At 38.0% G+C, this 72,089-nt stretch overlaps 3 protein-coding genes and 2 long non-coding RNA genes across 5 annotated transcripts; 1 reads left to right on the forward strand and 4 right to left on the reverse strand.

Annotated features, from left to right (window-relative positions):
* Positions 1 to 18,460: 18,460 nt before the first annotated feature.
* Positions 18,461 to 19,498, reverse strand: LOC133805803 (uncharacterized). Its single transcript, XM_062243980.1, has 2 exons — positions 18,907 to 19,498; positions 18,461 to 18,822 (listed from the first exon to the last, which is right to left on the reverse strand). The coding sequence occupies exons 1-2, from the start codon at positions 19,496 to 19,498 to the stop codon at positions 18,461 to 18,463; spliced, it is 954 nt and encodes a 317-aa protein (XP_062099964.1).
* Positions 19,499 to 22,988: 3,490 nt separating this feature from the next.
* On the reverse strand, positions 22,989 to 26,417 carry LOC133790223 (uncharacterized). The gene is made up of 8 exons (XM_062227766.1): positions 26,097 to 26,417; positions 25,937 to 26,004; positions 25,429 to 25,495; positions 25,166 to 25,320; positions 24,977 to 25,047; positions 24,283 to 24,351; positions 23,721 to 23,821; positions 22,989 to 23,458 (listed from the first exon to the last, which is right to left on the reverse strand). The coding sequence occupies exons 1-8, from the start codon at positions 26,355 to 26,357 to the stop codon at positions 23,159 to 23,161; spliced, it is 1,092 nt and encodes a 363-aa protein (XP_062083750.1). The 5' UTR covers positions 26,358 to 26,417; the 3' UTR covers positions 22,989 to 23,158.
* Positions 26,418 to 27,092: 675 nt separating this feature from the next.
* On the forward strand, positions 27,093 to 35,300 carry LOC133805873 (AT-hook motif nuclear-localized protein 23-like). Its single transcript, XM_062244042.1, has 5 exons — positions 27,093 to 27,105; positions 27,190 to 27,257; positions 27,437 to 28,027; positions 31,006 to 31,013; positions 34,893 to 35,300. Exons 1-5 carry the CDS (start codon positions 27,093 to 27,095, stop codon positions 34,960 to 34,962), a joined length of 750 nt encoding a protein of 249 aa, XP_062100026.1. The 3' UTR covers positions 34,963 to 35,300.
* Positions 32,261 to 34,027, reverse strand: LOC133790230 (uncharacterized). The gene is made up of 2 exons (XR_009873961.1): positions 33,576 to 34,027; positions 32,261 to 32,415 (listed from the first exon to the last, which is right to left on the reverse strand). It is a non-coding gene; the product is annotated as an uncharacterized LOC133790230 (long non-coding RNA).
* A 2,626-nt stretch (positions 35,301 to 37,926) lies between the features above and the next one.
* Positions 37,927 to 40,669, reverse strand: LOC133790233 (uncharacterized). The gene is made up of 3 exons (XR_009873962.1): positions 40,138 to 40,669; positions 39,242 to 39,305; positions 37,927 to 38,081 (listed from the first exon to the last, which is right to left on the reverse strand). It is a non-coding gene; the product is annotated as an uncharacterized LOC133790233 (long non-coding RNA).
* Between the last annotated feature and the right edge of the window lie 31,420 nt (positions 40,670 to 72,089).

Raw genomic sequence — 72,089 nt, forward strand, 5'->3', positions numbered from 1 at the left:
AATATGATAATTGCAATAATTGTGTTATACTTGTGATATATCTGTGTTGCACGATCTGAGACAGTCCTAGGGAGCGCTTAGCTAGAAAGTCACAACGGGGTCGAAAATTTGACTCGGGGAGAGTTAAGGGGTAATTTGGGTATTAGACATTTTTGTGGGGTTATCGGGTTATGAAAAAAATATTTGGAGATATATTTGAGGATAAGATGTCTAGGAGGGAACAGTGGGGAAATTTTATTATTTTGCCTTGGGGACTTAACAGGATTTGGGAAATGACCAAATTGCCCTTGGGGTTACTTGAGAGTTAATGATAGGATTAAGGGCAAAAAGGGAAATTAGCTTAAATGATAAGTTAGAATTGGCAGGGGAAAAGAGCTTCACGTTTCTTCACTTTGGTATATGCTGGAATAGACTTTGGAGCTCTAGAGGAAAGTTAGAGCTAAGAGAGGAAGAGGAGAAAGAAAGCTGATATTCTTGGAAGCAACTCAAGCTGGGATTTAGAGGGCTAATTCAGGGATTTAATCAAGCTCAAAGGGTTCCAGCGAGGCTCGGACTAGGGGACTGTGCTTGGGACATCGATGCTTGGAAAGCTCGGGACACAAGTAAGAAAACTACTATTCCTGAAGAGCTTGAGTTGCAGAGCACGCCCTATATGACTGTGTTGCAGGCCGTGGCCCTTTGATTGATTTTATATGTGTTTAGGTATCTGTTTAGTTATATTATGTGTACATATAAATGAATGAACAGCAAGGGCTGGGAACGATAAGGGCCGGGAACGGAGAAGGCCGAGAACGGCAAGGGGCAGGGAGCAGCGTTTAGCACGCGGAGTGCGAGTTGCCAGGGCGAGACCCTAAAGGATACCTGGGATATCCTTACGGTATAGATCGCGAACCCAGGGCCTGGTAAAGCGCTTGGGACGGTATGGCCTTATGTTTATAGCCTGATGATGGCTTGTTTATATGTTAAGTGTTTGATATGCATATATTATCTGCTTGTGAGGGTTTTCTTGCTGGGCTTCGGCTCACGGGTGCTCTATGGTGCAGGTAAAGGCAAGGGGAAAGTCGACCAACCTTGAGTATGGTGAGCGTGATGAGCGGCGCGTACATGTCTGGTCTGCCTGGCTGCCACGGCCAGGGATATTTTTTGGGAGATGCTTTGTACCAAATTCTATTTTGTCGTTTAGCCGACTCTGATTATACTTTTGAGTTGTAAATATTTCTAAACAGAATTTCGGGATCCCAAGTGTTAAACGCTTTATGATTTTCAGTAAAAGGTTTATTTTCAAAGTTTATGACTCTGATTATAGTTTAATTACACATTTTTCTTAAAACCTCGATTAGCGAGTTAATTGCACGATTTAAACTCACTTAGTAATGGCTCTAAGGTAGTAGGGCGTTACACTGGCCCTCTAATCAAGGCCCTAAGCCTTATTAGGAAATTTGGGATGTCACAGTCGAAATTCTCAAAATTTCCTCATGATCTCACTAATTCCCAATATATAAACAAATAATCATTCCCATTACCCAATAACCCAGTAATGTGCTAAATACCCAAAATACCCCTTGACTCACCCCGAGTCAAGTATTGGTCCCGTTGTGACTTTCTCGATAACTTGCTCCCTAGGATCGCCTTGCGCCGAATAACCCAAATATATCCACATAATAATGTAGTCCCACACATATGTCAAATATATATCATATATACCCATAACAGGCCAAATTAAAAAAAAATGCCCTTCTAATAAAAAATAGGCCCACATGCTTAATTAATACACATAAACATGTATATCAAGTCATATTATAATATAACTCACATAATCACATAATTACACGCATATATAACACATAAACATGTAATTTCCATAATTTTCCATCCTGGCCCCCTAATCAAGGCCCTAGGCCTTATTATGTAATTTGGGACGTTACAGTATGGCAAGGGGAAATAATAATTTTGTATTTTTTTTCTATTTCCCCTGCTATATTTTATTGATTGCATCTTGTATTTACAACAGACCGAAACAAATTACAGCATATAGACATATTATAGAATATATATATGTGATAACATGCTATTTAAATATTACCCAAAAACTCATAGAAGGTGTGCATATGTTGTGTATATATGTTGCAAATTAGTAGTTATTAACTTATAAACTAAGTTAACTGAAAGTCTAAGTATAATAATCATGTTGGCATATACTTAGTGAAGTAGTCTACCCATTCCTCACACACAGTGTTGATCTCATCTGTTGTATACATTAGTAGTTTCTTGATAATTGCAAATATAAAGATTTGCTAAGTACTTACTGTTGGGAATATATGGCTTTACTTTTTGCAAATCAACAATGAATAATGATAATAATGCAATATTCCAAACCCTAGATGTTGATCAAGATTCAAATTCAAACTATGAATGCAATTCTTAATAATCAAAGAAACATGTTCATGATATGAATGTTAATCTTGAATATAAAGAACTAAATTATTAAATGATGATTAGATGAATTTAGATACATTTAATCATCAATACTAACAATGAAAAACATAAGAGAATTATAAAATACAAGATTAGGGTTAGAGAGATACAACCTTTGTATTGAGCAACTTGAATCTTCAACTTGGGGAACTTCTAAGGCTTATACACAATAATAATATTGTTGTCCGAAATCTCTATTCTAAGCCTTCCCAATTGCTTGAAGCTTCAACTAAGTAGAATGAAATTTTGGATTGAACAAGCCTTAAAACTCATGCAAGTCAAGTAAATCTTGATGAGCTTCTTGGAGAAAACTTTGGTCTTAGAAAGCTAGAGAGAGAATGAGGTTAGAGAGAGAGTTGGAAAAAGTGATCAAGACTTTTCAACTCTAATAACCCATATATATAGTGTAGGTATCATCATTAGTCTAACCAATAGGATTAGAGCATTTAAAACACATCATTTGGAGCATTTACCTAAATTGTATGACCCTAAAAGATTTTTCAGGCGATGTATCGCCTACATGCAGGCGATACGTCGTCTATAAGCAGGTGATACATTGCCTGCTAGGGTTTTTGAAGCCCTTCGCATTTTGGCGATGCTACGCCACTTAGGAGGAGACGCATCACCATTGTAATGCCCCAAATCCTCCGATGTGGTTTAATGGCAGGATTAGTAGGCCGGGAGGGCCATAACTGTTTAATTATGCCATTAAATGATGATATGCATGTTTATATGAATTATATTATAATATGATGTTATATGCATGCATTGGGTCCACATTTGAGTATTATGATATTTTGATAATTTGGCCCGTTAAGGGTATATTTGTATATTTGGGTGCATATTGTGATTTGTGAATGAGAATCCATTATTATGGAGATATATTCGAGCTATTCGGCATGAGACGGTCCTATATAATGGAGTAGCAGTTTTTTCATAACGGGGTCAATTATTGGGTAATAAGAATGGTTATTTGCTGATAAATTGGGAGTATTTGAGATCAAGATGAAATTCTGGAAGTTTTGACTATAATGTCCCTGGGGGTGTTTTTGGGACCCCAATCACTAGGTTTTATTTGAGGTTACTTAAGCTTGAAGTAGTTTGTCAGATAGAACGTACGTTAGAAAACCTCTCGTTCTCTTCCCGTAGTTCATGTTTACCATTCGAAGCCTTTTCGAAGATATCTCGAGTTCTAGGAGTCAGAATCAAGTGAGGATCGAGGCATAGCAATCCTAGGAAAGATTAGAAGCTTCTTGACCAAAGGATTTGATGAGAAACAACCCAATCGAAGGTAATCTAAGTTTAAAGTTTTGAGTTTCTAGAGTTTCTAAGCTTTGAATTGGACTTTGTGAATTGTTGAGTTTTTGGTTTGTTTGAACCTTGGGTTTTGATGGTTTTGGACCATTGGGAAGCTTGGGAACTTTGATTTGATGATTTGGTAATATTTAGGCATGTTTTTGGAGGCCTTGGGATGTTGGAGAACGAGTTTGGGCATGTTCTGGGTTGGGCGTCGCGGCCCTGTTCTTGGAGAGCCGCGACCCTAGCTCGAAGAAGCAGGTGGGGGAAATTGCCCTTGCTGGACACCGCGGCCCTTGTTGTAGGGCGCCGCAGCCCTTGTATTAGAGGTGGCTGGTGGCTGGGGGCTGCGGCCCAAGGTGCCAGGGCCACAGCCCTTGAGCAAGGTTGAGCCCGTTTGTGCGTTTTGACCCCGGGAACATAGTTTTAGGCCTCAGGATTGTTCCTACTACTTGGATTAGTTTGGATTGATGTCCCGGAGGCTAGATTTTGGTTTGGGAACCTATGTTGATCATGTTTATTGATGATGTCCCGTATTTGGTTATGACTAGGTGACCGCTAAAGGACTAAAAGTTGATCGTTCTCTGAGGTCGTTCTTTTATTCATTCTAGCTCGAATCTAAGGTAAGAAAACTACACCCTGTGTATATATGACATGCATATTTGTTATTGAGGCATGTTGATTGATAAATGTGGACATGGATTGCATATTAAATTCTAGTGAATGGTGTTTACTTGTATATGGCACTGACTAGTTAGGGACACTGACCTAAGAGTTAGAAACGGCATAAGCGTCCTGAACGCAGGGCCGAATGAAGATTAGATCTAATCGATATCAGCATTGAATGGCTCTAAGGCATTAATTTTGGACCAACCCTAAGGTCGATGAACTTATAAGCGCTTGGCTAGTCTAAGACTAGTTACTCAGAGCCAAGGCCTAAGGCCCAGGTGACCGCTTGTCACATGGCTAGGGAACGATGTTCCAAGGTTATGACTCTATGGTCATGAGGAAGGTTATGTTGGTGACCAGTCACCATGCACCTATCCTGGTTAAGTTAATGAAAGGTTCACTTACCTGTTAAGCCCTGTGACCCTATCGTCACAAGGTTGAAGGGAGATATTCCCAATTTAGTGACTTTTGCGACTGTCACCTATCTGTTTTGGACTAATAGTCCTGAATGATTATTATGATCATTAATGATATTATAACAGGCTATATTGTGTTTTCTTGCTGGGCCTCGGCTCATGGGTGCTATGTGGTGCAGGTAAAGGGAAAGAAAAGCTCACCCAACCTTGAGTGGAGAGCTTAGGTGGTGATGTGTACATATGCGGCCGCTTGGCCACCACGACCAAGAAGTTCTCAGAGGAACTAGGGGGTTTACCCTATTTTGCCGCTTAGGTAGGCGGGTTTGTAAATTTGGAAACAGTAGTGACCTTTTTGAGTTGTAAATAACTTATAAACGTTTTGATAAGCTCATGAGCAGTTATATACTTAATAAAATATACCCTTTCCTTTTTATTGGTTTTCCACCTTAACCTGTTAATAACACTTAGAGTACGTTTTTAACCAAAGGACTCGGGTAGCGGGTCAAATTTCCGGTTCACCGTAACTGTTCTGGGGTAACCAGGGCGTTATAGCCACCATCTCTGACTTTGGACCCCTCCAATGGTCCTAAAATTGCTCCAAATGCTACCGAACTTTTTGGGAATGTTTGGATACCATATTGTATCACTTTAGACCCACAAAAGTCACTTTTAGATGTCTTCTACACAATCTCATGTTTTCACTTCTCTTTAAGTGAAAATCGTTAAGTGTTTTGCACCTCAACATGTAAACATCTTAACCATTATATTTAACCATTCTCAACACTTACATGCTTTGAAAGATATTCTTTTGGGTCTTTCTCCAAAGTTAAATCTCTCATTAGCTGCATGACGTAAAAATCGCACATAGTATTATTAGGTTGTCGAGGACCCTACATATACAAAATAATCAAATGAAACAAGTTTCACGTTCAGATTAAAGCATCATACTTGAACTGGAAACCAAGTGATGCCCTCGACCTTCCTTCTTAGATTATTTAAAGCATTGTGGAATCCAAATGCACTAAAAAAATAAATGAATTTTCAATTAGATAATGCACTTAAAAATCCAAATGCATTGTGTTACAAAGTTGAAATAAAACTAACATTTTGACTACATTCACAACATCTTCTCTTGGATCGCTACTAGCTGGATCAAAAAAATATACATTCTGGTTGTATGCATAAATTGCTAGCGACATCCAGTGGCATCTATAAAAACAATGTCAGTCATTATTTATTAATATTTGAAAATATGAAATTATAACTAAAAGTAAGACATCATTTCATACCTAGAGTTATTAACTACCAAAAACATCATTCATTTTTCTGCTAATGCTAAGCGATTGCTAAGTACTATTGCTTAGTCTTCATTATTTGACTTTGTATTAATACATGAAAATAGATAAGGCTCCATGAACAAAGTCAAATGAGCAATTCTCAACGTCAAAATTTTCTCATATAAGCCTCTACAAACAAAAATACAATGACAAATACTTGTTAATAATAATTATTTTAACATATGAACAAAGTAAATTATAAGGATATAACTTTACCTCATATACAGTGTGATGACAGATGTATTGATTTCTTCAAGATGTATGAATTATGTAGCAACACTCCTATCAATGTATATGTTATGATCCAATATTCCAAAGATATGATAAGGAACTAGAATTGTGTACGCCATAGAACCTTTATGCTTTAGAGATGTTCTCACAAAGTGCATCAAAAATTTTGGAATGTGGCTCGGAATTAGGTTTCCTTCGTTTCCAAACTCGATGTTTTGACACTAGATGATGATGATGGAAGTATCTCTTTCTGTTGCGATTGGGTTACAAGTTTTGGAGGTGGACTTAATGTCTTCTTTCTCATAATTTTCAACTTTTTTACTCTTCGTGGAGGGACCTATACAAATAAGGAAAATTGCATTATAACAATAACTTCAGTTATGTGAACTCGAAGATTATTCCTAGATTCATTGCAATGAATCATTAAAGACTCGGTATGGATTATATAACCTTTTGCAATTAATTTAAATGATGGCTCCACAAATAATGTGCACGGTTCACCCTGTAAGATTGAAGTAAGTGTTAGTTTATATTAATGTCAAGTAAAAATAAGTAGAAAATATGCGAACAAGGATAATTTAATAAAATGAAGAAATAACCTTTGAATCTAGAGTATGAATCTCATGCGCATGCTCAGATTGAGACTCAAATACATTCTCTGGTTGAGGCTCAACTACATTCCCGGTGCTTAAGTGTCAAAATAATCGATTCCTTCCTTTTGTTTAAACCCTTTAGCTACTAATTTAGCCTTGAATGTTTGTAATGTGTCATTGGTGTGATATTTACTCCGAAATACCCACTTGCACCCAATTGGTTTTGCACCTAGTGGAAGGTCTACCAATTCCCATGTGTGGTTTGACATAATTGAATCCATCTCATCATTTATTGCCTCCTTCCAAAAAATGAAGTCTTTCGAAGACATAACTTCTTGGAATTTTTTGGGATCATCCTCAACTTGAAGAATCATAGGGAATTTCCATGTGACATCTTCAAGGTTACCCTCTACTAGGTAGATTATTTCTACTTGTGAACATTTCTCAATCAATCTCAATTCTTTAAGCATTTGGCTTCTCCGAGGCAATATTGGTTGCTCATCACCCTTGGATCTTTCTTGTAACATCCCAAATTTCCTAATGTGGCTTAGTGCCTGGATTAGGGGGCCGGGAGGCATTAACTGTGTTATTATGTGAATTATATTATAATATAATTATGTTTGCATGTTAGAAATATTAAATATGTGTGTGTGGCCAGTTTCTTATAAGAAGGGTATTGTAATGCCCCAAATTTCCTAATAAAGTTTATGACCTTGATTAGGAGGCCGGGAGGGCCATAATTGCTTTATTTTATTATTTAATGATAATATGCATGTTTAGGTGTATTAAATATGCATGTGAACCCATTTGTGATGAATTGGGTGATTTTCATATTTTGGCCATTTCGGGCATTTTTGGCATATATGTGAAATGGGCGTGGTGCTTTGTTATTATTTGATTATGCCAGGGTTACCCAACACAAGACGATCCTAGGAGGTAAGCTAGTGGGAAAGTCACAACGGGATTTAAGCTGGACTTGGAGTAAGTCAAGGGGTATTTAGAGCATTACCGGGTTATTGGGTAATGGGAATTAATATTTGGTGATAAATTGGGAGTTAGTAAGATCAGGGGGAAATTCTGGAGGTTTTGACTATTTTGTCCCCGGGGGTGTTTTCGGGACCCCGAGCATTAGGATAAGGGTTGAGGCTACTTAAGCTTGAAGTAACCTTTTAAAAGAATAAAAAGAACGTTCTGTACGTTCTCTCTCCCTCTAAGTTCCACTTTCGTCTCTCGATCGCATTTTCGAAGGAAACTTGAGTTCTAGGACTCGGATTCAAGCGAGGATCTAGGCATAGCGATCCTAGGAAAGATTAGAAGCTTATTAGCCGGAGGATTTAGTTGGAAACAACTCAATTGGAGGTAATTCAAGTTTTAAGTTCTAAGTTTTTAAAGTTTTTAAGCTTGAATTGGATTTTGTGTTTTGATGTGTTTTTGGGTGATTTGAGACTTGGGTTTTATGGGTTTTGGATCATGGGGGTGTTTGGGAACTTTGATTTTTGAGTTTGGAGATGTTTGGATATGTTTATGAAAGGATTTTAGATGAAGAAATGGAGGATTTTTGGGCTGGGTTCGAGGTTGAGCCGCGGCTCTGTTCTTGGGCGCTGCGGCTCAAGCTTGAAGAAGTTGCTGATTTGGTGCTGATGGGCTATTTGAGCTGCGGCTCTATGGGGTAGCGCTGAGGCTCTAATTGATGTCAGAGAGGATTTTTGGGCCTGACTTGAGTGGGGCTGCGGCTCTAAGGGTTGGGGCCGCGGCTCAAAAGAGGAAAAGTGACCAAAATGGGTTTTTAGTCATGGGAACTCAAACCTTAGGCCTCGGGATCATTCCTACTACCCGGATTGGTGGCGTTTGATGTCTCGGAGGCTAGGTCTTGGTTCCGGGATTGGTTTTAGAACTTGAACTCATTGGATCACCATTTGTGGTTGTGACTAGGTTATCACTAGAGGCTTGGAATCAGGATCGTGCTTGTTGCTCGTTTGTTGGTAACCCGTGCTTGGACCAAAGGTAAGAAAACTGCACCCTGTGTATATGTATGACATGCATGGCTATTCTTGATGCATGTTGGTTAATTATTAAGTGTGACATGCATGGCTATTCTTGATGCATGTTGGTTAGTTGTTAAGTATGACATGCATGGCTATTCTTGATGCATGTTGGTTGATTATTAAACGTGACATGCATGGCTATTATTGGTGCATGTTGGATTGTTGATTATTATGCATATGATGCATGAGAAACATGTGATTAGGACATGCTTTGTATACTGAGTATGTTTTCGTTCAGAGCTTGAGCCTCTGTGTTGTGCATGGTCCTAATTGTACTAGTACCTGTTAAGTAAGCATGCTGAATGCCTTGTTTATGGATATTGTACATGTGATATATGTTTGGTGGCATGGCTTACCTGTGTATGGCGCTGACTTATTAGTTAGAATCGACAATGGTGTCAGATTCGTCTGTGAAGCTGTGACTTATTAGTTAAGTTCACCACGGGTTGAGCACTGGTCGTGTTTTACTGACCCAAGGGTCAGAGGTGGCAGTGCGTTGTGAACGCCGGGCCAAATAAAGATTAGATCTAATCGAGGTCGGCATTGAATGACTCATATGGGGTATTAATGCTGGACCAACCGGAAGGTCAATGAGAACTATAAGCGCTTGCCTGGTCTATGACCAGATGTTTATGGCCAAGGTACATGACCCCGGTGATTGTTTGTCACATGGCCAGGGGACGCTGTCCATTGCACGACTCTAGGGTCGGGAGGAAGGTTATGTTGGTGACCATTCACCATGCACCTGTCCTAATCAAACATATAAAAGGATCACTTGTCAGTTAAGCCCTGGTGACCCTATCGTCACATGGCTAGAAGGAGCGATGCTCATTATTGTGACTTTTGGCTATTGTCACCTATTCGCTTGGACTGATAGTCCTGAATGGTTATTATTATCGTTGTTGAGACTATGTCACACTTTATTGGTTTTCTTGCTGGGCTTTGGCTCACGGGTGCTACGTGGTGCAGGTAAAGGCAAGAGGAAGCTGGATCATCCTTGAGTTGGAGAGCTTAGGTGATGATGTGTACATATGCAGCTGCTCGTCCGCCACGGCCGAGGTTTAAAGTGGAACTAGGGTTGAACCCTGTTTTGCCGCTTAGAACGGCTTGTTGTAAATATTTTCTGTAATAAACTCTGAAACTTTATTTTCAGGATCCCAGTGTATATATTAAACGTTCTAGTGAAACGTTACATCTTAACCAAAATGTTTAAACCCTAAACCGCTAATCATACTTAGTTACACATTTTGGCCAAATGACTCGATTAGCGAGTTTAGCACTGTTTACAAGGCACACCGTAACGGTCCCTGGAGTTTGGGGCGTTATAGGTATTTTAGTAATTTGACCCGTTCAGGGTATAAATGTGAATATGTGTTTGTGTGATCGAGACCACATTATTATGTGGATATATTTAGGTTACTCGACATGAGGCGATCCTGATGAGCAAGTTAGCGGAAAAGTCACAACGGGGTTTTAAACTCGGCTCGGGGTGAGCTTGGGGGTATTTTAGTAATTTAGTACATTACCGGGAATTAGTGGGTAATGGGAAATTATTTGGTAATCGTGTGAGAATATTGGAAGTAACAGGAATTATAGGACGTAAACTGTGAATAGCGGGGTATGAGTCAAAGGAAAAAATTGCCCTTAAGAGCACATGAAGAATAGGCTAAGGGCAAGGGGCAATCTAGTCATTTCTGCCCAAGGTTCGGATTTGGTTTATTGGGAACATTTCAGATGATTCAGGAACAAAAGAAAAGAGGATTCTCAGTAGTTCACTTCTCTCTTTTACATTTTATACTTTATCTCTTGGAGCTTTGGGTGGCTTGAGTCAATTTGAAAGAAATTGGCTTGGAAGGGAGGCTTGAAACCAGGGAATTGTTGGGAGAAGATTGAAGCTTGGGTCACATAGTTGAGGTAAGAGTTTTAATTTGAATTCCTCATGTTAGTTCAGTTGAATTATTGAGAGCTATGGTGTTTTGCATGTGTGTGAGTTGGGAGAGTGAATTTAGGATGTGTTGATGAGTTTTGAGTTGTTAATTAGTTAGGTTTGGTTGCGGGAAGGAAGTATATTGATTATGGGGATTTAATTGGAAGATTGGGATATAATTTGGTGGTTTCTTGTTGGGTTCGTCTAAGGAAAAAACCCAGAAATTCTGGGTTCGAAGGGCTGGGCTGCAGCTCTGTTCTTGGTGTGTCGCGGCCCTATGGAGCAAGAAGGAGCCAGGTGGGCTCGGAGGCAGAGGTGGGCCGCGGCGCCTTAGGGGAGCGCCGTGGCGCGTGTTTTGTTTTCCAAGGAGGCCGAGCCTCTGATTTAGAGGTGGGCCGCGACATGGATCCTTGGGGTCGCGACCCTTAAGGGGAATTTTGGCCCTAATGAGGTTTTTAGGTCGAGAACTTAACCTTTTGGGCTCGGGGTCGATTCTACTTCCTTGTTGAGTGGAATTCGACGTGTCGGAGGCTAGGATTTGGTCTAGAAACTTTTATTCTCCCATTGTTGATGGAGTTCCTTATTATTGTTGTGACTAGGTCTACGCTAAGGGATCGAATCAGGGATCGTACTCAAAGGGCATCGCTAGTAACTTGCATTCGGATCAAAGGTAAGAAAACTACACCCAGTATGTGATTGTGTGATTAAGGCATAGCCCAATGATTAAAAATAGACATGAATAAGGCTTTGGCCCTGTTAATGAGCATGACTATAATTGTGTTGGTGAATGTCTGGTTAAGTACACTAAAATGCACATGATTATGATTATGCCTATGTATGTTGTTGAGTGTATTATAATACATTGTATTTGTATCTATGTATGATAAATGAAATAGGTGATTGTCCGTTGTGATTAGAGAGCTCGATTTATAAACCAGGGGATTATTAGGATGTTAGTTGGGATTGACTTATTAGTCGAGGTTACGTTGGATTTTGAGAGACTTGACTTATGAGTCGAGGGTCCTAAAGCTTGGACTTATAAGTCGGAGGCTTGAAAGGCTCGACTTATGAGTCGAGGATCAGTAGGACTCGGCTTGTGAGCTAAGATTTGCATTATGCATGTGGAGTGTGGGCCACCATGGCTGGGCCACCCTAGGAGTGCGACATGCACTTGACTGGCTCGGATGCCAAACAAATGGAAAGGGAGTGCAACATGCACTTGATTGGCTCAGATTCCAAACAAAAGGAAAGGAACTGCAACATGCACTTGACTGGCTCGGATGCCAAACAAATGGAAAGGGAGAGCGACATGCACTTGACTGGCTCGGATGCCATACAAATAAAAAGGAGTGTGATACGCACTTGTGTAACCTTGTGGTTGTTAATATGTATATCTGATTGGGAAAGTTCAACTTATAAGCTGAAGATTTATCTGTGTTATCTGATAAAAGTCCTGGCTTAGTAGTCAAGGTTATAACATGCTCTACAGACTCGACTTATTAGTTGAAGGTTAAAGGATTTGACTTATCAGTCGAAGATTGAAAGACTTGACTTATCAGTCAAAGGATAAAAGGATTCGACTTATCAGTCGAAGGTTAAAGGACTTGACTTATCAGTCAAAGATTACAGATCCGACTCATCAGTCGAAGGTTATAAATGAGACTTACCAGTCGAAAATCAAAGATTTGACTTATTAGTCAAAGGTAAAGCACTCGACTTATTAGTTGAAAGTTAAGGGACTCAGCTTACCAGTTGAACTCTAAAGGAATTGACTTACTAGTCAAAGGTTGATGCACTCAGCTTATTAGGCGAGAGTTTAAAGGCTCGACCCAGGAGTTGAGGGCAATAGTAACGTGCCAAACGTTGACTGATAGGGTTAAGCCAATCTGGAAGCGAGATTTACGTTTGAATGCTTCTAAGGTTGCCGGAAATGTTAGCATCACACCCTCTTGGCTAGCTTTAGGGCCGATTGTATGAAAGACGGAGATGGGCTCTAGTGTGGCTCTGTAGCTACTCAGCTAAGTTAATTGCATGCATTAGTCGGATTACTATTACTAGGCATGCTAGTTGTAAATCTATGATATGGCAATGTACTGCTTATAAGTATGATTATGTTTTCTTGTTGAGCCTCGGCCCACGGGTGCTAGTTGGTGCAGGTAAAGAAAAGGAAAGGTTGGATCAGCCATGAGTTGGAGAGCTTCAGGGGTGGAGTGTACATATGCACCCTGCTCGTCCGCCACGGCCGAGGTTGTCAGTTGGAACTAGGATTGAACCTTGATTTTGCCGCTTAGGTCGTGTTTACCGAGTTTTTCGGAAACGAATAACTAACAGAATAATAAAAAGATAAGAACTATAGAAATACTGAAATGTAACTAAACAAACAGTGTTTTTACGTGGTTCAGGCGTTAACAAGCCCTAGTCCACGAGTCGATGTTATTATACTTGGAAAAGATTACAGTAAGATGGCTGGTGCATAAGAACTTCACACACTCACAATGTTTCTCTCGGGTTCTCTTGAAGAAGATGAAGCTAGAGAGATTTTGGTAGAGTTTTTTGCTATCTGATCTCTCCCTCCCCCTTCTTGTAAAAAGAAGGAGTCTTTATAGCTAGGGTTTCGGATTAGGGTTTTTCTCTACGTACATGAGTCTTAATTACACCAGCCATAAATAGGGGATACAATTACTGTAGTAGTATGGCTACCAGACTCTATGTGGGTATATTTACGTGAAAGTATGGGGAACACACAAAGTCAGCCGTCTTTTCCAAGTTGTCAGCGGAACAGTAGGCGAAAAGGTACCCTTAGGCGTGCTGGGATGTGTGCGGCTTTGACCTGACGGGCGTGTCAGGCGGGATCCTGTGTCAGACGGATATCATTCCAAATATGCCTTCTCCCGGACTCGACCGTTCGGTTTTGTTCTGTGCGGGGCATGGAACTGTTTCCGCGGAGACCACTCGAAGAGCCTCTCCTGGAAGGGGCCTCCCCGAGGGGTATCCTTCGGGAGTCCGGGAGAGTTGACGAGTTTCCGTGTTGTGCTTGTTTGGAAGAGTAATCCGGATACTAGACAGGAGAGGCGAAGCCTTTCTGTCCATCCGCGAGCTCTGGTCACCCTCCGTGAAAGACATCGATAATTCTGCTTCCCCGAGGTCATCAATCTAAACGCTATCCGGAAATCTGGATAACAGGTCGGCTATTGTATTCGTTTTTGAGTTTGTAACCATTTTTAATTACAATGGAATTCCATGCATGGAAGTTAAACATTTTTAATAAATTTTTTTACTTTGATCGAATTTTTAGTACCTAAACCTGTGGTTAATTTAATTACACAGTGTAAACTCAAATGATTTGTTTAGCAAGTCCAACACTGGTTTTAAACACACTTGGTGACGGACCCTAATTAGCAGGGCATTACATTTCTCTTCACGAGATTCTCCAACACTTGTGGGTTCTTGAGAGTTGCTACCACAATATAATATGTTCTAAAAAAACTTCATTTCTCTTGATTCAATTATCACATTAGACTTTAAGTCTAATAGCCTATAGACCTTGCTATTTGAGGCATAGCCAACAAATGCACACTTTACGGTCCTTGGACCCAACTTGGTCCTTTTAGGCTCCGTGCTCTTGCAATAAGCAAGGCACCCCCACACTTTAAGATAGCCTAGGTTATGATTATTTTCTCTCCATAACTCATATGGAGACACGTTGTTCTTTTTCATAGGAATTCGATTCAATATATGACACGCAACAAGCAAAGCTTCACCCCACAAATTATAACACAATTTAGCATGTAAAAGCATAGAGTTAATCATCTCAAGATAGGTCATATTCTTTCTTTTAGCTATCCCATTTTTTTGTGGAGTGTATGGTGCAGTGCATTCATGTATAATGCCATGTTGTTCACAAAACATATTAAAATCATTTGAAAAGTATTCACCACCTCTATTACTTCTAAGAGTCTTTATATTCCTTTCCAATTGATTTTCTACTTCAACTTTATAGATTTTAAATGCATTAAATGCCTCATCCTTCTTCTTAAGTAAATACACATAAGTATACCTAGAGCAATCATCTATAACAGTTACGAAGTATCTATTTCATCCTCTAGTCAACATGCCATCCAATTTACATAAATCACTTGTATTAAATCTAGCAGGTTTGAACATCTATCAACACTTGGAAAATATTTCTTTACCATTTTAGATTTAACAAAGAATTCAAATTTATCATGCACATTGTAACGTCTCAAATTTCCTAATAAGACTTAGGACCTTGATTAGAGGGTGAGGATGACAATATATGGAAATTATAAGTGTATATAATATATATGCATGTAAGTATGTGATATATATGAGTTATATGATAATATGACTAGATATGCATATTTATGTGTATTAAATATGCATGTGGGTATGTTTCTTATTAGAAGGGAAATTTTCGTAATTTGGCCTGTTATGGGTATATTAGGAATATATGTGCATACATGTATATGTATGAGACCACATTAATATGTGGATATATTTGGGTTACTCGGCACGAGATGATCCTAGGGAGCAAGTTAGCAGGAAAGTCACAGTGGGACCTAATACCTGACTTGGGGTGAGTCAAAGGGTATTTTGGGTATCTAGTATATTACTGGGTTATCGGGTAACGATAATGAATATTCGATGATATATTCTGTATTAGTGAGATTAGGAGGGAATTTCGGAAGTTTTGACCATTTTGCTCTCGGGAATGTTTTTGGTACCCCGACCCTCTGGAGTTGCTTTAAGGTTACTTAGCGCCCAAGTAAACCTCACAAACACTCAAACAGAAGAAGAAGAAAAACGCGTTCTCCTTCTCTTTCTCTCGCTCTCTCTCTCTCTCTCTCTCTCTCTCGTCTTCTCTCTCTCTCTCTCTCTCTCTCTCTCTCTCTCTCTCTCTCTCCCTCAAATTCCTTGGGAATTCTTGCAGTTTAAGGAGAATCGAGACTAGCTTAGGCTCGGGATTGCTAGAGGAAAAGCTTAGCATAATTTTGGGCAGCAGAGGTAACGATTTCTAGCCTTAACTCCCTATATTTTCGCTGGTTTTAGTTAAGTTGCATAGTTTTGAAAACTCAATTCTGAGTTGGAGATTTGGTGAGGTTTTAGCCAAGTTTTGGCTTGGGTTTTGTGGGTATTGATGTGCTGAGTTGTTTGGGAACTTTATTTTTTGGATTTAGCTATGTTGGGTAGGTTTTTGGTGAGTTTTATCTTGAAGAAACGAAGGGGAAAACTGTGTCTTCATGGCGAGCTGCGGCCATGTTCTTGGGGCGCCGCGACTCTCATGGGCGTTGGGAGAAGCAGGTGCTGAAATCCCATTTGAGTCGCGACACTTGTAGGGGCGCGCCGCGGTGCGTGTGGTTCAGAGGAGAGCCCTTGGGCTCTTTAACTTGAGGCGGGTCGCGGATCTTTTACCTTGGGTTGCGGCGCTTGAAGGGCTTTTGAGCCCCAGGAAGGGTTTTAAGTGTGAGAACTCAAACCTAAGGGCTCGGGATCGATTATACTATCCGATTTAGTAGAATTCGACGTCTCGGAGGCTAGGACTCGGTCCTGAAGCCTTTATTCGCTCATTTTTAACGAGATTCTCTATTATGGTTGTGTCTAGGTTATCGCTAGGGGCTTAGAACTGGGATCGGGCTCGAGGGTCGTTCTTAATATACATTGCACTCAGACCTAAGGTAAGAAAATTACACCCAGTACGTGTTAGATGTGATTATCTGCATGGTTAGGGGTCGGCCCCGTTAAGGAACATGGTCATTACTGTGTTTGTATCTAATTGGCTGAGATGTATGATTAATATGCATGCATACTTGTATTATCTGAAGTATGTTTATTAATAACTGGTTATCTATTTATCTGATTGTTTAATGTGATTATGAATAGGGCTTGGACCCCTGAGAATGAACATGACTATGATTATGTCTATGATTAATTGATTAAGCATGTGTGAATGCTCTGTTTTGGAATAATTGTCAAAAGATGTAGGCTTGTTTGCATTATCTGATTGAAAAGTCTTGGCTCATAAGTCAAGGGCAGCAATAGTGCGCTGAGCGCTGGTTGATATTGTTAGGCCTAATCAGGAGCACATTATACACTTGTCTGGCCCAGTGGTCGAAGAAAATTAAAGCGCCAGGTACGTTGGGCCAGCTCTAAGGCTGATTATACAGAGGATAGGGCACGGGTCCTCGGGGTGACTCATTAGTCCAATATCCTGAGGCGCTGGGCCCCAATATGACTTATTAATCATTTATTTAGAACAACGGGCCCCGTTATGGCATGGTAGTCATTTATTTGTAATTGTATGCATGCATGAGTAGATTATTACTGCTGGGCATGCTAGATATATATATAGAATCTATATTTACTATTCATGCATATTGTTAAGTTTTCTTGTTGAGCATCAGCTCACGGGTGCTATGTGGTGCAAGTAAAGGGAAAATGAAGCTGGACCAACCATAAGTTGAAGAGCTTCAGTGGCAACGTGTACCAAGTTGGCATGTTTTCAAATATTATAAAAATGACACTAATATATACAAAAATTACTTTTTGTAATCATTCATGATTTGGAATGAAAACTAGGAATCAATTATTGGAATATATATTAATTTTATAAAAAAAATCACTATCTATACAACAAGTCACCAACAAGTTGCCCATCTATTTGGAAACTCTCTAACCAACTCTTTTTTGCACTATCCTCCTAATTCAATAACATGTGTATTTCTTTCAAACAATTTCTATTTTTAAAAAAATAAACAATTATGATTTTAATTTTTATGACAATTATGACACTATGGTCACACTATTTATTTCACTCTTTAATTTATTTGAGAAAATGAAGATTTAAAGTTATTTTTTTTCTGATATATTCTTTTGTCTTTCTCGGTTTATAGAATAATATAACATTCATATTGAGTATGTTTTTTATGTCATCAAAATTAAACTTTTAGACATATAAATTAAATCTTTTTTTTTTTGTTAAATTAGTAAAGGAGTTAATTCAAATATTGTTAGTTTCAGTGAATTTAATTTTGATTATAATAATAATAAGATTCTATTATATAAAAAAACAAATTATATGGGATCTTAATTTTAAATGATTTATCATTGAAAAACGTGTATATTTAAAAGAAAAGAAAAATGATGCAACTTAACACTATTTTGCCTACTTATTAATGGCGTAGATATGACATAGAAAAAGAATAAAGAAAAAAAACTCAAGAAAAGAGAAAGGGTTGAATCTTCTTACGAGTGCAATGTCATATATTATATAATCATATATGTTTATTTCGAAACAAACATTTTTTTTATATAAATATCAAAAATTGATTAAATTGTTTGATACATGCTATTAAATTTAATGAATTGCTTGATGTAGTTATTAAAATTAAAACACAGTTAATCGTACTTCTTAGTTTTTTTTTTTTTTTTTGCCAAGAAATATGAAATTGTATTAAACTAGCAAATCGTTCAACAATACACAATTCATATCAGGAGGGATAGCACTCCCAAAAACAATACGATCAGAAATAGCTACAGCATTTGCAGATCGTTTTACAAATTTGATGGATACTTCATGACAGATGAGATCAAGCAACAACTGTCTGCATTCCTGAACAATTTTGCCGAAATAGGAAAGGAATACAGTGGAGCTTCGAATAGCTTGTATTGACACCAAGGAGTCTGATTCCACTTCCACATTGTGCCAATCTTTGGTTTTTATCCAGCTAAGGGCTTCTCTTATCCCTAATGCTTCGGAAAAAACAGGTTCAACTAAACCCCCAACACAGCTTGCTTTGGCTTCCAAAAGACTCCCTTCATGGTTACGAGCAACAACCGCAAAAGAGAATCAGTCTGGACCAACAAATAGAGCCGCATCTGTATTTATTTTAATCTTACCTGGGCTAGGAGGCTGCCAATTTGCTGCACCGTCTGAAATTTGAGCAAATCCAAGCGAAAGATCAAAAGAGCGATCTTGGGCGTTCTTCCATTGCTCCAAGGTAATACGGGCAAGAGTCACGATTTCAGAAGCCTCGGCTCCTTTTTGATTCCAGATGAGCTCATTTCGTGATTTCCATAACGCCCAACAAAGCATGGGTATGTGCAATAGATTATCGGCATGGATAGAATCTAGGAGCTTAGCAAATCGGTCGGCGAACACACCTAGGTCATCGGGGTCAATTTGGACTCCAAGAAGATTCCAGCAAACTTGAGAGAATGAGCAAGAGAATAGGACATGGGAGGTCGACTCACGGCATGAATTACAGAAGGGGCAAAGATCATTCACTGAGATACCTTTTAATTGAAGATTACATTTAGTGGGGAGGCAATTAGTGGAGGCCTGCCATAAAAAGGATTTGACTTTAGGAGGGATACTCAACTTCCACAATCTCTTCCAGTAAACCGAAACTTCCTCTGCCACCTCTGTTATCTCCCTCTTTTGAATCAATGAATGAGCACTTTTCACTGTATAATGCCCAAGCCTATCCATTTTCTAGTACCATGTATCAATTTCATCAGCCTGTATTGGGATATTCCTGATTATACTAACATCTCTATCAATAAATAGATCTTGGAGTAAGTCTTCATCCCATTCATGTTGGTCAACCGTCATTAACTGGGCAACTTTTTTGTTGACTAACACACTAGAGTTAGTATGGACATAGGGGTCCGGACTAGGGAGCCAACCGCAAACGTTTACTGATTTTCCATCGTACTTCTTAGTTTAGTTTTAATAACATGCCCAAAAAATTACTTATATTAAATATTATGTTATTACTTAGATTAAAACAAAAATATATATTTTTAAAAAATGCACCTTAAACTTTATTTCTCCATAAATTAAAAAAAATGAAATGAGTAGTTTGATGATAATGGCATAGTTGTAATAATGATAAAAATTATAAATAATTATTTTGTAAAAATAGACATTGTTTAGAAGAATACACATGTCATTCAATTAGAAGAGAGAGTGCAAAAGATCCTCTTATTTAAAAAGTAAATTAATAATTATATTAATTTCTTTTGTTCAAATACATAAGGGTCATAAACAAATCACTACTATAGAATGAAGGCATATTTATGGTGAAAATACTTAAGTTTTACAAATTATGACACTTAAATATCTAATTTTTTTTTGTGGCTAAAATATCTCCCGTCATACTTTCTTGGCACCCGTAGGTACCTAGCCGTTAAGTGCCCGGTATGCGCCTACGTGGCAGCTTCTCACGTAGAAATGGATTAGTAGAAAAATTAACACAAAAAATTAGTACAAAGTAGTGGAAATGGATTTGTGATTTTTTGGTTTTTTTTAGAACTTAATAGTAGAATAAATCAAGTAAATATAAGATGCAATCAAATGGTGAGAGTAGTAGAAGGGTATCAAGAGTCACCTATATGCATTGTTCATTCATTTGGCATTTTTAATTCACAAAATTTACTCAAATAAGCAGATGAGAACTTAACATCTTATTTGGAGAAATTACCAATAGAGCACATATATATTTCTTTTTAAAATATTATTTGAGTAATAAAATTTCTTACCTTTGAAGCACAATATCAATGTTATGTAAGCCTAAAAATGACCCAATACATATAGGCAATACTGCAATATAGTTATCAATATTATTTTTACTAATTAAAAATATATAAAGAGAGCTTGACTAATTCCATATATATATATACAAATTTAGTAAAATTAGATAGAGATAGTGATATGGGAAGATGAAGAAAATACCATATATTACTCAAATATTCAAACATTTAAACCATGGTGAATCAAAAGCTACAAATAAATTCACAATGCATATAAGATCATCTCTAACCCTCCAAGGAAAGTTAGTCTATTATGCTCATCATTCTCACAATAATCTAAAGAGAAAATATGAGAAGAAAATGTGATACAAAATTTACTATAGTTTTTGCTCAATCAAAAACATTACTTCCAAATAGTTAAAATGAACTCCTATTTATAGTCTCAAAAGAGGTTAATATACAATTTAAATTAAATTTGGGTTTACAAAAGAAAACTTAAATATTAGTAATAAAATCTTATTTAGAAATCAAAATTATTATTATTAATATAAGTTTTAGTGTTATCATTACTATTACTTGTAGACTCATGCATGCAGGTGGTGTGGGAGGCTTGGAGCTGCAAATAGATTGCACACAAAAGTAGCTGCAGCAGCAGGCGCGTTATGTTGACAGGCAGGCAGCCAATCATGGAGCGCCATTTGGCTCGAGTGGCAGACAGTCTAGAGCTAGGTCAGGCGCGGGTTGGGCGGGCGAGTCGGCTGAGCTCCAGGGAGGCAGACGCATGGCAAAGGGAGACATCGCCAAGTGGTGCGCTGGGATATTGTGGGCCGCAGGAGAGAGAGAGAAAGCCCAGGCGGGCCTAGGGTCCTTTGGGTCGGTTCATCATGGGCCTTAGACCTAAAAAATACCACTTTTTCATTCTTTTCTTCAATTTTAATTCTTTTTTTTTGTGCCCAAATGTATTTTAATACCTAAAAATTAAACACGAATTAAATAAAAATTAATATTTTTAATTATAAAATATATTATAATAAATCCATGAAAATATTAATGAAAACTTAATTTATTTTAAACTTTAAAACTAATAAAATGACAATTTTGAGAACTAATCAAGAAGAAGAAGAAGAAGAAGAAGAAAAACCAAAGAGGTGGAGGTGCCTCTACGATGGGGGCGAGGGCGGGGGCGGGGGCGGGGTGGCAACTAGGGCTGTGCAGAAATTTTTACAACCCGAATAATCCGCCCAAACCAACCCGAAAAAACCGCCAAAAAACGCAACCCGAATAAACCGACCAAAATTTAAACCGCCCAATTGTTACATTGGGCGGGTTGAAAATAATTATCAACCCACCCAATTAAGAATTTATTATTTTTAATATATTCAAATAAATATATAAATTAATTAAGTTTTATTTTAATTTTTTTTACTATAAATTTAAAATATTGTTTTAAGCTTAAAAAGATAAACTTCACATTATTAGTACTAGTATTTAAAAGAAAAAAAATTACAAAAATGTAAAAAAAAAAATACCACTTTTGTTTGGGCGGGTTGACCCGACCAACTCGCCAAAAAAAAAAAATACAATTTCAGTTTGGGCGGGTTAACCCGACCAACCCGCCTAAATTATTGGACGGGTTAAAAAAAAAAATTCTTAATTGAACAAGTTACGGGTCACTTTTGTTAACCCGATTATGACATTGGACAGGTAAAAATGCCTTGTAACCCGACCAACCCGCCCAATGCTCAGCCCTAGTGGCAACACCGACGGAGGGAACCAAATAGGAGATGAGAGATGAGAGATGAGAAAAGGGGGAGAGATATCAGGAGGGCAAGAGGAGAGAGTAAGAGACAATTTTATGTAATTATATTTATGGTAATCTATTTTTTATATTTTATAAAATCATCATATTTTAAACTTTTTTTTCAAAACTTATCATATTTTGTATAATTACTTTTTTTATTTCATAAATATAGAAACTATATTTATTTTTTCCCTATAACTTCTCATTGTAAAATAAAAATGAAGTTTCGCTAAGTGTTTAAATGATACTTTTATTTTTAAACCTTTGATTGAATTTTCCTAGGGGCAATTTTAAACAAAATTTGCTCTCTTACGAGAATCGAAAAACTATAACACTCGGTGTTTGATATGAGGATTTGGTTTGGTAAGAATATCAAATCTCACCCATATTTGATAAATTTATTTTTGATGGCTTGGGATTTATATTTCTAAGTAGGTCTTGATTTTTAGGTTGATTTGAGAGTAATCTTAACACATCTCCTTAATCTAAACCCCCTTTAACTCTACTTCCACAAACCCAAATGTCACACCAAACACCTCTAATATTCAACCACAAACCAAAACCTCACACCAAACACCTCTAATATTCAAACCACATGCCTTGACAATTTAAAATATCACTCACTCGTATGCAAGACCATACATCGTGACCAAAACGAAACTATCACATCTTCCTACTATTGGGTTATTATTATGAATAAAAAATGAGAATTCTGATTTTAAAAATAGGGACAAACTAGGAGCATTTCGTGTAATATTACCCAATACAATGCCAATGAATAGTACAAAACCTAAAACACCATCCCATAGTGCTGTCCTAAATGTTTTCCATTTGAGTCTCCATTGGTGTGAAGGGAATTCTTCTGGGTCTGACAATCACCCAGTATCCCACAAAAACAGATCCACATAAAGAGAATACTGATAACAAAAGAGCAAAAACACCAGAACCAGAGCTACTTGTTCCGGTTGTTACCACAGACCTTCCTGGAGTGACATCTAAGGATATCCAATCACAGTTAATAGAAAAGTGTCCAGAACCATGCCATGCTAACCCCTCAGGGGGATACCAAAATGCAACTGACATCTTGCTCGTTTCGCCGATTGTGAACTGAGCATCCTGTGTAATGAACCGGGTAAAACTGTATCAGTTCTGACTCTAGCTGCCAAGTTTAAGTAGGCTTTTTTCTGGTTTTTCACTGAAGCCATTCTCAGCAGATATGTCCATGGAAATTATTGCACATTATTGTCAAATCAAATTAAGAATAACATTTAGTGAACATCATAAAATGCAAATGTTATATATAGACACACATATATCTGGAAAGAAAACAGAATAGAAAATTATCCAAGTTGCTAATATTTTAGATATGAAGATAAACCTGTTGTAGCCGATCCAGGGTTCTTAAAGGCCTCGAGAATTCATAGAAGTAAGTGCCTTTTTTACCATCTTTGGCATATGGACTGTCTTCCTCCACAAAACCTGTGATATGCCAAGTGATATTAGTGTCAACGAAATAAAATGGTGTTATAATACAGGAGTATGAATAAATGTGGCGCTTACATCCAGCACATTAAAATATAAACTAAAACATATAAAGTACAGAAGACATATATATGATATGGTGTCAAAGCAAAGTTTTCATAGACTGGAAAAGCAAGCTTTTGCGTAAGCCTTTTCTTATCTTTAATTAGACCAATAAACTACTGACTGTTGATGAAGGTCCATAAATAAAAAACATTGTACAGATAACACATCAAGAATACTAAAAGGACAAATATTGCAGGTTAACATTCCTTTCTTTGATTTTCAACCATATCCCATATTTTTTCAAGACTCGGACAAAACCATGCACCTGCTCAGCCTAAATTAAGCAATGTTTAGATATTGAGGAATAGTTAGAGCTTAACAATTAAACATATTAGGAAATTTATTGACTTTACCTGAGTGGACGGTGAAACTACTGTGCCACCATGCACCTTTCCAATCATTCTGGGAGCGAGAATCATTTCCTGAAAATGTAAAATAATCTGCATCATTAGAACTTATATATAAATAAAAGAAAAGAGAAAACTTCCAAAGGGAAGGAACAAAGAGTAGGAACTAATATAATGATAATCCAATGTAACTAGGGTTCTTGAAGTTTCTTCATGATGTATTGCAAGAAATAAACAGAAACCAAAAGACATTTGATGCCCTCCAAGGCAGACAAGATAAATCACTTTTAAGCTTTACATAGAGGCCCCAATTAAGGAGCCAGCAAGAATAATTTCTTAGGGATTAAATTACTAATCATTGTACATTGAAAATTCAGGAATTTCTCATCAACCAAATTTGCATATCAAAGAAGCACCAAAATATTGACCCAAAAGGAAAGTTGGCTGTTTTAGTTCTAACTTCTAATCATATGGAATGGGACTTTCTGTGATTAGTTCTTTATAGATATGTAATACACATCACAACATTGATCCGTGAAATCTTTCATGGTAACGCTGCCTTAATGACTTTCTCATGGTTGAAATTGCTTTCTTTTATTGTTTCAATTTTTATAAAACATAAGCCCCTTTATTAGCAGCAAGCAACAGGGTTTTTCTTAAAGGCAAAGGGAAAAATAGCATAGACTGATAGTTCAGATACCTGAAGGACCCATTCCATCTATGTATCTACAGTGTGGATTCCAAGCATAGAGATCAACCAAATGACCAAATCTGCTCAAAGAAGGGGAAACAAATAAGATTAATTAAATAAAATATCAATATCGAAATCCATTGGCCAAATGTGTGTTGCTGTGTGAATATTCTGAAAGATGGGATTCTAGTGCATCACCTATCACCACCATTCCCTTCTCCATTATCTAATGGATTGCTGCCATAGAGCCTTCCCGGAATGGCATTTCCAACTGAGAAGTGCATAATGTCAACTTCATGGCCCTTACAAGTCTTGCTTGTGCAAGAGCTAACTCCTTCCTTACACCCACCCATCTAACACAAAGAAAACCATTTTGGGTTTAAATTTCAAAGATAAAGACAAGGAAGAGAAACAGTTATTCTATTATAAAATTAGTCCACAGTAGCTAGTAAGTAACTTACATTATGATACGAAGCCTCCTCGCCAATTTGAAACATCAGAGCAACAGATGGACATTTTTTGTTTTCACTTCACCACATAAAAACATACCCAAGTAAGGATGCTTTACACGTGAGAGTCACACTCAAGAAGACATGGAAGTGATTGGATATCCAATAAAAAATAAGGGTCTTCTCTTAATCTCCTATACACACCCATTAAGGACTTCAAAAAGGATAGTATGATCTTTAAGCCAACACACAATAATTGATACTAAAAGCTTGGAACAAATAACCTGTAGCTCAAATGGTTAGACAAGTAATTAATAGGGTGAGGAAAAAAATTATGACATACACTCACTTAACTTTAAAACACTAACTCTTTTTATCCTTGAAAAAATCTCAAAAGAAAGAGAGAGACTTATAGATCAACTCAATCATGAATACAATAAAGATATGCAAGTTTCCCAATTAAAACTTAAAGAGAGAAAAGGAAAGAAAGAAAGTATTTTCCAAGAAAATTAGATCATACCCTTTGGAGTAAACATAGTCTCCATCAACTTGTAGCATAAAGTACATATCATGACCATCATGTAAAGCCTGTCATATCATATAAAGCCAAGCCAAGATTATACTTCCAGTCCACCATTTCTGGTTTCAAAATACAAAATTAAGCAAAGAAATTAAAGTACCTTAACGGTCATTTTTCCATCTTTGTACTCGTGTTCAGCATCTGGGTCGAGAGCAGGGAGGAGAGAGAACTCAAATCCATCAATGTCTTTCCAATCGTCAGTGTGACCGTCGAGGGTGATGAAGCCGGGTCTGAACTCGGCAACGAGTTGGGTTTCCGAGTTGTCCGAGTCGCAGCTCCACTCACCCGATTCTTCGTGCGAGTGAACCCGTCCGATCCACAAGGAGCCCAGTAATGAAATTATTAACAGGACTCGAAGCATTGTAGAAGATGAAATGAATTATTGACTTTGGATATTTGGTTTCTTTTTTTTTATTAATCGAAATAAAATGAATATATCGTAAACTCGAGGAAGTTTCGATGCTAAATTTGAATAGATTTGTTACTAATTTTTTTGTTTTTTTTGACCAACTTACTAAAGTTAAATTAAACATTACAAAATACTAAATGCAAATCCCATTTCTAGCTATAAATTATATATTAAAAGTAATAAGTGATATATATAAAGGGCAATTCAACAATCACTCGGTTGGATTTGAAGATTTTAGTCCTTTATCAAATCTAAGCCGCCCGATTATTGATGGACAGTAAGATTGAGATGCAATATTGATAATGTGTTAAAATACACATATACCCCTTAGCAACCGGCTACGTGTTTCACTTTCACATATACCCCTTGACAGACTACAAGAGGAGAGATCTGAAGAATGTAAATGTGGCCTCAAATGACTCCAGAGACATGCTACCCCGTTCAGGAGAATGCAAAAACAGAGTTAGCTAAGGAACTATCAAAAATAAAGGTGGCAGAATAAAAAAGATTTCACTAAGCCAGAAAAGTTAGAGAAAATGAGCAAGTACCGAACTTCGGACAATACGGTGTTCAAAATAAGACGTTTCCCATGCAAGCTCTCACAAAATGTGATGGTCTTCGATGCTCCCAAAGAAAAGATCATTGTTCTGTTTCTATATACATAATGCATGTGTTGGCTTGTCAAATATGTCTAGATCTGGTTTCAACCATTTACCTTGGAGTGGTTTAGCCTTTTAAAACTATCAATAGACTGTTCCTCAACAGTTTTTCTTGTAATGTGCAGAAGAAGATGAGGGTTTGGAGAAAACAACTGCTTCAAAAGAACCAGGCATTGTTGACATAGACTCAGACGTAAAGGATCCTCAAACTTGTAGCTTGTATGGTCCCTATATATATATAAATAATAACTGATTTATTACATAGCTTTATCATGAAGCCATTTGTTAGAAAATGATGGTTAAGATACGTGATTTTATTTTATTTTTCCCTTTTTTCGAATTGTGTTTTCAAAATTGATATCCTTGTATTAGTTTTCCATTTCATGTCAACCGCAACAGTCACTCAACGTCGATGAGGACGACGATGAGGACGACAATAACAACTTTGAACCCCACTCAGGTGGGGGCTTTGATCTCATCTCGGGTCATCATCAAAACTCCGGTGATATGGCCTCACGCTGCCCCAGAGGCCGACCACCTAGCTCGATGAACAAGCCAAAGTCATCGATGATCATCACACGAGAGAGCGCAAACACTCTCTGGGCCCACATCTTGGAGGTCGGAAGCTGCTGCAACGTCTTTGACTTTGTCGCCACCTATGCCCGGAAGCGGCAGCGTGGGATTTGTGTCCTCAGCGGAAGCGGCACCGTCACCAACATCACGTTTCGGCAGCTCGCCGCAGCCGGAGTCGTGGTGACCCTCCACGGAAGGTTCGAGATAATTTCCCTTTCAGGATCGTTCTTGCCCTCGCCTGCGCCACCGGCCGCCACCAGCCTCACTGTATTTTTGGCCGGTGGACAAGGTCAGGTGGTTGGTGGGAATGTTGTTGGAGCCCTAATTGCAGCCGGTCCAGCCATTGTGATAGCTTCCTCTTTTACGAACGTGGCATATGACTCATTTTTTGTTACATTTTACTCATTTCATGTTATGTAATATATCATTTTAATTACATAGCTGCAGATAAAATTTTACGTAGCTAATATTGTAAATAAGTTTCAACTTCATACTAAAATGACCATACAACCCCAAGTCATTATTTTTTGGGACTGACATTTACAGTTATACCTCTTACTTTTCACATCTGGTTTACATAACCGATTCAACAGGTATAAAGTTTAAAAAAGAAAAACATCAAAATTGTTTATAGCATGACACTTGACAAAAAGTTTTGGGTCCCACTTGTTGGACTAAGTCCCGTGAGGGACTAAAGAATTTCCCGTATACAAAATACATTTTCATTAGTTTTGTCCCAAAAAAAAAAACATTTTAATTAGTCACGCTGTATCAATCGGAATTTTGGAAACTGACATTTGTCATTCTTCAAATATATAATTTAATGTATATTGACCAAATACTGATATTTTTAAAATGGTAAGGCTATATGTATAAAGTGAATTACTAAGGGAAATTTCACTTTTTATCTCTAATAATACCTAATATTACCAAAAAATCCCAACATTAATAATATTTTCAAATTAATGCTAAACTTTCCTCCCATACCCAAAATACCCCTCCCATTATATCAAAAATTCACAAAACCTTCTCTTCCACTCTCCTCCCCCTCTCTCTCTAATTCTCACGAAATCTCCATAAAACCTACAGTTTTGTATAATTTTCTTGTCAAAATCATTGTTAGTTATCTCCATTGTTTCTGTGAATTCGTTAATATCAAAGGCAACATCTATTTTGAGAGTTTTTGGAGGAGAAAAACCATGGGTAATGAGATTTTACATTTTGTGTTGGGTATTATTTGTTTACATTTTTTTTGGCTATTTTGAACAGATCTGAGCCTATATTGGTGTATTTTTCGGGATTTTTTGAGAGATTCCGCGATCTGTGTTTTTCTGGGTTTTCTGCAATTTTTTTGCTCGATAGAAGCTCGATAACGGTTCGATAACGGTTCGATGGTATGTAGAAGAAGGTCTTTGTAAGAGCTCGATGTAGCTCGATGTTAGCTCGATAATAGCTCGATAGGTTCGGTTTAGTGCTCGATGGAAACTCGATAAGGGTTCGATAAGGGGTCGAATGGATCTATAATATGTGAGCTCGATAGTAGCTCGATATGAGCTCGATAGGGTTCGATTGAGGGTTTGGTTGTGTTTTATGGTCGGTTTTGAGAAATGATAGCTCGATGCTAACTCGATAATAGCTCGATATGGGTTCGATGGAGGGTTTGGTTAGGTTTATGTTCTGTTTTGAGAAATGGTAGCTCGATGATAACTCGATAATAGCTCGATGGAGGGTTTGGTTAGGTTTGTGTTCTGTTTTGAGAAATGGTAGCTCGATTCCAACTCGATAATAGCTCGATAAAGCTCGATAATGTTATTTTTTATTGCATTTCTGGAAAAATGACAGTTTTCCTGACAATGTTAATGTTTTTTTTTCCAACACAGGCTCTATTGTCTACGTTTTTGTATCCTACAATGGTGTTTGGGAATTACAAGGGAATAAGTGGATTTTCAAGGACCCTCAATGCACGGTGATACCGATGGAGGATACTGTAACGTACTTGCAACTTCTTGACATATTGCACAAGGAACTTAAAGTTGATAAACAGATGTATGAGTTGAAATTGGAGGTTCCTTACACTTGCGGCGACCAACCGTTTACACCCGTTCATGTTGAAAGTGATCTTGGTGTCCGTGCATTCATAGGAGTAACATCTAAAGAAAGGTTGGCCTTGTGTGTCACTCCTGTTAAAAAGATTGTCATTGCAGACCCATATTCCACTCCCGGACCTGAGGGAGCAGCCAGTACTTTAGGATTTCCTATTGGTGACCTGAGGGACAACCAGTATGAGTACAACCCCTATGTGAATGACGATCCGGTAGCCGAACACAATGAGGAATTAGGAGACAATTCGGTGGATGATGATCTATTAGCTGAACATTTGCAAGTAGAAGAAGCACAAGAACAACCAATACGTCATATTGCACGGACGAACCCACCAAGTCAAGGACGCCGAACACCTGGCACCAGCTCTAGTCGTCATGGTGGAACAGAATATAACTATACAGGGAACATTTCAATATGTTCAACAGAAGATCACAGAAAATGGAGTGCTCCCATGTTTACAAAAGAAGATATCATAGCTTGTAGTCGTTCTGAATCACCCTCATCCGGTATAGCGTTGGGGGAATTACATCTTGGGAAGACATTTGAGAACAAGATGGAATTGAAAACCAAAGCGGCTCTCTTTGCAATGAAGAATAATTTTGAGTTTATGGTTAAGAAGTCTGGTACTGATGTGTTGTATATCACCTGCAAGGATCCTGATTGTGGTTGGAGAATAAGAGGGAAAAAAGTAGCGCGATCAGAGATGTTTGAGATCACTGTTTATAATAGTGTACATACTTGCTCACTAGAATTGCGACAAAAAGACCACCGTCAAGCAGCACCTTCTGTCATTGGGCACCTTATCAAGAACAAATATGCTACTGATGGCACTAGCTATCCACCAAACAGCATAAAGGAGGATATGAAGAATAATTTTGGGATCGATATGAGTTATATTAAGGCATGGAGATGCAGAGAGAAGGCACTCGGTTATGTTAGGGGGACACCTGAAGAATCGTACTCCAAGTTACCTTCTTACCTGTACATGCTGCAGCAAAAGAATCCAGGTACAATTACTGATTTTGTCACAGATGACGGTCGCTTTCTTTACTGTTTCTTCTCACTCGGAGTTTGTAGAAGGGGATTTACATCATGTCGTCCTGTTATATGTGTGGACGTCACTTTCTTAAAGTCAAGGTACGGTGGCCACATGTTGTGTGCTGTCGCATTGGATGCGAATAACCACATTTATCCAATTGCATTCGCGATTGTTGACAGTGAGAATCATGCTTCTTGGAAGTATTTCATGATGAAATTGAAGGAAGCCATTGGAGTTGTTGATAATCTGTCTTTTGTTTCAGACAGGCATGCTAGCATTATTCATGCTCTTGAGTTGGTCTTCCCTGATGCCTACCACAGCGCATGCTACCATCACATAAGTATGAATGTAATCGCTAAGTTCAAGACCGATCACTGTCACAAGGAGATGTATAATGCGGCATATGCATTTCGGAAGTCAAAATTTCACAGGTTCTTCAATAATATAAAGCAAATGGATCCTGCCATAGCTCAATATCTCGAGGGTATTGGCTTCGATAAGTGGACTCGTGTATACTTTCTTGGGAATCGATACAATGTAATGACAAGCAACTACGCTGAAAGTTTCAACAACAAAACCAGAGACGCAAGAACCTTCCCAGTCACTACTTTTGTGGAATTCATTCGTTTCACAATTCAGTCATGGTTTGCCGCGCGTCGTGAGGAGGTAGAGAAGTGCACATCGAAATTAGCAACAACATATGAGAAAGATGTCTCAGGCATTGCGGATGATGCAAGGTACTTGAAAGTCCATCCTCTTGGACAGTTTGAATTTCATGTGGTAGACCCAGAAGGTGATGGTGAGGTGAATTTGATGACCAAATCATGCTCTTGTGGTCAGTTTCAAATAATGGGTTACCCTTGTGTTCATGGTGTGGCTGCGGCCATGTTGCGCAATGTCAACATTTACTCACTGTGTTCACCATATTACACTACTGAGATGTGGAGGGAGTCTTACAAAGAAACAATTTACCCAACTGGCAATGAGGATGATTGGGAAGTTCCCGAGAACATAGAGAAAATGCAAGTTGGGGTTCCCGTTGAAAAACAACCAGTTGGTCGACCGAAGAAGAATAAGGTGGGAAGAAGGAAGACAAACCGCACTCCATCGAATGGAGAAATAATTCCCAGTCATCGCAAGTGTAGCATGTGTGGTGGTCTTGGCCACAACAGGGCTACATGCAAAGCTAGGCTTTAAACTTTTTTTTCCCATTTGAACTTGTTGTATTAATAAACTCTTTTTATTTGATTTTTCTGAAAAGTTATGTTTATGGCAAAGCTAGGCTTTAAACTCTTTTTTCCCATTTGAACTTGTTGTATTAATAAACTCTTTTTATGAAGGTAACAAATTTTGATAATTCAATAACAGTTCGATTGTAACGTCCCTAAGGTAGGGTACGTCTGCCACATACTCGTAATTCTAGGGTTTACGAGTATGTAAGGCACTTGACCAAAAGAATTAAATAAAATGATACGAAGAAATACAGAAAAATTTAAACTTTTATATAAACTTATTAGAAGAAATTATTACACGTATGAATACTTTAAATTTAAGGCAGCCATATGAAAACTCTAAACTATTATTGCATTGCTACTGAGTCCGTGCTCCACAAGTTGCTCAACAGCTAAAGCCACACCTGGAAAAATGTTGGAAAATAACATAATGAGCTAACGCTCAGTAAGCAAATCTCATGCATACACATACACATGAATGTCGTGAGTTTGTAGTGCACATATACTAATATGCTGACTTATATACTTATGCATTTCATTTATTGCTCATGCACTTTCAAACTTTACTTTTATGCTCTTTCTTTTAGTTTCACATTTTTATGGGCCCAATATCACTTGTGCACACTGTTTGATTCAGCCAATGCCTGCAGGGCTTGTTACACATATCATATAGAATCCCATGGGTTCTCCTCCGGCTAGCCATCATCTCAGCTAGGCTCATCATAACACTCATTTCATCGTTGCCATAGCTGCCATACTTATTACACATATGGAGGAGAAAGACGGAAACATGGCAAACATATCTGAATGGTCAACTCTGACCTAGCCCACACTAGTGGACAGCCACTATAAGTCTTATAGACTTCCGTCTTCTTTACTGAACTTACTTGATTGCTTCATCAAAACAGTGGCACCCTTTTTAAACATCTTATTATCACTTTGCTTAAGCCTTGTGTCATTAAAATGTTTAACTTTACATAAGACTTTTCAAGACATTTCATAACTTTTCTCATATTCATATGCATGGTCTTATATCACATAATAATGTATCACATAACTGTACCTGCCATGCATACATGCTGATGCTGAAATGCCAATGTTCGTGTTCATGACTGATGTTGATGGTATTCAATCAAGGCATTGTATCACATCTCATATAACTCAAAACATCTTTAGTCATAATACATGAAGCTTTGGGTTGGTGGCGTTGTTATACCTTAACGTAGAGCTATGGCTCAGGTCTAAGGTTTCCAGCCTAAAAACTTAAACGCTTCATATATCATAACATATAACAAATCATGAACATAGAGTAATCCACATATCCATCAACATAAGAACACATACTTGCACATAATTCATATCATTCTTAACCAAGTAAGACATCTTTCACATATCACAAAATTCATCAATTACATATCACATAACACCCTTATGGTGTTCATATAACCATTATTCACATACTTATCATATGCATCATCATCATACCATACTTAACTCATCAGATGTACACAATCCATGTAGTCATGCATCTTACACTTAAGCACAAAAGGTGAGATTTACTTACCTTAGGTCCTTAGCTTATTTTAAAACGGCTCACCAAGAGTCAATCAATCAAATCCATACAAATCCTATTCAAGGCACATAATTTATTAAATTCTATCTAATCCGTAAATATACACTATTGATAGTGTATATTAATCATACCAGAAACTATATAAATGATAATAATAATTATAATCCTAACAACAATAATAATTATCGTCTATAATTAAACTTATTTCGATATTAATAACAAAATACTTCAATAGCAATACGTATATGGATGTATATATTCAAATAGTCATTTTATAAAAGAAATCATATTTGTAACATAAAGTTGTAATAATCAATATAATGATAATAATATAAATATAAATATTTATATTATTATTAGTTAGTCATAATATCAATTCCAGTGATATAATAAATATACTTTCTCCAAACTTCACTGGTCTTACAAATATCAAAAACTGTAGGAAACTAATATTTGATATTATTTTAATATTCAAATATTAATATACAATAATAATGGTTAGATAATAGGTTTACTATAAATCATACTTTTCATATATATATATGAATCTGTATTATTGATTTACTTAACAAAATAATAACAATAATAATTAAAATTACTTAATCATAATAATTTCCATATTAATATAAAATCAATTAAATATGTATTTTTATACTTGATTTAATATTTAATATTTTCTAGAAAATTAGACAGCACAACGGCTATAAAGTGGACAATTCCAAAATCAAAACCTGTATCAAAAATATATATAATCCCAGACAGCCAGTAAATTACAGAAAATATTCCATATATCAATAATATATAATTATATACCATAAATACACATAATAACAATTACTTTAATCAATCACAATTAAATCAAAATATATAGGTTAAAGAAATTATACCAAAATGATCGGGTTCCACAATAAGTCAAACGATGATTTTCTGAGACTCAAAACGTACTTCGGAACCTCGAACACTAAGTTTCGACCGTCGGTCTACGGTGGATCGCGGTGGCTCGTGGTGGGCCCACCACCCAACTATGGTAGATGTAGGAACAAGTTATTGGGTTTTGAAGCCCACAACACGAGGAGCACGATGGTGGTGACGGATCGGCAAACGGATGCCCGAGGTGGCCGAATCGCAACTTTGAAGTCGCGGGGTGGCCGAACTTAAATCGAGTGGTTGAGGCATTTAATCGGCGAGTGAGCTCTAGATTCCCGCGTGGGTCGATAGTTCGGAGGCCTCTGAATCCAACGGTCCGGCGCGTGGCTAAAAATGGTGGCCGGAAAGTACTCCTGCGTCGTCGGCAACAGTAACACGCAGAGAGAGAGAGAGAGAGAGAGAGAGAGAGAGAGTTTCTGAGGAGAGAGAGAGAGGGGCTCGGGTAAAATGAAAGGCTGAAGCCTTTTATTTTATTTTATTTATTTATTTATTTTTAAAAATTACACTTGGACCCAAAATACTAAAATTCTTTTCAAATAAGCCCTTTAGCCAAACTTTCTTAATTTTATAAAAATCTCCAATTAAAATTATATGACATTTGGGTCCAATACTTGACTACTCAAGTTTCTCTTTCTTTAATCTCATTAAAAACATAAAATCATATTTTAAACACTATTTTTCCATTACTATTTCTTAATTTGTAAAGTTGTACATTTTATGTATTAAAACTTTGATTTATAATAAATAAATGTATTATGAAAATGTTGGATATTACAATCCTTCCCCCGTTAAAATAATTTCGTCCTCGAAATTTCAAACTAAAATTTGATAATCGGAGACAAGAACTACCATTACAAATAAACAGAACAACATTTCACAGCATAAGATTTTATACACAACACTTACTTTCACCCCGAAAACAAAACTTATTCCTGACTTCTTGTAATCCTTATCATATATAAAAAGGCGAGGATGTGTAAACACCTCACATGAGGACTACAATATAGATAGAAAGGAAATAAGCTATAACAATAGTATAAATTACAATGAATGTATACGAAAATACAAACGAATCCTCATCATCCATACTTTTGAACACAAACCACATAACGTAAGAAGAGAAAATGACCATCATCATGAAAACATCCTTGATCTTCATGTCTTACAGTCAATTTTTTTTTTTTTTTTTTTTAAGCAGATGCAATTGACTGGTTATACCTTGATAATAGATGCTAAATTGAGCAACAAGTTTGTTCAATAGAAATTTTTTCGGCATAAAAAAATATTTTGGATAACTAGAAAACAATTATATAGCCGATGAAGATTATTCTTTAAAACCAAGTCTCTGTGAAACCCTTTCGTTGTCAAAACCGACTTCTTGCCCTGAATGAGAAATAGTGAGATAGGCCATTCATTAGGTACCAGTTCAGAAAAGCCTGACTCTCATTCTTTCTCTAAGAAAACATTTAAAAATCAAAATTGTTTCCAAATGTATAAAATAATAAAGGGCATATTGATACTATGCTAGAATGCAAATAACCGTGGCCACTCGGAAATTCACACACTTAGCTTAGTATCCCTTCATTGAATAAAACATGGGATAAGTCTTGACTGACCAATCCACCACTTCATCTATGAAAACGAATAATTCTCACATGTCTAATAAGTTAGACATGTCTCATTTCAACACCTATACCAATAATACTCAGTCATCACTTCACACAAGTAATACATTATCTTACTTTCGGGATAAAACAGCTAATATACTATAATTTAATCGCCGAAAGTAATTCACACTACAGAGTAATTCAGTAAATAACATTTATCACCTCGATTCATTCAACAATTTACAAATTGTTTCCATGTTCAAATCAGGATCGCAAAATCAATAGAAGTGATTTCCATGTCGACAACATCTAATAAGTTTGACTTTCATCATCAGAGAGGATAGCGTAACACATTGAACAAGATAAAATCTGTGATATCTATCTTGAAAACAAACAAATTCAAGGATCCAATGACCCAACAGTTCAACACATTTTTCTATAAATAAAATTCATCACATACACACTAAAACACAATCAATCTCAAGCTTTTGAAAACCAAATCATTATTACTTCCGTCCATTACTCAAGCTAAGCAACCCATGGCATCCTCATCATCTCAGCTGAACTTAGACCTAACTTTAGCTTTACCTGAGCCAAATCTTCCCACTATCGAATCTTCACCACAAATTTCTGCACCCCTACCACAGCTAATGGTGTATCCTACGGTACACATCCCAGAACGAAATACTCAATTTCCCAGAGTTTGGCTTCCCAAATTTTATTCTGATACTGGCCTTGTCACAGTGGAGGATTCAGCTATGCTCGATAAAAAGGTGGCCATTAGTATAGGTCAAAGCATACTCACCCCTAAAGACCAAATAATTTTATCCCATAGGTCAGACCTACAAGCTGTAAAAGATTCCTTAGTTCTTACCACTCAGGCGGCAGCATCGGTCTCAAACCTAGGCCAACGGGTTCTTGCAAGAGAACAAGAGGTTGACCACTTGAAAAGGTATATAGAAACACAAAAACAAGAGATGATAACCATTAGAAATGCCAACAAGGCATTGACTCGAGAGAAGGAGAAGTTGGTTAAGGAGAATGGGACTTTAACTACACTTCTTGCTAACTACTCAGTCGATATGAAGGAAAAATTTCAGACACTGCAAACTACTGGGGAGACCCTTAGAGTTGAACAACAAAAGTTGATTGACGAGGTAGAACGTGTCCAAAACCCCAATCCTTAATAGATTATGTATTTTTTTTTTATCTATATATTACTACTGTTTCACTAAAGTCTCTTATCGTGTGTGCTCTCAGCAACAACCTAAAACTTTGCTCTCCAAAACACTAACCTGACATATTAACCCTTAACACACTAACTGAACTGATAGATCACTTTCAAAGCTTGAGAATATCAATTAACAATCCAAACATCGACATCGATAAATCATCAATTATTTATCACATCAATAATCAAGGCATGCATTCCGATAAATAACAAACTTCAGTTTCTCTACCGTGCATGAGAATATTCATTTAACCCAAACTCATACTTATATCATGGAAACTCAAACACACAATGAGTTTCTAATACAATTATACAACATCATTAACATACATTAACTAAAATATGGATAAATTATACTAACCATTAACGTGTGGCTTGTCTTGTGGCGGAACTCAGTAGCATTTCAGATCCCAAAATCTAATAACATAACGAGTATACGACATCTACAAACTCAAAGCTCTGATACCATTTGTAACGTCCCTAAGGTAGGGTACGTCTGCCACATACTCGTAATTCTAGGGTTTACGAGTATGTAAGGCACTTGACCAAAAGAATTAAATAAAATGATACGAAGAAATACAGAAAAATTTAAACTTTTATATAAACTTATTAGAAGAAATTATTACACGTATGAATACTTTAAATTTAAGGCAGCCATATGAAAACTCTAAACTATTATTGCATTGCTACTGAGTCCGTGCTCCACAAGTTGCTCAACAGCTAAAGCCACACCTGGAAAAATGTTGGAAAATAACATAATGAGCTAACGCTCAGTAAGCAAATCTCATGCATACACATACACATGAATGTCGTGAGTTTGTAGTGCACATATACTAATATGCTGACTTATATACTTATGCATTTCATTTATTGCTCATGCACTTTCAAACTTTACTTTTATGCTCTTTCTTTTAGTTTCACATTTTTATGGGCCCAATATCACTTGTGCACACTGTTTGATTCAGCCAATGCCTGCAGGGCTTGTTACACATATCATATAGAATCCCATGGGTTCTCCTCCGGCTAGCCATCATCTCAGCTAGGCTCATCATAACACTCATTTCATCGTTGCCATAGCTGCCATACTTATTACACATATGGAGGAGAAAGACGGAAACATGGCAAACATATCTGAATGGTCAACTCTGACCTAGCCCACACTAGTGGACAGCCACTATAAGTCTTATAGACTTCCGTCTTCTTTACTGAACTTACTTGATTGCTTCATCAAAACAGTGGCACCCTTTTTAAACATCTTATTATCACTTTGCTTAAGCCTTGTGTCATTAAAATGTTTAACTTTACATAAGACTTTTCAAGACATTTCATAACTTTTCTCATATTCATATGCATGGTCTTATATCACATAATAATGTATCACATAACTGTACCTGCCATGCATACATGCTGATGCTGAAATGCCAATGTTCGTGTTCATGACTGATGTTGATGGTATTCAATCAAGGCATTGTATCACATCTCATATAACTCAAAACATCTTTAGTCATAATACATGAAGCTTTGGGTTGGTGGCGTTGTTATACCTTAACGTAGAGCTATGGCTCAGGTCTAAGGTTTCCAGCCTAAAAACTTAAACGCTTCATATATCATAACATATAACAAATCATGAACATAGAGTAATCCACATATCCATCAACATAAGAACACATACTTGCACATAATTCATATCATTCTTAACCAAGTAAGACATCTTTCACATATCACAAAATTCATCAATTACATATCACATAACACCCTTATGGTGTTCATATAACCATTCTTCACATACTTATCATATGCATCATCATCATACCATACTTAACTCATCAGATGTACACAATCCATGTAGTCATGCATCTTACACTTAAGCACAAAAGGTGAGATTTACTTACCTTAGGTCCTTAGCTTATTTTAAAACGGCTCACCAAGAGTCAATCAATCAAATCCATACAAATCCTATTCAAGGCACATAATTTATTAAATTCTATCTAATCCGTAAATATACACTATTGATAGTGTATATTAATCATACCAGAAACTATATAAATGATAATAATAATTATAATCCTAACAACAATAATAATTATCGTCTATAATTAAACTTATTTCGATATTAATAACAAAATACTTCAATAGCAATACGTATATGGATGTATATATTCAAATAGTCATTTTATAAAAGAAATCATATTTGTAACATAAAGTTGTAATAATCAATATAATGATAATAATATAAATATAAATATTTATATTATTATTAGTTAGTCATAATATCAATTCCAGTGATATAATAAATATACTTTCTCCAAACTTCACTGGTCTTACAAATATCAAAAACTGTAGGAAACTAATATTTGATATTATTTTAATATTCAAATATTAATATACAATAATAATGGTTAGATAATAGGTTTACTATAAATCATACTTTTCATATATATATATGAATCTGTATTATTGATTTACTTAACAAAATAATAACAATAATAATTAAAATTACTTAATCATAATAATTTCCATATTAATATAAAATCAATTAAATATGTATTTTTATACTTGATTTAATATCTAATATTTTCTAGAAAATTAGACAGCACAACGGCTATAAAGTGGACAATTCCAAAATCAAAACCTGTATCAAAAATATATATAATCCCAGACAGCCAGTAAATTACAGAAAATATTCCATATATCAATAATATATAATTATATACCATAAATACACATAATAACAATTACTTTAATCAATCACAATTAAATCAAAATATATAGGTTAAAGAAATTATACCAAAATGATCGGGTTCCACAATAAGTCAAACGATGATTTTCTGAGACTCAAAACGTACTTCGGAACCTCGAACACTAAGTTTCGACCGTCGGTCTACGGTGGATCGCGGTGGCTCGTGGTGGGCCCACCACCCAACTATGGTAGATGTAGGAACAAGTTATTGGGTTTTGAAGCCCACAACACGAGGAGCACGATGGTGGTGACGGATCGGCAAACGGATGCCCGAGGTGGCCGAATCGCAACTTTGAAGTCGCGGGGTGGCCGAACTTAAATCGAGTGGTTGAGGCGTTTAATCGGCGAGTGAGCTCTAGATTCCCGCGTGGGTCGATAGTTCGGAGGCCTCTGAATCCAACGGTCCGGCGCGTGGCTAAAAATGGTGGCCGGAAAGTACTCCTGCGTCGTCGGCAACAGTAACACGCAGAGAGAGAGAGAGAGAGAGAGAGAGAGAGAGAGAGTTTCTGAGGAGAGAGAGAGAGGGGCTCGGGTAAAATGAAAGGCTGAAGCCTTTTATTTTATTTTATTTATTTATTTATTTTTAAAAATTACACTTGGACCCAAAATACTAAAATTCTTTTCAAATAAGCCCTTTAGCCAAACTTTCTTAATTTTATAAAAATCTCCAATTAAAATTATATGACATTTGGGTCCAATACTTGACTACTCAAGTTTCTCTTTCTTTAATCTCATTAAAAACATAAAATCATATTTTAAACACTATTTTTCCATTACTATTTCTTAATTTGTAAAGTTGTACATTTTATGTATTAAAACTTTGATTTATAATAAATAAATGTATTATGAAAATGTTGGATATTACATCGATATAGCTTGATATTAGCTCGATAACAGTCCATGAAAATTATAAAAAAATGTGAACAACAAACTGTACATGTAAAGACCCTGTATATATACAATCATCAAGGTAACAAATTTTGATACCACAAGTCTGTGGTCCACTTGTTCCTGAACACCTCCATATTTTCATCGCAGATAGCTTCCAATGGAAGACCGACCATTAGATGCTCAATATACTTGATAGCATACACACCACAATCCCCACTGTAAAAAAAAATAAATATATTAAGTGCACATTACTATAAATTTGGTTAGAAACAAAATTAGTATGAAGATGATGTTTATTACCTTCTCTTTGACTGAGGGAGCTCGTGTTTCTGTTTGCGACGCAATGTGAACTGATGCGGCCTATTTCCTGCTGATGGAATCTTCAACATCAAGCTATCAGTAAACAGTTTACTCTGCATTAACAGAGAAGGTAGCATAAAGCACCATGGACTCATAATATCCTCAAGCTTTGCGTCACTAATCACCGAGTTGTCTGAATCGTAAACAGTCAGAGTCCAACTAGAAATGGAAGCCTCAATGGCAAACCAATGTTGTTGTCCATAGTTCTGGCACCAATATACATCCTCAACTCCTCCCCAAGATGCCAGAAACTGCTGCTCGATGCCGGTCAACATGGACATAATGTCAGCATCCCAATAATACTTTGTTTTGTCGGCTGTTTTCTTGAACTGATCATATCGGGCAGGTATCACTTGTGAGAAATAACTGTTCATCACAACTGCATTCTGTCGATATATATTGGGAAAATACTTGCGACGCATACGAAGCATGTGTTCTGCCGCATCAATATGCTGCAAAAGAGAGTATGATAAAAAAATTAGCAAAAACCATCATAAAATGCTGATGTCGAGCTCCATCGAGCTCACATCGAACTCATATCGAGCTCATATCGAGCTCACATCGAGCCAGTATGAAACAGTAAAAAAACAAACTACTTTAACATCCCTATCGAACTACCATCGAACTACTATTGAGCTCACATCGAGCCAGTCTGAAACAGTAAAAATAACCTACTTTAACATCCCTATCGAACTACCTATCGAGCCATCATGAAATAGTAAAGACAACCTATTTTAACATCCCTATCGAACTCCCTATCGAGCTCCATCGAGCTCACATCGAGCCACTTTGTTAAGGGAATTTTCACTATCGAACTCATATCGAACTCACATCGAGCTTTTAACATCCCTATCGAACTACTATCGAACTAATATCGAGCTCACATCGAGCCACTCTAAAACAGTAAAAAAAACAATCTATTTTAACATCCCTATCGAACTACCTATCGAGCTCCATCCAGCTCACATCGAGCCACTCTGAAATAGTAAAGAACAACCCCTATTTTAACATCCATGTCGAACTACTATCGAACTCCTATCGAGCTCACATCGAGTCAGTAAAAATAAAACATGTAAAATTGAAAACAGTCCATAATTAGGTATAAATTGCTTACCCCATCATTGAGCCACGACTGGGGTGTCTTCAACGTCAGAAACCATGCTGGACCGTGACTCCCAGTCTTTACATCCCGCGGGGTCTTGTTGGGCATGTCTCCAAGAAGCCACTTGCACATTGTCCTATACTGTTTGGGATCTGGCTTCTTGAGAGGGTCCAGCACATGTGTAGCCTCTTGTGTAGCCTCGTCTACTGGTGCAGCTGCAGCAGTGCGAGGTCTTTTCCTCGTGGGATCCGTATAGTCCTCAAACCAATCTGGCTTGCATCTTTGGCGTCTAGCCCTCTGAAACTGAACCCCAGCAACATCCTCAGGGTTGACAATAACGACTCCCGGAGTCTCAGCATCTGGTGTCACAATGATGGTAGGGGGCGTCGTTGGATCATCAACATAGTCTAGCGGCAGATCCAATGACTCTGACTCTGAATCTTCATTGGACCCCCTCGGTTTCTCCTTAACAAATGTCAGGATCTGACTGAGTACGTCCAAGATCACTGACTGGTTCTTCAAGAGGGTCTCCTGTCGACCCTCGACTCTGTCCAACCGCTCAATCAAGTCGGCCAGCTCAGGGGCTGAGGCTGAGGCTGGTGGTGGGGTTGGTGTTGGGGCTGACACTGAGGCTGGGGCTGATGTTGGGGCACAGGTTGATGCTGGGGCTGAGGCTGGGGCTGATGTTGGGGCACAGGTTGAGGCTGGGGCTGAGGCTGGGGGAATAGGAGGGGTGGGACCTGCAACCTCCTCCCCCGGGGCAGCATCAACAAATATCTTGGCTGCCTCGGCAGCCTGAGAAACTTTCTCTGCCATTTTCTCAAAAGTCGCATCCTCCTCCTCATCAGTCTCCGAGGGATCCTGGCCAAGCCCAGGATAAAGGGGAAGATCTCCCTCAGTCAAAGACAAGTAATAGTCTTTTTCTGCTGGCCGAGGCTTCAACATCGGAAGAACAATTAACTGCAAACAACATAAAATATTTGGTTAACTCAAATAATGATAAAAGATAAGCATATAGATAAAAAAAAAACAACATAACTTACATTCTTCTTCAATAATATCGGTGCGATGACGGACTTGGTGAAATCCTTGTTCCTCCGATACGACCAGCTAAGCATCCTTGGGAACATGTTTCCCGAGCTCACAACAAGCTCCACCGCAAGCTGTTGGATAGCCTCATATGCCCAGTACTGTAAGGCGGGGGCATAACCATACATACTGTATTTGGACTCTTGCTGCACCTTGGCATCCTTCTTGGCATCATAGTTGGCCTTTTGCTTCACCATGTCCTTCTTACAAGAATGCAATAGCCTCCTATAAGAGTACTTCCCCCATGGATAGCTGAAGAAGTACTCTACATTCTCAACAATTTTTAGAATATCTCGCCAAATGTGCAGTTTTCCCTCAATGGCATTCAGAACCCCCTCAACAAACAGACATAGACCAAGCTTGTACACATCTTCCACAACCGTACAAGTCTTGAAAGCATGGTCCACCTGTGACAGCTTTACTTTCTCAGCATCGTTGAAATACTCCTTTATCAACCGATCGCTGAGATTACGCCCTTCCAACTCTTCTGGTGACGGGAAGGCACTGAAATCCAACCCCGTCACCAGGGCAAACTCTCCCATGCCGAATCTACAAGACTTCGACCCCAAGAAAAAATGCACCTCATCTTCGTTGTTGCTGACGATTTTCCTCAGCAACAGTTGATGCACCAAGACTCCGGAGAAATTAAACTCCGAAGCCAAAAAGAATTGCTTAAAAGGGGATTCCTTAGCCCTTTCAAGCAGCCCGAGCTCCAAAAACCTGGTCTTGATGTGATTTAAAGTACTACTACCCCGATATGTCACTCGACCAGGAAAGTGATCACTGAATGGAACAAGCAACTTAGGCATCTGTAACAACACATGAAAAAAAATTTGTAAGAAAACAAAATAAAAAAAATTTCAAAAAAACACTGAAATAAGTTGTCATCGAGCTCTATCGATCTCTATCGAGCTATCATCGAGCTGCAACATACCCTATCGAGCACTATCGAAAAACTATCGAGTTCCATCGAGAAATATCAACAACCTAAATTTATCAAGCCTATCGAGCCAGCATCGAGCCTATCGAGCTAAGAAAAATCTGTCTGTCTAGATAAATAACCATCGAGCTACAGTCTAGTCTCATATCGAACCTATCGAGCTAGGAAAAATCTGTCTGTCTAGATAAATAACCATCGAGCTACAGTCTAGTCTCATATCGAACCATTATCGAACCTATCGAGCCCTTGTAATATAATACAACATATCCTACCGAGCTCTTATCGAGCTCCTATCGAGCTCATGTCGAGCTCCATGTCGAGCTCATATCGAGCCATAATCGATCCATCATCGAACTGTTCAAACTACCTTATCGAGCCTACTATCGAACCATAATCGAACCTATCGAGCCACTGGTTCAAACCCAGAAAAAATTTCCCACAAAATCGGACAACCCATTCCACAAATCACAGATTCAACAACGATATAAAGAAAATATGGACTTGGGTTCAAGATTTTACCTTAGTTTTTTAAACTTTGAAGGAAATATGCTCCGTGGGTCTCGGGTTTGACAGAAAAATGGGAGTTTGCAGTGGGCTCGAGATCGCCGGAGAAATGGGAGAAGGTGGGGGCTCGACGGAGAAGGTGGGAGCTCGACGGAGATGCGGGCTCGACGGAGATGGCGGCTCGACGGCTCGACGGAGATGGCGGCTCGACGGAGGTGGGGGTTCGATGGTTTTTGGGGGATTTTTGTGAGACTGAAAGAGAGAGAAACCGAGACTGAGAGAGAGAAGGCTGAGATTGAATGGGAAGGGTATTTTCGGTAGGAGGGAAAAGCTTAGCATTAATTTGAAAATATTATTAATGTTGGGATTTTTTGGTAATATTAGGTATTATTAGAGATAAAAAGTGAAATTTCCCATTACTAATTAAGATTCGACGATAAAATTTATTACACTTTAATTATTACTCGTGAATATTGGTATTTTTAATATAATGTGTTTTACCAAAATATAAATTTAATATCTTTTGTTTGTAAAAAATACATATAATTTAGTACTTGTCATTAATTTAAATTTTTATTATTTATAGATTACTAATCATTTTAATGATTTATTTTTTTTTAAATTATTTTATTATTTTTAAACAATTTAAATATATTTTCTAAATTCATAAAATAATATAAATGTTTAATTAAAACTTTAAAATAAATTAATAAATAAAAATTTTTAAAAATAAATTTAATTAATTAATAAAATGAAATTAAAAAACTAATTAAAATCTTACTAATTAACTTTAAATAAACTTAAATTTTAATTTAATTAATAAATTAATCCAACTTTGAAATAGAAAAATGCAGGTGAGATTGGGAGGATCTGAAACTGAGATAGTGAGGATGAGATTTGGTGAAATATTAGTTTTTTCATTAATTAAATTAAAATTTAAGTTTATTTAAAATTAATTAATAAGATTTTAATTAATTTTTTAAGTCTATTTTTTATTTTGATTAATTAAATTTATTTTATTTTACGAATTCTGAAAATATATTTAAATCATTTAAAATAATAAAACAATTCAAAATCAAATAAATCATTAAAATGAGAGTGAAATTGAGAAGGTGGGAACTGAGATGGCGAGGGTGAGACTATGTAAAATATGAGTTTTTTTTTCATTAACTAAATTAAAATTTATATTTATTTAAAGTTAATTAATATGATTTTAATTAGTTTTATTTTTTCTAATTCCATTTTTTAATTAATTAAAATAATTTTGATTATAAAGTTTCAATTAAAAATTTATTTTATTTTATGAATTTTGAAAATATATTTAAATTATTTAAAAAATAACATAATAATTGAAAATCAAATAAATCACTAAAATGACAGGTAATTTGAGAATATTAAAAATTTAAACACACGGAAGGTATCAAACTATGTAGTTTTTACAAATAGAGAGTATCAATTGATAATTATCAGAAACATAGAATATCAAATTTATATTTCAATAAAATACATGATACAAAATAAATATATACTCCTTAAATTATTACTAAAAATATATACAAATAAGTACTTTTGTTGGAATGCTTCAATAAAACAAAACAGTTTATAACTAAAAGTGTTTTATTTTAAATTATCATTAAAAACCACTTTCAATAAACTAATTGTAGTAGAAGTGATAGTAGTACAAGTTCGTACTAATAGGTAATTCTGGTACAAATTCTATTCTACCGGAAAATGTAACATGATTTATTATAAGCAATAGCCTCACAATTTTTCTCACAAGGAGATCCCTATCCCCTACTTATTCATTTTGGCTAGTGAGGTGCTTTCTAGACTCCTCATGAAGGCAGATTTGGAAGGCAGGATTTCACGGGTGAGATTCCAGGGTTCGAATGTTGTTATTAATCATGTTATTTATGTTAATGATCTTATCATATTTTGTGATGATAAGTGGAGCATGTGACTCATTTGAAGGACATCCTTCATTGTTACTGCAAATAGTTTGGTTAGCTGGTTTGAAACGTCCCAAATTTATAATAAGGAGTTTTTAATTAGTGGAAATTAGATCTGTACCTATTTTAAATGATCCACTTTAATTTTTACCAACTATTTTTAACTTTTATTTTAATACCCAAATTTTCAATTGATATACCCATTATACCCCTTCAATTACATGTTTTTTTTTCTCCTTAAACACACTACAATTAGAATGTATTTCCAATTTAACTATAATATGACACATATAATACACATTACAACAACACTTAGAATCATGTGCTCAAATAAGGGTAATTTGGGAAATCTTATGATAATAATGGGTAAAGTTCAACTAAATATATTTAGTGTCTAATTTTAGTTAACTACTCCTAAAAATGGGTAGTTCTCAACTTTTCCCTTTTAATTAGTGTGTTGGGAGAGTATAATTAGATTTATATATAAATTATGTAGATTTAATTGAATATATGTGTGATTATGTGAAATGATATGAGTTATATTGTATTATGATTATTTATGCATGTTTAAATGTGTTAAATATGCTCGTGGGCCATTTTTGTTAGAAATGACATTTTTGTAATTTTGACCCGCCGAAGGTATATCTGTAATTATATTCTATGTGATTGAGATCACATTATTATGGGGATTTATTTGTGATACTCGGCATGACGAGGTCCCAGTGAGAAACTTAGCGGAAAAGTCACAATAGGGTAAAATACCCAGCTCAGGGTAAGCTTAGGGGGTATTTTGGTAATTTAATAAATTACCAGGATTTAGTGAGTAATGGAAATTAATTTAGTAAATATTTGGTTTGATGGATTTATTTGGGAATATGTGGGGTAATTTGAGTGTAATGGGAGATTAGGTTCAAATGATAATTTTGCCCTTAGAGATAGATGTCTTGAAGAGGAATAATACGGCAAGGGTATATTGGTCTTTTGACCATGTGGCTAGTGGGATTTGCCTAAGGATCAAGAGCTGGTGCTATTCACGTTCTAGAGCCTCCTTAGTTTTTATTTCGAACACTTTGGAATAACACTCAAGGGTACTCAAAAGTTATGCCAAGTTTGGATTTCTTAAGGAGAATTGAAGCTTTATGGGGGATTAGAAGATGTTGAGGGTCTCAAAGCAGCTTGGAAGATTCAGAATTTCAGTGAGTAATCCCTCTATTCTTAAGCTTTTGAGTTACTTTGAATGTTCTTGAGTTCTAAAATTTTGATTTTTGGGTTTTGGGGTTATATGATGTGTTTTGGGGTAGAATGAGTGTTGGGTATAGTTTATCTGAGTTATGGGGTGTGTTTTGTGGTAAAAAATCTGTTGGAAACACCTATTTTGGTCGAAATTGGGGTCTGGTTTTGCAGAAATCGTGGGTTTGGAAATTTGGGGAAAAACATTATGTTCTAGGCAGTTTTTGGGTTTCTGGCGACCTAGCGCGACCGTGCTAGGTTATAACGCTAATGCACTAGGTTGTAGCGCGACTGCACTAGTGTCATAGAATAGGTGAATTTCAATTGGATTTTAGGCTTCCAAATAAAGGGAGTGACTGTGCCAGTGTCCTGGAAAGCCCAATTTTTTTGTTGGCGCGACCGTGCCAGTTGCCCCGAAAAGCTATTTTCCTGAATTTTGAGAGTAAGACTCAAGGGCTGGGGAATCCGATTTGGGAGTCCACTTGGGGGATTGGAGGATGTTTTTAGCGCCCCGTTAACTTGGAACAATGGTTATGAGAGTTAAAGTTCAGTTTGGAACTTGGAATCTTGGGTTGGTTCCTGATGAATATATATTTATGTTGTGACTAGGGTTTCTACAAGGCTTAGGACGGGGATCGTGCTCAGGGTCGTTTCACCATTCACACAGGATCCAAGGTAAGAAAATTGCACCCTAGTTGTGATTAGCTATCAGGCCCCTATTAACGAGCATGATTATAATGAATTATATGTTTGATTACTCCTGATTGGAAAGCTCGGCTTATGAGTTGTGGTTGGCACTATGCGTGTAGAACGCAAGCCGCTATGGCTAGGCCACCTGGGAGTGCAATATGCACTTGTGTGACTCTATGGTCGCATACCTAGATAATGTGTCTGCTTGTGTATAGTTATTACTGCTAAACATATTGTTTATGTTCTGTTAACTATCTGAATTTGTTTAATTAAGTTTTTTTGTTGAGCCTTGGCTCACGAGTGCTATGTGGTGCAGGTAAGGGTAAGGAGAAATTGGGCCAGCCATGAGTTGGAGAGTTTTAGGGGCAGCGTGTACATATGCAGCTTGTTCGATTGCCATGACCGGGGTATCACGGAGGAACTAGGGTTAAACCCTAATTTGCTGCTTAAGCCGACTTGTTTTGTAATATTTTGAGTTGTAAATGAATTTTAAACTTCTATTTTGGGATCCCATGTACAGACTGAAACTTTTAATGAAACTTTTTATTTCTTTGACCAAAATTTTTAATACCTGAGCCATTAATTACTTTAATCACTGTTTAAGTCCAAATGACTCGTTTAGCGAATCCAACACTATTTTAAACACACATTGTAATGGTCCTGGATTAGTAGGGCGTTATAACTTTGTAACTTCTCAAAATACCTAATAAGACTTAGGGTCTTGATTAGGGGGCCAGGATGGAAAATTATGTGTTTATGTGATATATATGTGTATCATTGTATGATTATGTAAGTTATATTATAATATGACTAGATGTGCATGTTTAGGTGTATTAAATATGCATGTAAGTTATATGTAAATATCCATGTGTATTAAATATGTTTAGATGTGCATGTGCATGTGCATGGGTATATTTTGAGTATATGAGATATATGTGTGAGACCAAATTATTATGTTGATATATTTGGGCTACTTGGCACGAGGCGATCCTAGGGGGCAAGTTAGCGGGAAAGTCACAACGGGACCAATACTCGACCTGGGGTGAGTCAATGGGTATTTTGGGTATTCAGTACATTACCGGGATATTGGGTAATGAGAATAAATATTCGATGATATATTCAGAGTTAGCGAGAATAGGAAGGAGTCCTAGGGATTTTGGCCATTTTACCCTCAGGGACGTTTTTGGGTACCCCGAGCCTTGGGATTTGTTTAAGGTTACTTGAGCTCTAAGTAACTTGACATAAACAGAAAACACATTCAACTCTCTCGTTCTCTCACTTTATGCTCGTTAGGGTTTTTGAAGGAAACTCTAGTTTTAGAGCTCGGATTCAAGCGAGGTTAGAGTCATAACGATTCTAGGGAAAATTAGAAGCTTGATAACCTGAGGATTTAGCTGGAAAATGACTTAATCAGAGGTAATTTAAGCTTTAATTTTCTGAGTTTTGTTTTCCTTGAGTTTCTTAAGCTTTGATTGGATTCTATGGTTTGATAAGTTTTTAATTCGTTTGAAAGTTGAGTTTTGTTGCCTCGGATATGCTGCTGGTGTTTTGGGATTGAATTGTGGGTTTGGTACGGTTTTGGGGTGAGTTTTGGGAGGAATTGGTTAGGAGAAAGTTGGGATCGCGCTGCGACCCTCATGAACCCAGGGGCCTGGGCGATTCTCGGAGCCACTATCGCGTCACAGCGCTTGTGGAGCCGCGTCGCGACCCATATCCATAGTAGTTTGGGCTGGGTTCTCTGTTTGGGGAGAGTGGTGGCTCTAATTGTGGGGCATCGTGACGCAAATAGAGGATTTTGGCCAAAGAGGGTTTTGAGTGCAGGAACTCAAACCTAAGGGCTCGGGATCGACCCTACTACCCGTTTTAGTAGAAGACGTCTCGGAGGCTAGGACTCGATTCGAAAGCCTTTATTCGCTCGTTATTGAAAGGATTCTATACTTGGTTGTGACTAGGTTATTGCTAGGGGCTTGGAATCAAGATTGTGCTCGAGGGTCGTTCTTATTATACATTACACTTGAACCTGATGTAAAAAAATTGGACCCAATATGGGATGTACGTGATTAAGGCTTGGCCCGGTTGTCGAATATAGTCTTGATTAAGGCATGGGCCATTGTAAATTTGCATGATTATGATTATGCCGTAGATTGTTTGATTAAGCATGATGGGTGCTCCGTATCTGTATATTTGTTATATGATATATGCTTGTTTGCATTATCTAATTGAAAAGACTTGACTTATGAGTCAAGAACGGTAATAGTGCGTTAAGCGCTGGTCAAATGCATTGACTTATAAGTCAAGGGCAGCAATAGCGTGCTGGTTGATATGGTTAGGCCTAATCAGGAGCGCATCATACACTTGTCCGACCCAATGGTCATGGAAAGTTAAGTGCTAGGTACGTTGGGCCAGCTCCAAGGCTGGTTACACAAAGGATAGGGCAATGGGTCCTAAGATGACTTATTAGTCCCATATCCTAGGTCTGGGCTCTAGTATGATTTATTAATCATGTATTTTGGGCAATGATTCTCGGTAGGATTCCTTAATCATTTGATTAGGGAAGTTGGCCCTCATATGACGTTGTAGTCATTTATATGAGTGGAATGCATGCATGAGTAGGGTTATTACTGCTAGGCATGCCTAAGATGATTCTATGATATAACATTAACTGCTTATAATAATGTTTAAGTTTTCTTGCTGAGTCTTGGCTCATGGGTGCTATGTGGTGCAGGTAAGGGGAAAGGGAAGCTGGATCAGCCATGAGTTGGAGAGCTTCGTTGGCGACGTGTACATATGCGGTTGCTCGACCGCCACTGTAACGCTCTAGTTAGCCAAGACCATTACACTGTGTATTTTAAATAGTGTTAAACTCGCTAAACGAGTCATTTGGCCATAAACGTGCAACTAAATGCGATTAACGGTTCAGGGTTAAAATTTTTGGTCAAAAGGGATAGATATTTTCATTAAAACGTTAAGTTGTACATGAGATTCCATAATAAATGTTTACAAAATTGTTTACACTTCAAAAAGGGTAATTACAATTCAAAAGTTACAACCTACTGACCTAAGCGGCAAAAATAGGGTATAACCCTAGTTCCCATAAGAAACCTTGGCCGCGATGATCAAGCGACCGCATATGTACACGTCGTCATCGAAGCTCTCTAACTCATGGCTGGTCCAGTTTCCCTTTCCCCCTACCTGCACCACATAGCACCCGTGAGCCAAGGCTGAGCAAGAAAAATTAAACATGCTCATAAGCAGTTAATAACACATTACCAAATCACAATAGGCATGCCTAGAAGTAATAACCCTACTCATGCATGCATACCATTCATATAAATGACTACAACATCACATGGGGCTAGATTCCTTAATTACATGATTAATGAATCATACTGGTGCTCAACGCCCTAGCATATGGGACTAATAAGTCACCCCGGGGCCTATTGCCATATCCTCTATATAACCAGCCTTGGAGCTGGCCTAGTGTACCTGGCGCTTAATTTTCCATGACCATTGGGTCGGACAAGCATATGATGCACTCTTGATTAAGTCTAACCATATTGACCCGCGCTCAGCGCGCTATTGCCGTCCTTGACTCATAAGTCAAGCATTTCTCAATCAGATAATGCGAACAAGCATTCATTATATAACAAATATCCAGATACAGAACATTCAACATGCTTAATCAATCATTCATAGGCATAATCATAATCATGCACATTTACAGGGGCCCAAGCCCTAATCAAATTTGTATTCAACATTCAGGCCAAGCCTTAATCATGTACATCACGTATTAGGTGTAGTTTTCTTACCTCAGATCCGAGTGTAATGTAAAATAAGAACGACCCCGAGCATGATCCTGATCCCGAGGCCCTAGCGATATCCTACTCACAATCAAGTATAGAATCCTGTCAAAAATGAGCGAATAAAGGCTTTTGGACTAAGTCCTAGCCTTCAGGACATCAAATTCTACTAAATCGGGTAGTGGGATCGAACCCGAGCCCTAAGGTTTGAGTTCCCGCACTCAAAACACTTTCTGGCCAAAATCCTCTATTTGCACCACGACGCCCCCAATTAGGGTCACGATGCCCTACAATTAGAGCTGTGACTTTCACAAACAGAGAGCCCAACCCTAAATCACTCAGGACACGGACCGTAGTGCAACCTTGCGCCGCGGCGCGACCCTGCTTCAAGAAACTGCCTTGACATCTGAGTTCATGAGGGCTGCGGTGCCCCAAGAATAGGGCCATGATGCATCCCCGCGAACTCAGCTTTCTTTGATCCAAAACCTCCCAAAAATCACCCCAAAATTGTACCAAACTCACCATTCAATCTCACAACATCCCTAGAATCTCCCAAGCAACAAAACCCACGTTTCCGATGGATCAAAAACTCACCAAACTGTAAAATCCAAAACAAAACTTAAGAAACTTAGAGAAACGGAAACTCATAATTCAAAGCTTAAATTACCTCTGATTAAGTTATTTTCCATCTAAATCCTCCGGCTATCAAGTTTCTAATCTTCCCTATAATCGTTATGAGTCTAACCTTGCTTGAATCCGAGCCCTAAAACTCGAGTTTCCTTCGAAAACGCTAACGAGCGTCAAGTGAGCGAATAGGAGAGAGAACAAAAGTGTTGAACGTGTTTTTGTTTATGACATGTTACTTAGTGTTGATTGGATTTTTGGTTAACTAATGCGGAGTTAAATTAATTAATTGGAGAGCTTTCAATTAGACAATCAATGAACCATAAATAAGTCAAAAACCTAATAACTATGAGCAATAAATGACAAACAACACCAGAATTATAGAGGTTTGGCCCTAAGAAATGGTAATGAGCTACTTCCTTTTATATTAGTATTGATCTTAAGCAAATCTTAAGGCTCGGGGTAACAAAAACGTCCTCAGGGGTAAAATAGTCAAAATCCCTAGAATTTCCTTCTGATCTCACCAACTCCAAATATATCCTCGAATATTCAGATCTATTACTCAATATCTCTGTAATGTACTAAATACCCAATATACCCCTTGACTCACCCCGAGTCAAGTATTGATTCCGTTGTGACTTTCCCGCTAACTTGCTCACTAGGATCGCCTCGTGCTGAGTAACCCAAATATATCCATATAATAATGTGGTCTCACACATATATCACATACATGCCAAATATATCCATAACGGGCCAAATTACAAAAATTTCCCTTCTGATAAGAAGCGGGCCCACATGCATATTTAATACACCTAAACAGGCATATCAAGTCATATTATAATATAACTCACATAATCATACAATGATTCACATAAATATCACATAAACACATAGTTTTCCATAGTTATCCATCCTGGCCGCCTAATCAAGACCCTAAGCCTTATTAGGTAATTTGGGACGTTACAACCACGCCTGGGGTTTCTCAGAGAGACTAGGGTTAAACCCTATTTTTTTCGCTTAGGCCAGGTGGTTGTAACTTTTGAGTTGTAATTACCCTTTTGGAACTGTAAACATTTATTATGGGATCCCATGTATAACTTAACATTTTAATGAAATAACTATTCCTTTGGACCAAAAGTTTAACCCTAAACCGTTAATCACATTTAGTTGCACATTTATGGCCAAATGACTTGATTAGCAAGCCTAACACTATTTAAAATACACAGTGTAACAGTCTTGGCTATCCAAGGCGTTACAAACTTGGTATCAGAGCTGCCAAGGTTTAAGGGTTCCTGAAGATGGGTTGGGCATGTACATTCACCGCTAAAGACAAGCTCGACTCGGGGTTCGGTAACTATTAATATGGTTATGTGTTCAATTGCTTAAATGGGATATATATGCCTTATCTACTTGTCTAACTAGGAAGCATGAGCTATTTTGATAGGACCTAGCCCTTGACTACTGTATGCATGTTAAAGATGTTCTTATTAGCACAAATGTTGCTTGTAAATGCTAAAGAAATACTTATTAGCATCATTGTTGCTTCTGAATGCTAGAAATGCTTAATAACACTGTTAGATGCATATGAATGTCAGGAACGTGCTTATTAGCACTGCTGATGCTTATGAATGTTAAGAACATGCTTATTACCACCCTGATTGAGCATGAATATGAATCATCATGCTTATTAGCATAACTTAGTGTGTGAAAGCTATTGAAATGCATATTAGCATTGACGATGCATGTGAATGCTTATTTGATCAGTTTTGGACTGTGGGGTGGCATGGAATACTGTTATTATTGACTGATGAGCCGAGTCATTGGTTGTAGATAGACTTGGAAGTATGCTTCCAAGGCAATCGAATGAGCCAATCGGCACTGAGAGTCAGGTCGAAAATAATGACCAGGGTCAGAACTCTCCGTTAGCCCCTAAGAAATGGCAATAGATACTTGCTGAAATGCAAGCTAGACTGTAGAGATTGGAAGAAGAAATTCGCTAGTTAAGATAGCAACAGGTTTCGACAAGGAACGCTGCGCGCAGTAGCACCACTTGCTGCCATAGTATCGATCGTACAACAGCATCCAGAGATTGGGAACCGTTGGGAATTACTGTATGAGCGGTTCAGGAAACAACTTCCTCTAGTTTTTTAAGGAAGCACATATCCATTCAAGGTCGACCAGTGGATGAGTCTGATTACATCAATCCTAGATTTTATGAGGGTGGTGGGTAACGAGAGAGTGGCATGTGCCATGTACATGTTCCGAGAGGATGCCCGAATTCGGTGGGAGGTGGTGTCCCATACTAGGGACGTGACCACAATGAATTGGGAAAAGTTCAGAGATTTGTTTAGTGAAAAATATTATAATGATGCAGTGAAAGTTGTGAAGACAGATGAATTCAACAATTTGGTTTATGGAAATATTTCAGTAATATAATATGCCCTGAAGTTTGACAGACTAGCCAAGTTTGCTTTGGACTTGGTACCTACTGATGTGACCAGGAAGGAGAGATTCCTCCATGGGCTGAACTTTATGATATCCCAAGATGTCAGAATTACTACAATGCCTGGAGTGACAACATTCGCTCAGGTGGTAGAGATAGTGTTGGGAATCGTGCCTTTAAAGAAATTATAGTTGACAATGGTTTTAATGAAATTAATTAATGAATTGAATTATTGTGTATATGTAGCTTATGTACTATATTATTGTTAATAATATTAAGTAAATATCATAAAATTCTCAAGTTCATCTATGTGGTCTCAATCTCATATTGGTATGAGAGGATCGAGATTGAGATAATGGACTTAAATAGTTCGCAGTAAAATAAATATGTGGAATCTTTAGATTAATTACTACTAGTACAATCGACTAGTATTATGAATACATGTGACCCAGATCCGGGTTACTAGTATAGTATGACACTTTAGTGGAGGTACTTGCATACTTAGAGTATGTAGAACTGGACCAGATGTGATTTGATAATACTTGTTTAAATATTGTTTCGTAGTATTATGAAGCACATCAACTGATGATCATATACAAACTGATCTTAATCCTGAAGTTACTATGAACTCCTATATATGTCATTTGATCCTTTGATTCATGCATTACGGTTTCTCATAATGATCAGGCTAAGAACTATTGTTTTGGGGACTCAATGATGTGTATGGTTGAGGACATAGCTTAACAGATATGGAATCTATACCTTCTTATAGATTGAATGATGATTCCCTATTGGGTTGGCTTTTGGAACTGAAAAGGTTATTGACGTCAAATTCATAATCAGATTATGAATTATCCTTCACTAGTAAAGTCAATGGTACACTAGGAATCAAGATATAATTAAAAGGGTAAAACCATAATTTTATTCTCACTTAATTATGAATCATCAATAGAGGATTAATTTGTATGTAATGATTATATCAATGTACACTTTATGGTTACAATAAAGTACTCAGTAAATATATGTCTTTAATTCTCAAGAGTGTAGTCTCATATTTATAGTGGAGTAATCATGAGGTTAATAAATATGATTATTGAATAAAAAAAAATTGGTTAATAATATTTTATTTATTGGAGCTTGGAATTATTGGTCCATAGGTCCTCGGGGCGGCTCTATCAACACTATACAAGGTAAGAGTTGATACAAGGGTCAAACTGTGAATGGACTATTTGAGAGAATATTTATTCTTTGGGATAAATATACAATTATGTGATAATTGAAGTTACACAATTTATTATTGCATTAATGCAATTTTAAAAAATGTGTAGAAATAAAAAAAATTGATTTTAATCAATTATTTTATTTAAGTGAGAAATAATAAATATGGATAATCAAAATTGGTTTTGATTATTATATTTATTTGATTAATAATAAGATGATAATGAAAATTCAAATTTTGAATTTTGAAATTCAAGTTGTTATATTTTCCTTACCTTATTTGAATTTTTAATTATTAATTAATTAAAATAAAGCATAAAAAATCAAATCTCCTTATTTTAGGGAGGTGTTACACGCATAGAGCTTCCTGGACTGCCCTATGCGTGTACCACTACTGTTAATGATTAGTTATTGGTTTTTCATTTATTTAATTAATTAATAAAAAATTTTGAAGAGATTTTTTAAAATGGAATGTAAGACTTTATCTTCAATTATCATTTATTTGATTATTATTAAGATGATTAATTTTATTTGATTGCTATTATTATGATAATAATACTTATATGTTATATATGATAGAAAATAGAAGAATAGGTTTTTACAAGAAGAATCAGAAAAACTGATCATATTTTCCTCACAAAAGAAAAACCTTTTTCACTAGCCTATAATCAAGAGTTTCATGTGTTGAGAATACTTTTGATTCACAAATTTGATTCTTGTTCTCTATGTGCCCACCCACATCATGAGGTATAGAGAACGTCTTGGAAGATCTTGGTGTGAGTACTCTAGCGAGGATAGGAAGATCAAAATATATACGAAAAGATACAAGGATTCTTTATAGGCTACAAGAGGTAAATCATTTTGTATCATTCATACATATACATATTTTGTCAATTAACATATTGCATATTAAATGATCCTCATATAAAGTTGTTTATATGAATTTTTTTTGTTATATACAATACTACCATTACCGCAATTTCCGCTGCGCACTAGGAACAATTCTTAATAGAGAGCCCTGACTGCAGAGGGCGCTGAAAACAAGATCTGGCGTGAGAACGCGGCCAAAAGGGATACCAGGAGGATGGGACCTCCATTTACAAGTTATGCTAGGGGTGGAGGCCCTAGTTACCAGAAAAGAAAGACTTAGGACACCTTTTCAACTTCAGGCCATGATAGGAGGCCACAGGGTGTACAGATTGGCTGCCAAGGTAGCAATGAGGTTTGGAAGACGTATCCAAAGTGTACCATATGTAGAAGACATCATATGGGAGAGTGTCGGGCGAAGGCCTACTTTTTATGTGGAATAGTGGGGCATCTCAAGAAAGATTTCCCAAGGGTGAAGAAAGAGGAGCCAAAAAAGGTGGACAACTTGACTCCAGCTCGAGTTCGCACTAACATAGGCAGAGGTTGAGGCTAAGGTTGAGGCTAGTCCCTTAGTAGTGACAAGTCAGCTTTCTAGTACTGTCAATTCTTACACTCTATTGATTGATTTTGGTGCTACACACTCCTTTTTTTTTTTTCTAGTAGAGTAATTGTTAAATTGTGTAGATCTTATGACTATTATTGTAACGCACTGGTTAGCCAAGACCGTTACACTATGTACTTTTAAATAGTGCTAGTGTCTCTAATCGAGTCATTTGGCCATAAACGTGTAAGTAAAGTTAATTAATAGGTTATGGTTAAAATTTTTGGTCAAAAGAGGTAATCATTTCCTTAAAAAGCTTAAGTTTGTACATGGGATCTCAAAATAAACATTAAAATGTAATTTACAATTCAAAAGAATACAACAAGTCGATCTAAGAGAAAAATTAGGGTTCGACCATAGTTCCTCTGTGAATCCCCAGCCGTGGTGGTCGAGCAAGCTGCATATGTACACACCACCACTAAATCTCTCAAACTCATGGCTGGTCCAACTTCCCTTTTCTCTTGCATGCACCACATAGCACCCGTGAGCCAAGGCTCAGCAAGAAAACTTAAACATGCTCATAAGCAATTAATAACATATTACAGAATCATAAATAACATGTCTAGTAGTAATAACCCTAGCCATGCATGAATTCAATCCAGATAAGTGACTATAGAGTCACATCGGGCCCTGTTGCCCTAGATAAGTGATTGTAGAGTCACCCTGGGGCCCGTTGCCCTTGATAAGTGACTGTAGAGTCACCCCGAGGCCTGTTATCATATTCTTTGTATAACCAGCCTTAGAGTTGGTCAAGTGTACCTGACGCTTTATTTTCCAAGTGACCATAGGGTCGGTCAAGCATATACCACGCTCCTAGATAGGCTTAACCATATCGGCATGCGCTCAACGCGCTATTTCCGCCCTTGACTTATAAGTCAAGCCTTTTGCCCTGCGCTCAACGTGCAATTTCCGGCCTTGAATTATAAGTCAAGCCTTTCAATAAGATAATATAGACAAGCATAAATCATTTAACAATTATATAGATACAGAGCATTCATGCGTGCTTAATCAAATAAACACATGCATAATCATAATCATGCTCATTCACAGGGGCCCGAGCCCTAATCATAACCCAGGGGTCAGTTTTCTTACCTCTGGTCCAAGCATTGGATAAATAGAAACGACCCTCGAGCACGATCCCCTTCTGAGCCCTAGCGGTACCCTAGTCACATCCACAATAAAGGATATCCACCAATATTGAGTAAATAAAGGCTTTCAGACCGAGTCCTAGCCTCCGGGACCTTGAATTCTCTAATCCAGGTAGTAGAATCCTTCCTGAGCCCTTAGGTTTGAGATCTCGCAATTCGATACCTCACTTGGCTATTCTTCCCGATTAGAGCTACGACGCACCCTTGAAGGGCTGCGGTGCACCCCAAAGCACAGAACCTGTTTTCTTTGGACATGCATCGCGGTGCATCCCACCAGGCGCCGCGATGCTAAGGCAATTTAGAGGAACCCCAACACCCCTAAGTTCATACAGGCCGCAGCGCTCCAAGAACAACGTCATGGCGCAACCTCGCGAACCCAAATTTCCAACATTTTTCTTCGAGCCAAATCCCTCAAAATTCACCCCAAATTTGTACCAAAGTGAAAATCGAGTCTCAGACTCTCAACAAATAGGGGTGCAAAAAAAAAAGAGAATGGGCCGACCAACTCGAAAAACCAAACCCGGGTTTTGATATATTGGGTAGATGATGGAGTGGGGCGAAGCCCATTCGGAATTGAATCATATGGGTCGAGCGTATGCAACTTGGCCACGTGCTAGACACACTATGGGCCAATTTACCCAACCCAAGTAATGTATATATATTATTAAATAATATAATTATATATGTAGTATTATAAATGTTGTGACCCTAGAAAGAAACCCTAAAGACTCTCAGTCTCTTGTATCTCTCTCTTCTCTTTAACTTTCTCTAAATTCTCTAACAGCAACCTATAGTGTATTATAACACCATCACCACTACCAGTGATCACCACCACCATTACGAACTTTACCCACAAAGCCCGACCACCACCATCATCCACGGCAAGCACTAGGTAGTCATCGGCGCCCCAGTCACCACCACCACCATCGCAAGCATGAGGCAGTCAACATTGAAGGTATTTTGAATGCCCTTTAGTTTGTTGTGAAATATTTTTGCTTTATAATAACTTGAGCACTCAAATCCACCACCTACCTACAACACCCTTTGTTCATGTTCAAGGAAGGAAGCAACCAAGGAGCCACTACCAATATAGCAACCCTCCGTCGAAGACACCACAACAGATAAAAAAATGCAATAGGTTATTATATATATAAATTGTTTTTATTTTATTACATCTAATATCACACACACACACATATATATACTAGATACAAGCAACGTGCATATTGTACGTTTTGTTAGTTATATTTATAGAATTTATTAATTATTTTTATTAAATTTATATTAATGTAATATAAATTTTGAAATAAATTTATTTATTTTTGTTTAAGTTTATGTTTGTTTTAGTTTTTGAATTTAGGAGTGAAAATAAGATATTGTATATTATATATTTAACGTAATATTAAATATTATACGTGAATTTTAAATTTAAGTTTCTTGCTAGTTTTTTTTTTAAAAAAATTTATTGCTAATTCACACAGTAGATTATATTATATGTTTAATATGATATTATTCTACTAAGTGATTTTAAGTTTAATTAAATTTTATTTAAGTTATAAAACGTATGATTTTATTATTTTTAAATAATTATCATTGTAAAATATCTCAAAAATATCATATTTTAATTTGTTTAATTATTTATTATTTTAACATAATTATCATTGTAAAATATCTGAAAAATATCATATTTTAATTTATTTAATTATTTATTATTTTTGAATCATTATGGTAAAATATCTTAAAAATATCCTATTTGTGAGTGTTTGGATAAAATTGATTTGTGATTGTTCTTTTCTTACATATTTATTTGTTTAAAGTAATTTTTGTTTTTTTTGTTTTTTGAATTCTAGATAATCCAATCAAAGGCAATCCTTTAGCAAAGGAGCAGTCCAACACAATCCTTATTTATTGATGAATTTTAAAAAAAAAATTATTTCACTTGAATTTTTATGCTCCCGTCTATTTTGTATTTTGGTTAACAATCTATTTGGTATTATGGATAACTGCAATATTTTGAGATGTTTGCTAAATTTGAACTTTGATCAATATGTTTCTTATACTTGTGTTTGTTACGTATGAATATGAACTATGTGATTTATTTATTTTCAAAATTAAATATGATGTGATTTTCAAAATTTTAAAGTAAAAAAATAGACTCAACCCTACCAACCCAACCCAACCCATCCCACCCCAATCCAACACTTACAATTGTTTATATAGTAGGGTTGAGTTGTACAATAAAAATATTTTGAATGGGTTATGACTTCTCTAGGCAGATGTAGTTGGGTTGGCTCATTAAAATGCCCTCAACTCGACCAACCCAACCTGTGTGCACCCCCATCAACAACCCATCATAGACAACAATATAACACCTCTAACTTCATTAAAACTCCATTGAAACCCAAAATCTCATCTTGAGCTTCTAAACTCAAGAAAACTAAGAAACCAACCAGAAAATTCTTCAAAACAGAGCATAGGATCTTACCTCAACTGAGAAATCACGACCCCAAGCTGCATCTAACTCAATTTTCAGCTTCAAGCCTCAAATTTCAAGCTAAACTCCTCAAAAATCCAAAAAAACTTAATCACCACCAAGGAAAAAGGGAAGACGAGAGAGAGAAATGGGAGTGTTGTTTTGTGTAATCTAGTCTCTTATAAGGCTTCTGATTGACTGAGTCAATCCATGGGCATGAAATGACCAAAATGCCCCATGCCCAACCTTAGCACTTTAATGCCCTCAAGGGCAAAATGGTCACCATCTCCCACTAATCTACAATTAACACCATACTTCCCAATTAATTTCAATACCCCAAGTAATTCACCAAATAATTTCTCATTACCCAATAAATCCCAAAAATGCACTAAATTACCAAAATACCCCTACGCTCACCCCGAGCCTAGTATTTGACCCCGTTGTAACTAAACCGCTAACTTGCTCACTAGGATCACCTCGTGCCGAATAACTCAAATATATCCATATAATAATGTGACCTAAATCACACAATACATATATTTACAAATATACCCTCAACGGATCAAAATTATAAAAATACCCTTCTAATAGGAAACCGACCCACACGCATGCTTAATACACCTAAACATACAAACATAGTCATATCATAATACAACTCACATAATTCACAAAATAATATACACATATCACATAAACACAAAATTAATCCAATTATTGCCCTCCTAGTCACCTACTCTGGACACTAAGCCTTATGAGGGAATTTGGGACGTTACAATTATACTATGGGGTTTGGAACCTTACAGCCTACTGGGAGCTGGTAGTATCTAGGAGATGGGTTAAATCATTTCCAGTGGTGGTTGACATCATAGAACTAGCAGTGGATTTGATTAAGTTGGTTATGGATGATTTCGATATGATTTTGGGGATGGATTGGTTAGCCAAGTACATGACGAATATTGTAATGCCCCAAAATTCCTAATAAGGTTTAGGACCTTGATTAGGAGATCGGGAGGGTCATAATTGATTTATTATGTTATTAAATAATTATATGCATGTTTATGTGAATTATATTATAATATGATTATAAATGCATGCATGTGGGTCTATTTTTAATTATAAGGGCATTTTGGTAATTTGGCCCATTGAGGGCGTAATTGTGTTTTTTCATGCATGTTGGTTAATTATGAATAATACCACATTATATGTGGATTTTTTCGAGCCATTCGGCATGAGACGGTCTTTGAATGCAAGTTACCGGTTTGGTCATAACGAAGTTAATTTCGGGACTCGGGTGAGTCTCGGGGTAATTTGAGGATTAGAACGTTACCGATAATTAAAGGTAATGGGATAGGATTTATTAGCATTTGAGAATATTGAGAATAACGAGAATTGGAGGGTGTTAATTATGATTAACGAGATAGGTGGGAAATGACGATTTTGCCCTTGGTGGCTGTTAAGGGTTTTAATTAGGCTTGAGGGCATTTTAGTCTTTTCACCTAAGGATATGTTTGAACCTTTGAGAAGGCTATGGAAGGCTGAACCAAAACAAAACATAGTTCTTCACCTTCTCCCGTTGATCATTTCCCTTCATTTCTCTTTGAATTTTGAAGCTCCTTTTGAGGAACCAAGCTAGGGAACCAAGCCTTGAGAGTTTTGGGTTATGTTCTACCATTGAAGAGGGTGTAATTCTGAGCTTGAGGTAAGTTTTTAACCATAGAATCTCTAGTTCTTGCTTCGATTTGAGTTTCAGCTGGATTTTGAGTTGGATAATGGGAATTGATGGGAGTTTTTGGCTAGGGTTACTTGGGTTATGATGCCTAGGACATGTGTAAATGGTATTTGGGTTCAATTGAGGGTTTGAAAGAAGTTTGGAAGCTGGTTTTTCAGTTTGGAAATGGAGGACTCGAAGGAGGGAAAAACCAGGGTGGAAAACCCTGGTTGTAGCGCTAGCCAGGGGCATTTCACTCTACCAAGGGCACTGGGGCGCTAGGGGGGTAGCGCTACAGTGCTACCCTGCTTTTCCAGATTCCTGTTTTAGGCACTTTTAAGGGTTTTTGGCTCGAGGTTTCAATTCCTAAGGCTCGGGATCGAATCTACTCACAGTTTGGGTACGATTCGGGGTCCCAGGAGTGAGGTTTAGGTCAAGACCCTTTCATTGTTGATTTTCATTAATGGAGGTTATATTTGGTTATGACTAGGTGACCACTAAGGGATTAGAGGATCAATCGTTCTCAAAGGTCGTTCAATTGTTATTTCTCACTCGAACTAGAGGTAAGAAAACTACACCCCATGTAACGCCCTGAATAGCCAGGACCGCTACACTGTGTGTTTATAAAGTGCCAGACTTGCTAATCAAGTCATTAAAGTAAAAGCGTGTACTGAAATAGTAAAGGAACTAGGATTAAAAGTGTTTTGGTCTCAAAAGTACGTTTTCATTACCAAACATTGTTTACGAACATGGGATCCCAAAATTGACAGTTTGAAAGCCATTTACAAAAGTTACAACGTTTAGATACATCGACTGGCCATACTAAGGCAAAAGTGAGCTGTTAGGTATTCTCTGTCCTGACACACTCCTCGACCGTGGTGATCGAACGGCTGGCTATGTACATTACACTTCGGAGCTCTCCACCTCAGGCCTGGTCCAGCTTGCCCTTGCCCTTACCTGCACCACGAAGCACCCGTGAGCCAAGGCCCAGCAAGAACACACATTAATAATAGAGCACGCACATTTCGCTGTCAAATCAATTTCTCATATAGCATCTCATAAACTCAAGCATATCAATAGTCAAGTGTCTCATATAATCAATAATCAAGTATTTCATTTACAAAGCATATCAGCTCATATAACACAATGCACAGATGATAACCAGGGCTAGCGCTCACAAGCTGCTCCCTCTATTATCCTTTCATTTCTGGCTCCCAGTGGCCAAATCGCGTCCCATGCGCTAAATTCATGAACGGTACTCTTAGACCGCTTATACGTGCCCCTTGGCATAATACCAACGATGACACAAACAATTCTCGGGAGCACTTAGTCCCATCACAATCATACATTCGGGTGCAGTGTTCTTACCTTTCAATTCACTAGTTTTCGATGTCACGACACCTTGAGCACGATCCCTCTCGAGCCCTAGCGCTTACCTAAACACAATCATGGTCAAAGTCAACATCAATCCTCAAGTTCAAAACCTAGCCCCGGGGCTAATCCCGAGCCCCCGGGATGTCCTAGTTCCACCAAATAAGGTGGTGGAACCAAACCCCAAACCTTAGGTCAAAAACCCTTGCAAAATACCCCAAAATCCCCTTCAGAAGGCAGGGTAGCGCTACAGCGCTCTTGGAAGGGCGCTATAGCGCTACAGACAGAACCAAAACCCTTCCAGCATATGGGCCTAGCGCTACAGCGCCCAAAGGCTAGCGCTGTAGCGCTAGTCACAGGCAGCCCAACACCAGAATTTCCTTTGTGCGATTTCTCTCGAGCCAACCTCAACCAAACCTCTTCCAACTCTTACCCAAACCTAAAAAAAACCTCATGACCACACTCCACTCATCCCAAGCACCCTAAACCTCCAAACTCCAAGCACATGCAATCACAAACTCAAAATTCACCATAGCCACCTCCAAACTTCAGAACCTAACATAAACCAGCTGAACATCAGAACTAGAGTTTAGAATTCATACCTTTGATAGAATTTCGCCCACAAGCTAACCCTAGGCTCCCTTGGCTTGCTTCTCCTCAGCCCTAAGCTTGAATTCCCTAAAGTTTCATTCAATTCAACTCAAGTACCACAGCTTTAAACAAACCAGAAACAGAGAATGGATGAACTCTAGATTCTTACCTCAAGTATTGGTGAAACCCTGTTAAACCTCTGTCAACTCCTTAGTCTTAGATCAAGGTTCTTGATGTTTGGTTATCCCAGCTCTCCTCTAGGCTTTACTCCAGAAATTCCCCAGAAATAGGTGAAGGAAAGTGTAAACCGACTCAAGAAACTCTCTCTGTTTTCCCTCCTTCTTTTTCCTTCTTTTTCAGACCCTTTTGATATTCTATAAATCCCACTATCTTAAAACCTCAGTAATACCCTTCCTTAAAAGTCAAATGACCTTTATGCCCTCACAGCTAACTCTAATCCTTTAGTCCTCTTAAGGGTATTTTAGTCATTTTGCCTAATTTCCGCTACTTCCTCGAATGTCTCTATTATTTCCCGCTTAGTTCCCAATACCTTACTAATCACCAATAGCCTTCCTCAATGTTACAATAATCTCCAGCTTATCCACTAAATTCCCATTTACACCCCTGAGCTCACCCCGAGCCGGGTATAAATCCCCGCTATGACTTTCACGCTACTTTGCTCACTAGGATCGTCTCGATTCATAGATTACAGATATATCCACATAATAATGTGGTCTCAACAATTATCACATATATCAAAGCAGTTATGCCTATAATGGCTAAAATTACGATTATGCCCTTCTAACCTAATCTGGGCCTATATGCACACTAACACACATAGTCATGCATCTCAAGTACTCAAGTAATCATATAACATGCTTAAGTCATAATAATCACACATAATTCCCATCATGCCCTCCTGGCACACTAATCAAGGCCCTTAAGCCTTATTAGTGAATTTGGGTCGTTACAACTATCCCCTCCTAATGAGAATTTCGTCCTCGAAATTTACCTGAACAACTCCGGATACTGATCCCGCATAGCTGTCTCAAGCTCCCAGGTCGCCTCCTCGACCTTAGCATTCCTCCATAGTATTTTAACCAAAGGGATCGTCTTATTCCGCAATACTTTGTCTTTCCGGTCCAAGATCTGAACTGGTCTCTCATCATAAGCCAAATCTGCCCGTAACTCCAAATCTTCATGCCTCAACACATGAGTCACATCTGAGACATACTTCCGAAGCATGGAGACATGGAATACGTCATGAACTCCAGACAATGATGGCGGCAAAGCTAATCTGTAAGCCACCTGACCAATCCTTTCCAGGATCTCGAATGGTCCAATGAACCTAGGGCTTAGCTTGCCCTTCTTACCAAACCTCCTCACCCCTCGCAGAGGTGAAACTCGAAGAAAGACGTGATCACCAACCTGAAACTCCACATCCCTACGCTTAGGATCAGTGTAGCTTTTCTGCCTACTCTGAGATGCGAGCATCCTAGCCCGGATCTTCTCTATAGCCTCACCTGTCCTCTGAACCATATCTGGCCCCAAGTATCTCCTCTCACCCATCTCATCCCAATGAATGGGTGATCTACATTTCCTTCCATATAACATCTCATAGGGAGCCACTCCAATTGTTGACTGATAACTATTATTGTATGAGAACTCAATCAATGGAAGGTACTTACTCCACGAACCCTCAAAATCAATCACACAGGCTCTGAGCATATCCTCCAATACCTGAATCGTCCTCTCAGACTGTCCATCAGTCTGAGGATGGAAAGCTGTACTAAACTTCAACTGAGTCCCCAAAGCTTCCTGCAGACCTCCCCAAAACTTGGAAGTGAAAATAGGATCTCGGTCTGACACAATCGACTTAGGAACCCCATGGAGACGTACGATCTCTTTCACGTACAACTCAGCGTACTGATCCACAGTATAAGTTGACCTCACTGGAAGGAAATGGGCTGACTTGGTATATCTATCCACTATCACCCATATTGAGTCATGAAACCCTACCGTCCTGGGTAGACCTCCTACAAAATCCATAGTAATATCTTCCCATTTCCACTCAGGAATACCCAAAGGCTGAAGCAACCCTGCTGGTCGGTGATGCTCAGCTTTCACCTGCTGACAGGTTAAGCATCTGGCAACGTACTCTACCACATCCCTCTTCATCCCGGGCCACCAATACAAAGTCCGTAGATCTTGATACATCTTCGTGGTACCCGGATGAAGCGAGTACGGCGTCGTATGAGCCTCATCCAATATTTCTCGTCTGATCCCCTCATCAGCTGGAACACAAATTCGTCCCTGATACCGAAGTAAACCAACCTCAGAAACAGAATAGTCCTTAGCTATTCCTGCTAGAACATCCTCTCTAACTCTCTGTAACTGAGCGTCTGTCAACTGCCCCTCTCTGATCCGTTCTAGCAGGGTTGACTGTAGAGTAATATTAGCCAATCGGCCCACAACCAATTCTATCCCTGCTCTAACCATCTCATCAGCTAACTCCCTTGAGATCTGAACTGAGCTATACAACTGACCTGGACCTCGGCGGCTCAATGCATCAGCCACTACATTGGCTTTCCCCGGATGATAGAGAATATCACAATCATAGTCCTTTACCAACTCTAGCCAACGTCTCTGTCTCATGTTCAGGTCCTTCTGTGTAAAGAAATACTTCAGGCTCTTATGGTCAGTGTATACCTCGCACTTCTCCCCATAAAGATAATGCCGCCAAATCTTCAGTGCAAAGACCACCGCTGCCAGCTCTAAATCATGAGTAGGATACCGCTGCTCATACTCCTTCAGCTGTCGCGATGCATAAGCTATCACTTTCTCATTCTGCATCAGCACGCAGCCTAAGCCCAATCTCGATGCATCACAATAAACAACAAACTTCCCTTCCCCCGAAGGCAAACTCAACACTGGTGCTGTAATAAGTCGTCGCTTCAACTCCTGGAAACTGCCCTCACACTTGTCTGACCAAATGAACTTTAAATTCTTTCTTGTCAATTCTGTCATCGGAGCTGCTATCTTCGAGAAGCCCTCTACAAACCGCCTGTAGTAGCCTGCCAAGCCAAGAAAACTCCGCACTTCTGAGGCGTTCCTTGGCCTCGGCCAATCTCTAACTGCTTCTATTTTAGACGGATCCACTTTAATCCCATCCGCACCTACAATGTGTCCAAGGAATGTCACTTCAGGTAACCAAAACTCGCACTTCTTAAACTTAGCATACAACTGATGCTCCCTCAACCTCTGAAGAACCAATCGAAGATGAAACTCGTGTTCCGCCTCTGAACTGGAATACACCAGGATGTCATCGATGAAAACTATAACAAACTGATCCAGAAAATCCTTGAATACCCTGTTCATTAAGTCCATAAAAGCTGCTGGGGCATTGGTCAAACCAAAAGACATGACCAAGAACTCATAGTGCCCATACCGCGTCCGAAAGGCCGTCTTAGGTATGTCCTCATCCTTGATCCTCAGCTGGTGATAACCAGATCGAAGATCTATCTTTGAGAATACCGTCTTACCCTGCAGCTGATCGAACAAGTCATCAATCCTCGGTAGGGGATACTTATTCTTAATAGTTAACTTGTTCAATTCCCGATAGTCAATACACATTCTCAGAGTCCCGTCCTTCTTCTTAACAAACAAAACTGGTGCACCCCATGGTGAGTAGCTAGGTCTGATGAACCCTATATCCAGTAGTTCCTGCAGTTGTATCTTTAACTCTTTCAATTCCGATGGTGCCATCCTGTATGGTGCCCTTGACACTGGCTCTGTCCCCGGTGCCAACTCAATAACAAACTCAATCTCCCTACGCGGCGGCAGCCCAGGAAAATCCTCAGGGAACACATCCAAGAACTCACAAACTAGTCTGGTCTCCTCCGGTCCAACTGGTGAAACTTTGGTGGTATCCACCACACTAGCCAAAAAGCCTATACATCCACCCTGTAACAAATCTCTGGCTCTCAATGCAGATATCCTGGGTACACGGGGTCCATGCATCGCTCCCACAAAAACGAAGGGATCCTCACCCTCTGGCTCGAAAGTCACCATTTTCTTCCTACAGTCAATGGTAGCTCCATATCTAACCAGCCAATCCATACCTAAAATCATGTCAAAGTCCTCCATACCCAACTCAATCAAGTCCACTGACAACTCTCTACCATCAACTAACACTGGCAGTGCCCTAACCCATCTCCTAGACACCACCAGCTCTCCCGTAGGCAAAATAGTCCCAAACCCTGAGGCACTAAACTCACTAGGTCTACACAATCTATCAATCACCCTATCAGATACAAATGAATGCGTAGCACCAGAATCAATCAAAACAGTAAAAGAAGTGCCAGCACTAGAAAGCTGACCTGTCACCACCGAGGGACTAGCCTCGGCCTCTGCCTGCGTCAAAGTGAACACTCGAGCTGGAGTCAAGCTGTCCACCTTCCCTGCCTCGCCCTTCTTCACTGTTGGGCAATCTTTCCTGAGGTGTCCCACCACCCCGCATACATAACAGGCCTTAGCCTGACACTCGCCCAAATGACGTCTCCTGCACCTTGGGCATTCTGGGTAAGTCCTCCACGAATCACCGCCTCCCCGACGGCCACCCTGAGTACCCCGACCTCCTCTATCAAACCTAGGAGAAATTGGGGCATCAGGAGCCTTTCTCTTCAGATCACTAACACCTCCACCTCTACTAGAACCCGAATATGGAGGCACTGGCCTACGGCCCTCCCTTCTTGCTGCACTATCCCTCCATATCCTATTCTCTGCTTCCTCTGCAGTCAAAGCCCTCTCCACAGCCTGGGCATAGGTGGTCACTCCAGGAACCGTAGTAATCCTTACATCCCGGGCTATCATGACATTTAGCCCTCTAACAAATCTGTCTAACCTAGTCGCATCGGTAGGAACAAGATCTGGTGCAAACTTTGCAAGTCTGTCAAACTTAAGGGCATATTCCGTAACAGTCATACTGCCCTGAACCAATCCCACAAATTCATTCACCTTTGCTGCCCTGACGGCAACATTATAGTACTTCTGATTGAACAAATCTTTAAACTCCTCCCATGTCATTGCAGCAGCATTTCTAGTCTGTGACGCCACCTCCCACCAGATTAGGGCATCCTCTCTCAACATATAAGTGGCACAGGCCACCCTATCATGTCCCTCTACTTTCATATAATCAAGTATAGTGGTGATCAAGGTCATCCACTGCTCAGCTTTTAGTGGATCTGGTCCACCCTCAAAAATCGGGGGCTGCTGTTTCCTGAACCGCTCATACAACGGTTCCACTTTGTTGCCAACATCGACAGGCTGTACCACAGGTACCAGTGCCGGTGGCCCAGCAGGGGCAACACTCCCAGATGGAGCCTGCTGCAGAATTCTGATCAGTTCATCTTGGCTCTGAAGCCTAGCTTGCATTTCTGCCATTAACTGCTGCCAGTTCTCAGGGACTGGCGGAGGGGTTGGGCCCTGGTCATCCTCTCTAGCCCCAGACCTGCCGGCTTGTCGTGTGGATTTCCTTGAACGCATAACTATTCAAGTCAATCTGCAAACAACGACTCGGCAATTAGGCTATGATGACAGGGTAATAATTCTCTCATAATCCATCTCTGGAACTCCAATCATTCACAAACAATCAAATACAGCAATTTATCCAGATATTCATCCACATGCACAGCAATGCTAATAAGCACGCCTCAATAACATCATGCAATAGTCAAGGGCCAGGCCCTATCAGAATCTCATGCTCCCTATTCATCAAACAGATACCAACATTCATATCTCACTCAAATCATTTAAACACATAACCATGCATATACAGTTACCAAACCCTGAGTTGAGCTTGTCTCCCGCAGCGAATGTACATACCCAGCCAGTCTTCAGGACCCATAAACCTAGGACGCTCTGATACCAAGTTGTAACGCCCTGAATAGCCAGGACCGCTACACTGTGTGTTTATAAAGTGCCAGACTTGCTAATCAAGTCATTAAAGTAAAAGCGTGTACTGAAATAGTAAAGGAACTAGGATTAAAAGTGTTTTGGTCTCAAAAGTACGTTTTCATTACCAAACATTGTTTACGAACATGGGATCCCAAAATTGACAGTTTGAAAGCCATTTACAAAAGTTACAACGTTTAGATACATCGACTGGCCATACTAAGGCAAAAGTGAGCTGTTAGGTATTCTCTGTCCTGACACACTCCTCGACCGTGGTGATCGAACGGCTGGCTATGTACATTACACTTCGGAGCTCTCCACCTCAGGCCTGGTCCAGCTTGCCCTTGCCCTCACCTGCACCACGAAGCACCCGTGAGCCAAGGCCCAGCAAGAACACACATTAATAATAGAGCACGCACATTTCGCTGTCAAATCAATTTCTCATATAG

This window comes from Humulus lupulus, chromosome 1 (assembly GCF_963169125.1).
Source record: "Humulus lupulus chromosome 1, drHumLupu1.1, whole genome shotgun sequence".
NCBI classification, from domain to species: Eukaryota; Viridiplantae; Streptophyta; class Magnoliopsida; order Rosales; family Cannabaceae; genus Humulus; species Humulus lupulus.

What these genes read in the sequence shown, in the direction of transcription:
- LOC133805803 (XM_062243980.1), bottom strand. Translation starts at nt 19,498, where the DNA reads ATGGATAGGCTTGGGCATTATACAGTGAAAAGTGCTCATTCATTGATT. An exon ending in TTGGCAGCCTCCTAGCCCAG is followed by an intron (nt 18,823 to 18,906) that starts GTAAGATTAAAA and finishes GTAACCATGAAG; the next exon opens with GGAGTCTTTTGGAAGCCAAA.
- LOC133790223 (XM_062227766.1), bottom strand. Translation starts at nt 26,357, where the DNA reads ATGCTTCGAGTCCTGTTAATAATTTCATTACTGGGCTCCTTGTGGATC. An exon ending in AGGAGGCTTCGTATCATAAT is followed by an intron (nt 25,321 to 25,428) that starts GTAAGTTACTTA and finishes TCTTTGTGTTAG; the next exon opens with ATGGGTGGGTGTAAGGAAGG. An exon ending in TAGTTTCACCGTCCACTCAG is followed by an intron (nt 23,822 to 24,282) that starts GTAAAGTCAATA and finishes GGCATATCACAG; the next exon opens with GTTTTGTGGAGGAAGACAGT.
- LOC133805873 (XM_062244042.1), top strand. An exon ending in TTGTTGACATAGACTCAGAC is followed by an intron (nt 27,258 to 27,436) that starts GTAAAGGATCCT and finishes TCCTTGTATTAG; the next exon opens with TTTTCCATTTCATGTCAACC.